The 59,218-nt window shown below is 34.1% G+C and overlaps 4 protein-coding genes across 4 annotated transcripts; 3 read left to right on the forward strand and 1 right to left on the reverse strand.

Annotated features, from left to right (window-relative positions):
* The first annotated feature begins 3,646 nt into the window (after positions 1-3,646).
* On the forward strand, positions 3,647-29,489 carry LOC109094444 (acid-sensing ion channel 1A-like). The gene is given in 12 exon segments (XM_042729288.1): positions 3,647-3,755; positions 3,758-4,058; positions 6,743-6,755; positions 6,757-6,939; positions 20,521-20,668; positions 20,746-20,873; positions 20,976-21,126; positions 23,596-23,652; positions 23,738-23,891; positions 25,330-25,421; positions 25,782-25,861; positions 27,878-29,489. Coding segments are annotated over 12 exon segments (1,503 nt in total). The 5' UTR covers positions 3,647-3,682; the 3' UTR covers positions 28,001-29,489.
* A 1,191-nt stretch (positions 29,490-30,680) lies between these two features.
* gpd1a (glycerol-3-phosphate dehydrogenase 1a) lies at positions 30,681-37,244 on the forward strand. The gene is made up of 8 exons (XM_042729297.1): positions 30,681-30,825; positions 31,989-32,166; positions 33,389-33,529; positions 33,686-33,824; positions 33,906-34,018; positions 35,286-35,522; positions 36,530-36,636; positions 36,720-37,244. Exons 1-8 carry the CDS (start codon positions 30,782-30,784, stop codon positions 36,814-36,816), a joined length of 1,056 nt encoding a protein of 351 aa, XP_042585231.1. The 5' UTR covers positions 30,681-30,781; the 3' UTR covers positions 36,817-37,244.
* Positions 37,245-40,898: 3,654 nt separating this feature from the next.
* LOC109094562 (keratin, type II cytoskeletal 8-like) lies at positions 40,899-46,089 on the reverse strand. The gene is made up of 8 exons (XM_042729295.1): positions 45,792-46,089; positions 44,404-44,612; positions 43,598-43,658; positions 43,405-43,500; positions 43,154-43,318; positions 41,799-41,924; positions 41,386-41,606; positions 40,899-41,065 (listed from the first exon to the last, which is right to left on the reverse strand). The coding sequence occupies exons 1-8, from the start codon at positions 46,032-46,034 to the stop codon at positions 41,053-41,055; spliced, it is 1,134 nt and encodes a 377-aa protein (XP_042585229.1). The 5' UTR covers positions 46,035-46,089; the 3' UTR covers positions 40,899-41,052.
* A 2,179-nt stretch (positions 46,090-48,268) lies between these two features.
* LOC109094563 (ankyrin repeat and BTB/POZ domain-containing protein 1-like) lies at positions 48,269-57,998 on the forward strand. The gene is made up of 12 exons (XM_042729298.1): positions 48,269-48,525; positions 49,723-49,785; positions 49,873-49,928; positions 50,872-51,016; positions 51,094-51,253; positions 52,500-52,545; positions 52,625-52,741; positions 53,604-53,716; positions 54,522-54,620; positions 54,823-54,990; positions 55,682-55,882; positions 56,900-57,998. Exons 1-12 carry the CDS (start codon positions 48,470-48,472, stop codon positions 57,104-57,106), a joined length of 1,431 nt encoding a protein of 476 aa, XP_042585232.1. The 5' UTR covers positions 48,269-48,469; the 3' UTR covers positions 57,107-57,998.
* Positions 57,999-59,218: the final 1,220 nt, after the last annotated feature.

The raw sequence follows: 59,218 nt of genomic DNA on the forward strand, positions 1-59,218 counted from the left end.
CAGGGAATAGAAAGCATGTATGTTATACAGTATTAGGCTGAGGCAGCTAAACCATAGGATGTATTTGTGCCAGAGAACAAGTGTTTTAGGAGGTGCATGTAGTCTTCTAACTAGATTAGGGGTTGTGTTGGTTCTGGAAATAAAGCATATTAAATGCACTCCAGTATTTTTGACCATACAGTGCTTCTGCTTTATTGAATGTCACAAAGCATGTCATTTTTCTCTTGACTTAACCACATCAGACACATTGTGAGTGTGTGTGATTATATATGCAGAGCCATAAACCTGTCAGAGTGATGTGAGCATTTCACTCCGGATGCACTCAAAAAAAAATATGCCATTCATATTTAATCTCAAGTAATGAATATTTACTGACAGCAGCGACGCTATCATATGTGGCATTTAACCAAAGATGTCATGCGATGGTCAGACCTGTATAAACTGGTATACTGGCTCAAACTTTTATTAAGAGAGAACAGGATATGAGAATAAATCTAGAATAATATAATATAATATAAAACTCCTACAAGTGCTTATGATTGTTCATATCTTTATTAAATACACAGTACTCGAAGATACATGTCCAAAAACACTAAACAGGCTATTATAAAAATGTACTCAAAAGTACCATGGTATTTCTATGGTATTCTATGAGGTACCATATTTGGGCCTTAAATATATGATACATATGATACAGAATACCATGTTATTACCATGGTACATGTCCGATAAACAACATAGGCTACTATAATTACAAAACACATTTGAAAAGCATGGTATTAACATGCTATTCTATGAAGTTCTGTACCATATACTGTATTACAGTACTAATTAAATATATATATATATATATATATATATAATATATATATATATATATATATATATATATATATATATATATATATATATATATTTATTTATGCACTGTACCATGGTATTTACATACTCCAAGGTAGGCTACATAATAGAATACCATGGTATTAAAACGTTAAATGTCCAATAAACAAAATAGGCTACAATGTTACAAAAACATGCCCAAAATGCCATGATATTAACACAGTATTCTATAATGAGCCATGTTCCTATGATACTCAATTACTACTGTACCATAGCATTTACATACTCAAGGGTAGATGGAATACCATGGTATCCAATAAAAAAAGGCTATATTTACAAAACTGTGCTTGTTGCCATGGAACTATAGTACAAGCATAGTATTTTAGACATGTGCAATTATAGTACAGTACCATGGAACGTGGATTTAAGTGTCACAGTATTACCATCTGATAGCATTACTGCATCAGTACTTTCATGATGTCGTGTAATTTATACCATAGTAGGTACTTCTTCTGAAACCCTTGCATTACCATGGTGCATGTCCAAAAACATGGTAAAACGATTGTGGTACGTTTTCTTATAGTACTATGTATGGATTCATAATTGTGTGGGTTCACGCCCACAAAACTCCCTCCCACCCACCCACCCACCCTCCCTCTCTCTCTCCTCTCTCTCTCTCTCCTCTCTCTCTCTCTCTCTCTCTCTCTCTCACGATTCTTGGCTTCCTCCATCAGAGCTTCAGGATCGTCACACGAGAGCATCCAGCGCGCGAGGCATCATTTCCTCACAGATATGGCTCTCCTTCAGTCTGTCGGATGCACGGCGGGATCGGCTGATTTCTGCGCGAACGCCGGAGAAATGTTCGGATAACTGGCATCGCTTTTCAGGTCCAGCATCTTTCTTCTGAAGTGCTTCAGGTAAACGCTCGTGTGCTACAAGTGACGCCGCTGTTCCAATCACTGTCGCGCTTTAACTGTCCGTGGGATTCTGGTGAGTGACACAATGTAACAAGCCAAAAAAATCGAATCGTGATTTGGCGCGTTTCACCTGAGACCGTGCGCTTCTCACGAAAACAAGTCCGGCGTGCCTTTCACCCTACAATTCAAATGGGAAGATTTTTTTTGTACTAGTATTATTTTTTGAGGTTGTGACATTTTTTTTTTTTTTTTTTAAGAAAATTAAACTTTAACACACAATTTTCTTGATTTAAATGAGCCCAGATGTTTAGCTTTTGAGTTTTTATTCTCGTTGATGATTCTCATTAGATTTTAATGCAGTAATGAGAATTGTCCTGTACGCATTATATTTTGCCAATTAAACATAAAATATTTATACATAGGCCCATTTTACAACTGAAATTATCTATCTATCTATCTATCTATCTATCTATCTATCTATCTATCTATCTATCTATCTATCTTATTTTGCATTATGTTAATGAGAATGGGTGCCTGCTTAATTGTTATGAAAATAATGTCACAAATGAATGCCAAAAAGGCTCTAGTTGTCTTTATGCTAACATATTTGATTTGGGGCTGCAATATGTTGTTCTGATTATGAGATTTTCCTGTCAGCTGGTCTGACTATAATTAAATGCTATTGGGAACTTGGCGTAGGCAGCAAATTGGCCTTTACAAGCTCTCTGTAGGTGTCTGAACTATATACAGAGAAGAAGCATTGATGTACAGTGTCTTATACTTGCACATAATGTTTTAATTTTACTACATTTCTGCTTCAGACAATAATTGACAGCCCCTCTGTTGAAGGCCCCTTATATTGGGACAAAGCTTTTCAGGGAGATGGCAAGAGGGCATTGTGTTTGATAATTAGTTATTTAACTTCTTATAGACACAGTTCTCTTAGAGTAACTTGATTTGTGTATCAGTGTTGTTATTGTTAATTTAACATAAAACTATCAAAAACAGTTTTTATTTTTGTTAGTGAATAATAATATCTTAATATTTGATGCAAAACATAATCTTGAAATATAGTGAACAGAATCATTTATTATCTGCGATATGAAATAAAATGTCAAACTGCTTTACACAATGGCTTCATTCAGTGTCTAAAAATCATTTTGGGAAATAAAACTGAAATAAAATATTGAATATTATATTAATAAAATATGAAAATAAAAATGAATAAAATATAATATTAGATGAAAAACTTGGAATCTAACTGAAATGAGTTGAATTTGAAGTACTCAAAGTACTTAAAGCAAAAAATAAATTAAAGATAAATATACAAATTAAAAATGACAAAATCATATAACAAAATGACTTAAACATAACTAAAATTAATATTAAAAAACTGAGAATATAAAATATAACTAAAGTTGATTTATGGTAAATTAATAATAATAAAAATATAATATATTCAAATATGGAAATGAATAAAAATATCATGTCATGAAAAGCTTAAATGAAAATTTGAAATGTTACCTTGGAATCTAAATGAGTACTAGAAGTACTAAAATGACTTAAATAAAAATGAACTAAAGCTAAACTTTTAAATTAATCTCAAAAGCATGTAACAAAAAAAAAAAAAAAAAAAGAAAACTGAAAATATAAAAAACCTAATTTAAAATAAAAAAGCAATGATGGTAAATTAATAATAGTAAAAAACATGTAGTGACTGACATTTCACGAATCAACCCTTGTGTGATTTGAACCACCAGTCTTAGAGTTTCCAGGCAGCCCAGCTTAATAGTTTCATCCCAAAAGGACGTCTTTGCTGAATGATGACTCACTTATGATCACAAGAACTATTGAAGTAAAACGTGTGTCTCTGTTTTTAACGTCTTAGGGAGAGTTTCGCAGCTTTGCAGTGGAAGAAGTGTGTGATGAAAACATCAGTGATGGATCTTAAAGTGGAACCTATGGACATTGATTACGACCAGCCGCCTCCCCTCCAAGTGTTGCTCACACCTCGACTCTGCACGGCATCTCTCATATCTTCTCCTATGAGAAGATCACGGCCAAATGCTGCCTCTGGGTGGTGTTTTTCCTCAGCTCACTGACCTTTCTCATGTACGTCTGCGTCGATCGGATTCAGTTCTACCTGGAGTACCCTCACGTCACCAAGCTGGACGAGATCACGACGCCCATCATGGTTTTCCCAGCGGTGACGATTTGCAATCTCAACTCCATCCGCTTCAGCAGGATCACACGGAATGACCTGTACCACGCGGGCGAGCTGCTGGCGCTGCTCAACTCCAGGTTGGTGAATGTGTATCAGTCGAGGGGCTGTAGTTAAGTTTTAATAATGAGCATGAGTCACTCGCTCAGTAGATTATGCTCTCGTATTCCCTGCATGAATGCACAAGCACATTGGAGTGTAAATGATTAGTGTGCTTTTATTGAACTTGAGGAGCGGAAATGAAAATGCAGGGCTCTGGGGAGTCATGATTACTGTATATATTTTCTGTCGCTCCTGCCTCTTCATCCTAAAAGCTTTTCCGACAAATTGAAAGATGCAGTCTGATTATTGTTCATTTTTTAATTGTAGAAAGTGCACTTTTGAAAATAAAGCTTCCAGTAGGTGTTTTGCATCTATGCCATAAAGGAACCAGAATGGATTTGAAGAAATTTAGCATCACATCACTTGTTCACCAATGGATCCTCTGCAGTGAATGAGTGCCGTCAGAATGAGAGTCCAAACAGCTGATAAAACCATCACAATAATCCACAAGTAATCCACAACACTCCAGTCCATCAGTTAATGTCTTGTGAAATGAAAAGCTGTATTTTTGTAAGAAACAGATCCATCAAGGCGTTTTAACTTTAAACTGTCACTTCTGGCCAAAATGCAGGTCACTAATCCATAATAACGCTTCCTCCAGTGCCGAACTCATATCAAAATCCACCAACATATTTATTTAGGACTGTTTTGGCTCGTAAATGGTGCTTTATCTGTGCATGTTTCTCTCCTGATTCAGATAAGATGACTTTTTCACTAGAGGAATCAATATGATTGATAGAGGACTCTTATTTTAGATATTTTAAATAAATTAATTATTAAGACAGTTATTTGCTTAAAAAGACGATGGATTACTTGTGTGGATTTTTTTATCAGCTGTTTGGACTCTCATTTTGACGGCACCCATTCACTGCAGAGGATCCATTGGTGAGCAAGTGATGTAATGTTACATTTCTCCAAATCTGTCCTGATGAATAAAGAAACTCATCAAACATCTTGGATGGCCTGAGTAAATTTTCAACAAATTTTCATTTTTGGGTGAATTATGCCTTTAAGAAGATTTGAATCATCTAAAGAAGGTTCTAATAGGTTTTCTAATATAAAGAACCTTTTGTCCAATGGAAAAGTTCACTGGATGCTAAAGGTTCTTTACGGAATCATTAATGCCAATAAAGAGCCTTTTTTTGTTAAGAGACGTGCAGACCGTGTATCATCAGATTATATGGGTCTTTTCTGGATTGCTGAAGTGCAACTCCTATATTAAAATATTTAAGTAAAATGAAATCTTTGGCATGAGAATCAGTATCCGCTTCCCTCTGGCATCAGGAAGTCGTGATTTAGTTACTGCAGTGTTGTAACACCCGGCAGCTGTGATGTGATGTGGGTTTGAATTGGACTTCAGTCATGCCTGCTTCTGCATTCTAAGTGCTTCTGCACAGTGACACACACACTGTCTCTCTTTTTCTCAGTTTTATTCTGTATTTGGTCTGGTGTGGCACTTTTAGACATGTTTACAGAAAATTAACCTTGACTGAAGGTTCCTGAAAGAACAGCTGAAAAGAACATGCACAGCTTTGCTGCATCAAGGGCACAAAATATTAATGATTAATATTAATAATAATATAAATATTGACATCGCACCATTATTTAGGCTCAGTTATGAGTGTAGTCCAATTGAGATTAAATCTAGAGTTTGCCTGTAAATTCTGCATGTATTTATTAGTATAGCACCTGTTCTGTCATAATTTACTAAAACTTTACTAAAATTGACTTCTTTTCTTCTGTGGAACACAAAAGAATTTTGCAACAGCTCTTTTCTTCCATAATATGACATTCATCCTAGTGTTATTTTAGTATTATTTATATACAATTTTAGTTTTTATTATTATTATAATTAGCTTTTATTTTTGTATTTTCAGTTTTCATTGGAATTTTAACTTCATTTTTATTAGTTGTGCAATGTGCTTTTGTTTTTCATCTAATGTATATATTTTATTTCAGCTTTATTTCAGTTAACAAAAAGCTTTTTAATAGCTTTAGTTAATGATTTGCATAACTTTCTTCTGTGAAACAGAAGATATTTTGAAAAATGCATGAAATATAAAAAATGTCTTTCATTTCACAATGAATATTGAGTTATGTCATTTCGATTAAATAAATAAATAAAATGGCTTGCATGGATGAATATTTCATAATAAGATAAATAATATACATTTCAAAATTAATTTTTGTTTTCATTTTTTAACAATAAAAAAATATTTGTTTGTATAGCTTTTTTTATTCAGTCAACTCTTTTGAAGAGATTTTTAACAGTTAAAACACTTTGAGTTTTTAGTGAAAATAAATTGTAAAAACCTGATATAATGATATTAATTAACCTGATACACCTGATATTAATTCATACATTTTTTCTTGCCACGAAAATAAAAGCTGGCATGACGTTAAACACAAACAAACAAACTCTTAATAAAAAGTTCATAATGATAATAAAAAAAAACATATTAAAGCAATGCATTTTGCACTAGGTTTGACAACTTAATAAAAGCTTTAATTTCCATAGAACACTTTCATTGCATTAAAGGTTCTTTATATAGTGGAAAGGGTGAAATGTTCTTCACACTAAGTTCATTGAAAGGTTCTTTTGGGAGCCAAAAATAGTTCTTGTTTTTTTGTTTTTGTTTTTTTTTGTTGCCTGTCTCTATAGACATGAGATTCGGGGACGCTCACCTGGTTGAAGAAAGCGTGATGGAGGTTCTCAAGAGCAAAGCAGACTTTCGCTCCTTCAAGCCGCGCCCCTTCAACATGTGGGACTTCTATAATAGAACAGGACATGACATAAAAGACATGCTGCTCTCCTGCCAGTTCAGAGGTTGGCCGTGTCGACCCGAGGACTTCAGTGTGGTGTGGGCACTCTAGGGATGCACAGTGATAGATTTCTTTGAGCTCTTTTCACTTAAAGTCCCATTCTGCAGCCCTGCTGTATTTATTTGATGCGAATCTCTTGGAGCGCTGAAGGCTTTTTCTAGGTTTCAGCCAAATGCTGGGGTGTGATATTTGACAGTCCAATCATTTACGCTGCTGGAATGAAGTTTGTAGGTCTCAAGATTTCCCAGGGTTCACATTGTGCTGTTGAGTTGTTTTATGGCTTTCATTTCAGCAACACTAACAAAATGCACAAAAAAAGACACTTTTCTTATATGTGTCCGGCTACATGGTACAACCAGAGCTCAAATATAAGGATGTCGTGATGGCCTGAGGCTAATGTGAGGGAGGTTTGGCCAGAACTGTCAATTCAGTTCAGTTTGCGTGCAGAGCAGCTGTTCTGCGAGTAGAAGTGCATTGAAATTTTAATTTGTACACTACTGTCCAAAAGTTTGGGGTCGGTAAGATTTTTTAATGTTTTTAAAGAAGTCACCATGGCTGCATTTATTTGTTCAAAAATACTGTAAAAATAGGAATATTATTACAATTTAAAATAACTATTTGCTATTTGACTATATTTTAAAATCTAATTTATTCCTGTGATGCAAAGCTGAATTTTCAGCATCATACCCCAGTCTTTACTGTCACATGATCCGTCAGAAACATTTCTTACTTTTATCAATGAATGAATTCAAAAGACCATGAAAGTTCAAAAGACAAGCCTTTCCATCACCAAATGTAGCTTGCAGAGTTGTTTTTTTCCTGAAAACACCTGATTTTTTTTTTTTTGAGCAAGTAAGTATCCATCAGAATAGTAGCAGAAATTCTGTTCTTTAAAAGACATAAACATGCAAAATATTTATTTTCATATTGTAGGCTTTCCATATTGAACCGTGTCAAGTAAGAACACAGTTTTGTTTATCTTTGCCCAGAAAATCTTCTGTACAGCTTTAAAGAAGATAATACATTAAAATGTTTGCCAGGGCAAATGCATTTATGTGTGTGAGAGACACTTTTTGTCAAAAGCAAATTAAAGTCCTTACAAGTGGTACATTTGATCTGTGAGGTGTTTTCTGGGAATCAAACCCATGGCAGTGCTAGTACCAGGCACTTCCAATTGAACTACAGGAATGCAAATTAAATTCTGTCAAATTTGAACTGCAATAAGTAAAAATTTTAATTATTGACCCGACCCAAATTGACACAAAATGTTTTCTGTGCATGTGCCATGTAGTCTTTTTAAGCACATTGAAAAGAAACTGGTGTATGTTTACTTTGAAACAGTTTTAACTCAGAAATGTCTTATTTTACAAATATTTACAAACAATGACAGTAACAGTAACAATGAATAATTAAAAATTAAATTCTGACTTTTGTTTTGGGGAAAAAGGTTTGAATTGTGTGATAAAAAACTTTTGAGAAAAGTTATGAGATATAAACTCAGAATTGGTAGAAATGCATCTGAATTTTGAGGTATAAACAGAATCTTTTGGGGGAAAAAAGTCAGAATTGTGAAATATAAAATCAGAATTGTGATAAAATTGTCTTCGTTACAAGATGTAAACTCAGAATCATGAGGAAAAAAGTCAGAATTGTGAGATATAAACTCAGAATTATGAGGAGTAAGTCTAAATACGAGATATAAACTCCTAATTGAATTGAATATAAAAGTTTAAATTGACCCTTCGCAAAGACCTGCCCCCTTAGTTAATGTCTGACAAGCCATGCCGCTCTCAGGCCACACATCGTGTTCTCACACAGAGAAAATACATTGTGGAGCAAAGAGGAAACTGACAACGTTCTGACAGACAAGACAGAGCAGCAGAGCTGATCCTCCCTATACACAAAATACGCAAGCTGCGTCTTGTTCTCAAAGATGATTTAATTTTAGTTTGTTTTTGAATTTGGCCAGCGGTTATGAAAGCATGAATGATAATTTCTTTTAATGCGGTGCGCTGTCGCCCTTTCTACATAAAAATCAGTCAAATCATGTAATGTGAATGTCATACAGTTTTGCTCGAGACTAAAAAAACGAGTTGAAAGCGTACCGACACTCAAAAGACACACTTTCTCAAAAACTCTCCACGAGAACTAACGATTCAAGACTGAATGAAATACGGACAAATGCGTTTCATTTATTCGTTCATAACCACTCATATTCTACTCCCTCTTTTGTTTTATTTACCACCTTGAAAAATCTTTTTTTACAGTGTACTTGCCATGCATATGATACCAAGATACATGCATTTGGTAAAGATTCAATACTATGTATCAGTGTACCATGGCATTACCATATGAAACCACTGCTACAGTACTTTTTGTGTCTGAGAAGCCAGTGACTCAGACCTAAATGTTTAACTGTAAGCGATGAGAGCAGATGTGAGCAGCAGCTCATTACTGAAAACTAGAGTCGGAGCTAGGGTTCACTATGACACTATGAGGACTATGGTGCTGAAAAGGTTGCTTTGATGATGTAACCATGTTTCTTTCCAAGTTTCCATGGCGACATGTAGAACTGACTCCCCCATCCCCGTCTGAAGCATCTGAAGTCTTTTGGTGTGTGTTTTGTGTGTGTGTTGGTGATAATGCCCTACTTACCCAAATGCCAACATGAGCATATTGTACAGGGATTTTTCCATCTCTAAATATAAATGCTTGTATAACAGCATTAGTAGTTCCCTGATGAGGGACCTCTGTGTGTTTCTTATTCCCCGATGACTTTAGCTCACCTTCCATGCCAGGCTTTTGAAGAAAGCCTACAATCACGTTTGCTCTAGGCTGCTTTATAAACTCCCACAGCGGGTTCAAAATACCCTGCAGCCTTGAAAATAGGTCAGTGTTAAATATTAGATTTGGTGTGATGTGTGAGAGAGTGTCTGGGACAGTCTATTCTTTATCTCTGTCTTTACTGACTCGGTGCTTTGGGAAAAAATAGCCCAGTGAAGTGCACCAGACTTTTTGTAATTGTTAATGGAATTGGAGAGATGGCTCTCCTCAGACTGTCTTCACGTCCAGCCAGCTCTATTTTGTGGTTTTCATCCCTGCGTAGCTACAATTAATTGCTTGCTTCATTGGCCTTGATGACGGAAGTCATTTGGCTCAAATGTTGTTTATATACTCTCCAAAAACTTCTTTATTTGGTGCTCTCCACAAATAGGGTGAACTTGGTAATTTTATTTATTTTTTTAAACACTGAAGGCAGAAATCTTGTCTAAGTTTTCACAAAAGTAGCTAGTTTTTAAAAAAACTTAAAATATATTATGATTTTCTTGGTCTGTCATCAGAGGTCTTGATTTTCTGTTCCGTATCCGTAATTTCTGTATCTCAGTTTCCACAAAAATATGAAGCGGCACAACTGTTTTCAACATTGATAATAATAAGAAATAATTCTTGAGCAGCAAAACAGCATATTACAATGATTTCTTAAGGATCATGTGACACTGAAGACTGGAGGAATGATTCTGGAAATTCAGCTTTGAATCACAGGAATAAATGATCTTTTAAAGGGGTGATATGATGCGATTCCAATTTTTCCTTTCTCTTTGGAGTGGTACAAGCTCTTGGTGCATGAAGAAGATCTGTAAAGTTGCAAAGACTAAAGTCTCAAATCCAAAGAGATATTCTTTATCAAAGTTAAGACTCTGCCACACCCCCCTAAAACAGCTCATTCAAACACGCCCCCACATATATACGTCGCTGTGTGAAAATATTTGCATAATGCTGCCCAAATGTTCACACAAAGAGAGAAGGCGTGGTTTCAGTAACCGCAGTTAGTGTTGAAGCAATCATGTCAGGGAGATGCTGTGTGTTTCTAGGTGAAAGCAAAAGCACCTTATTTGGCCTTCTGAAAGTAGATGCATTTAGGAATCTTTAAGATGACTTACAACAGAACAGCAACACATTTTATGGACGACCGTTTCGTGAACCTAGGAGAGGAGGTCATTCTGACTTTGCTACGACAATCTGGTGCTTCTGAATCAGCTACTGTAGGTATTTTTTGTTATTAGTTTAAGTATTTGCTGTTGACTGTTCAAATGTGGAGTTTTGTGCATCGTGTGTGTGCGCGCGAGCGTGTTAGAGAGAGAGAGAGAGAGAGAGAGAGAGAGAGAGAGAGAGACAGGGTCACACAGTGGAGTCAGCTGTCTTCACCGTCCATGGCTTGTGTACTGCAAACACATATGAGCTTCATCACTGTGTCTGTCACACGACTCTGTTCCCTTTCGGGCTTGAACTGATGGTAAATCTAAGGACATTATTAACTGTCTTTACATTTATTTTGAAAGGTGCAGCACGCGATTATGGAAAAGGGGCGTTACATTTCCAATGAGTGCTTGTGGTGATCGGCCAATCACAAGGCACTGGGTCAGCTGGCCAATCAGAGCAGACTGCGCTTGTCGGAAGGAGGGACCTTGTAGAAAATGACTCGTTTGAGAGAAGCGGGGCATAGAGGACCTACAATAATGTACAGTATTTGAAAAATAATGTGTTTTTTGAACATTAAAGCATGTCAACATATTCTGTTACACCAAAAATATGCAAAATAATGATCTTTAAAAAAGCATCATATGACCCCTTTAAAATAAATTCAAATATAAAAATTAATTCTAAATAAATAACTAATAATAAATGCAACCTTGCAAGCATAAGAGAAACCATAAAATACTAGCCGACATGTAATAAAATATAGAGCTGCATGAGAAAAAGGACAGATCACAGTCAGACACGTCAGCCTTTTCTGCACGGAGATTTCTTTAATAAGCAAAGTCAATGTTTCAGATCTTCAGCCACAGATGAATAAAATATTGTGCAATGAATAATCTCACATAGTAATGGGACAGTGATTAAAGTGCCTTTGCATGCCGTCTGTGCTCCCACCCCACATAAATGATGTTTACAGCTAATCATGACAGCTAATTAGACTCTAGAGTGTTGCCGAAGGAGAGAGCGGATGACAGTGGTGGGGGGGGTGTTTGCATAAAGAAAGAAGACCAATGAGAAATGCACAGGCTAACAAACAGAACTCCACTAACATATGAAACCCAAACACAATTACCCATTAAATATAGCGTTCAGCGTCAGTTCAGGCAGGCCGCGTAGTCAAGCTCCGCTATCAGCTGATACCCAGACCTAACAGCTGATCCGGTTGCTAAGCACTCAATTGGTCCCTTTCAAACAGGGCGCCCTATTTAAATGCATTCTCAGTCTGCTGCTTGGCTGCTTCCACTGCACTGCTTGCAAGAGCGCAGCTTTTTGCATAAGATAAGATAAAATGAGATTACTCTTATATTTTACTGTACTCACCCAACTGCTGAACATGTCTACCACCGCCGCAAACGATGAAGACCAATGGCAAAATTGAATCCATCGAAGAGTCCCAGCAACAAATAAGTCAAGAAGCGGAAGACATTCAAGACGAAAGCAACGCTTCTGTCCGTCGGAGCTCTCGCCTGGCGAGTAAATCATATAGTCCTCCAAGTATCATTGAATGGCCACTGCCGAAGTTACTGGAAACCCTTGTATAGACACGATATCCCTGCACCGACTGGAGCTACGCATAAGGAACTGTTTGCTTTACTCTGTGAGAAAATTGACGTCCCAGCAGCAGATTTCCCTCCTCCTCCTCCTTTTTCCGGCAGGAAACAGGCGCAGAAGAGAAAGAATTTCGACCCGGCTTCCACTCCGACTGATGTTGCACCCAAGCGGGCAGGTGGTTCAGCCGTCTCAAACAGAGCAGTCAACTCTTCTTCAGTCCAAAGCAAAGACCCAGTGTTGTCAGCATTGTCAAGCATTCAGTTTTTCGCTCTCCAACATGAACTCCAGAATTCAGGCTCTGGAGTCCGGTTCAACATCGAGGTCCTCGGCAAATCTTCTCTTCTCCGGCCCGCTTGCTGAGAACTCCTCATCGGCCACTGCGCCGGCGCGGCTGCCCGTGCTTACTCAGCAGCAGGATGATGACGTCATCAATTCGGGGACTATACCACGAAGAACGATGGGAAGTGCAGTTCCAGTGTCTACAGGCTCTCCATTCTTTCCGCCGGCTGCTGCGATTTCTCATCAGTTGAGAAGCCAAATCGTTGCAGGTAATGATGTTAATCTTGTGAAAATATTGCTGTGCTCAGAAATGAGTGAGAAGCGTGTTGTTGACTGTGGCGATGTTTCTGTTATGCTTAAAGACAGCGATCCCCGGCTTTCAAAAAATGTTAACTCTAGCTGAATTTAACGTGGCATTTGGGGTTTACAGAGATGTCATATGCGAAGTCTATCCGTCTCGTAGAGCCGAGCTTGACACATATTTAGCAATTATTTCTGACTTGGCTTTGACTTATGGAGGAACTCTCTTCTATGACTATCATAAGTCATTCTCTGCAAAAGCTGCTATGTTCATTCAACGTTTCAATCAGAGATTGGACTGGTCTGTAGTCGACTTAACCCCTCATAAGCAGACATTTCACTGGTCATCAGGCTCTCTCTTGCTCGATCTGTGGCTCTCATTCTCACACTCTCAATCTATGCCCAAAATCTGTGTCTCCTCCACCCTCTAAGCCTGGCTTTCAAACTGTTGACTCTAAGGTAACATCATTTGCTACTCCGTTGTGCTATAATTTTAATGAAAATGTTTGCAAATTCTATAATTGTAAATATGTTCATGCTTGTAGTTACTGCGGGGACGGCCACCCAAAATCTGTGTGCCCAAGACGAACCCGCTTTATGAAAAAGGAGAAAAAGAAATAAAGCCATCAACCCCAGTCAATGTTCCAAAGCTGGGTCAGGCACTGAGAAATCATCCTAACCGCTGCTTCGTCAATTATTTAATAACTGGACTTATTCAAGGTTTTTTTTGCAGGACTGTTATGGTTGCCTAAGCATTCTTTTTCCTGTAATAATTTGCTTTCTGCTGTAAAAGAACCTGAAATTGTCGATATTTTGTTGGAAAAGGAAGTTAAGAAAGGATTCCTGATCGGGCCTTTTGATAAGTCTCCTTTCTCAATTTGTCGTATTAACCCTATAGGGATCGCTACTCGGAAATATTCAGGGAAGAAGCGCTTAATTTTTTGACTTGTCTGCCCCTCATAATGACGCTGCTCAAAGTATCAACAGTCTTATTCCTCTAGCTCCGTTTTCTCTGTTTTACGCGCAACTATTGACGACGCCATTAAATTCATAAAAAATGGCAGGTAGGGGTGCATGGCTCGCAAAGGCAGATATTTCAGATGCCTTTAAAGTTATGCCTTTACATCCATCGCAGTGGCATTTATTTGGCATTAAATGGAGGGAAAAAACTATATTTTTCAGTCAGGCTCACTTTCGGCTGTCGCAGTAGTCCAAAAATATTTGATACACTATCAGAGGCGCTATGTTGGATTCTCCTTAATAACTGCAAATTACCACACGTGCTCCATCTTTTAGATGATTTTCTGCTAGTGGATTATAAAAATGCAAAACCAGAAAGATGCATTTCGGCTTTAAAAACACACTTTCGCTGATTTAGGTGTTCCCCTTTCTGAGGAGAGAAAACTTTAGGCCCTCTTAAAGTTATCGAGTTTTTAGGCATTACTTTAGATTCCAATCTAATGCAAGCCTCGTTGCCCCTTGAGAAATTAAATCGCATCAGAGAAATCATGAGAAATGCTCAGATGTCCATATCTTTTTCAAAAAGAGACTTGCTTTCTTTACTTGGCCATCTTAATTTCGCGATGCGTATAATTCCCCAAAGGCAGGTCTTTTATTGCCAGACTCCTCGATCTATCCAAATCAGTTAAAGATCTTAAGGACATAGTTACCTTAGATGCAGGCTGCAGATCAGATCTCAGATTCTGGTCTTTGCTCCTCGAAAATTGGAATGGCATTTCTTTTTTTCATTATGATGATCTTGAGTCTTCTGCAGCCCTTAATTTGTATACAGATGCTGCGCCTTCTGTCGGTTTTGGGGGGGTTTTTAATGGTCAGTGGTTTGCTAGTAAATGGCCAAAGGAGCTGCTATCCGTGCCTGATGATAACATGTCCACCGCTCTGTTGGAATTATATCCCATAGTGATAGCTGGTATTCTGTGGGGCAAACAATGGTCTAGAAAAACAAATTTTGTTTTTTTGTGACAATGAGGCAACGGTTAATATTATTAACAAAGGTCGATCATCAGTTCCGTTTATCAACAGATTCGTCAGGCGCCTTACATGGTTATCTGTCATGGATAACTTCTTTTTTCGAGCTGTTCACATTCCAGGCTTAAATAATCAAATTGCTGATTCTCTTTCTCGATTTGAATTTCAGAAATTCCACCGCCTGTGTCCAGGTTCAGCATCAGCCAGCTTGGTCTGCCCTCCTTTCAGCCAAACAGTAATAGATTAGACATGACCCTTCAATCTTATTTACATTCAGCAGCCAAGTACATGCGCAGTGGTTTAGCAACTTCAACATTAAAAATGTACGACACTGCTTGGTCTCATTTTAGTTCTTTCTGTGCCACCTTCTCTGTAAATATACTTCCTGTCAATGTTTCATATGTTAGTGCTTTTATAGTCCACTGTTTTGAGTCCCGTAAAATGCAGCCTTCATCCATCAAAAGTATGATCGTCGGCATCCAATTCCACCTGCGCTGCTTGGATCCGTCCACCATCAGCTTGCTCGAAAATTCATCAATTCGTCTCCTGCTTAATGGACTTAAAAAAGAGAAACCTAAAGGCAATGATCAACGTCTCCCCCTCACACTTCCACTTTTGAAAAAATTAATATCACGTCTGAGAGAGGGATGCTTTGGGATTTATTCTGATATGATGTTAGAATCTGTTTTGCTTATGGCTTTCTATGGCTTTCTTAGAGGTGGCGAGTTTTCAACACGCTCAGATTCCTTCAATCCGTCACATGACCTCACAATATCTGATGTTTCAATTTTTTCTCACCACCACTTCACCATATTTCTAAAGCACTCAAAAACTGATAGGAACAGGGAAGGATCTTTTGTTTATGTTTCTGAAAATAACTCTGCTTTTTGTCCTCTGTCGTCTATGTTTGCTTATCTGAGGAGTCGTCCACAAGCTCATCTGGAGGACCCATTATTTACAACGGAGGAGGGAAAGCCTATGTCCAGAGCCTGGTTTGCATCCCGTTTCCGTCTGCTGTGTCAATACTGCGGGCTTCCCCCAGAGTGTTATTCGGCTCATTCATTGCGCATAGGTGCTGCTACAACTGCAGCTTCCTCTACTCCCCGTTTCTACCCTTAAAGCTATGGGAAGATGGTCTTCAGCAGCTTATGAACGGTACCTCCGGTCAGATACTCGAGCCATCCTTGAGGCTCAGAAAGCTATGAGTGATGCTTGTGATCGGTAGTTGAAATAAATATTGCTTCAGTAAACTATTGGGCTTATTTAATTACAGCTTCATTCCTCTTGCTAGCTTCACGTTGATCTATTGGCTTATTCTTTTTACTAAATAAGATTGGCTTTTTGAAAGCTCATTTTGATCCTCTTTGGCTCTTCACTTAGCAGGAAGAGCCGGGATGATTGCCTGGTATGGTCTGTTTGGGGGGGAATTTATTTGCTGCTTTCCCAGTTTAAATGGGAGATTGTCCCCAGAAGCTGCTGCTGTTCCCTGACTAACTTTCATGGAGCTCATGAAAAGGATGGGTAACTCAGAACAGAGCCATACCGCCAAATGTAACTTAAACAATCATGCAAATAAAAATATGAATATTGACTAAAAGAATTTTCTATGGTATTTTTGACTCAAGTGGTCCTGACTGAAATATAGCGTTCAGCGTCAGTTCAGGCAGGCCGCGTAGTCAAGCTCCGCTATCAGCTGATACCCAGACCTAACAGCTGATCCGGTTGCTAAGCACTCAATTGGTCCCTTTCAAAACAGGGCGCCCTATTTAAATGCATTCTCAGTCTGCTGCTTGGCTGCTTCCACTGCACTGCTTGCAACCCACCTCCTCCCCTAACTCCTCCTTAACTTTCGTTTAACTTTATCAGTGGACATTCTGTTTTCATTGATGCATGCTCTGTTCTCAATGGGGAATTTTATTTGCTGCTTTCCCAGTTTAAATGGGAGATTGTCCCCAGAAGCTGCTGCTGTTCCCTGACTAACTTTCATGGAGCTCATGAAAAGGATGGGTAACTCAGAACAGAGCCATACCGCCAAATGTAACTTAAACAATCATGCAAATAAAAATATGAATATTGACTAAAAGAATTGTCTATGGTATTTTTGACTCAAGTGGTCCTGACTGAAATGCTTTTAAGAAGTACATTAAAAACCTGGTAGTGATAAAAATAAGGAACTGACCTTTTTTCTAAAGATTTTATTTAGTATGTTACGCTGATGCAATAATTCATGCAAAGAACAGTTTGCAGACTTTCAGAAATGAGTGCTGCTTGCTTGTGCAATGCCAGTCATTGCCACGATAATAAGATATTGTTATCCAGTTGCTAGGGTGTTCTAAGTGTTGCTATGCAAATGTTAGGGTGTTCTGGTGTTTGTAGGTTGTTTTTTTATTTATGTGACACATTTTTAACAGTCAATCATCCAGAAGTTTTGTGGATAAATATCCCCCAAAGCTTTTATTCTTGAGATGCAGTGTGACTTGTTTACAGTTTATCAGCGAGTGGACATGATCATCCAGATCAGTCTGTTTCTCTCCATCTGTCTTTCTCTCTGCTGTTTTACTGGTGTAATTATTTCTCCTCAGCTCCTGCGGCGCACAGGTCTCTCATGCACTGGGGATTTAAATCAGGCGGTTATGTCGGGCAGATCTGCCCTCATGAGGACCCGCTCATCACACATAGCCATGATTCAAGCACTCAGATAGATTGAAAGGGGAAAAAAATGCTAAAGGGTATGTGCCTTTAGACAACAAATCTGATCCCGTCCTGATGAACAAAACTGCCTAAGATGGTTTGTGCTGATTTAGCTGGTTTCACAAACTGGTCTAGCTGACAAGTGCCCCAAACCTTCTGAAAACCAGGAAAACAGTGCTGGTTTTCAGTTTGGCAAGGCTGGATGAACTTATTTTGAGATGTCGGTATACATTTTTGCATTAAGGTTCTTGAGTGAGTGATACTGAGTTGTTTTAGGTTTTTTTTCTATGTGAACAAGCGCTAAATGGATGTGTTTGAACTGTTATGATGCATTTCGGTGTCTTGTGCCATGAATGCTGTATTTTTAGGATGTTGTGTCTGTATGTAGAGTTAAAAACTAATTTCTGGACCGCTCCAGAGAATTTGTATAGCTCAGAGATGTTGTATTGTCTGAGATTTTTGACATACTGTAGGAGCATACAGCTATAAACTATCATTGTGGATAGATACTCAAATTTGTCTTGAATTTGAAATTGATGAGAAATATTTGAGATCATAATAAGATATCTTAAGATTGTTTGCTTAAATTAAATTTTGGCAAATCTGGGTACAGTTTGAGAGATTTTTGAGATTTGGGTCTTTTTGTTAGGAGAAAAGTCTTAGAAACCCTATACTTATAAAAGTCAGATTTCTTTAATGCTTTTGAAAGTCTCTTTTGTGTTTTTGTAAGTCTGCATTTATTTGTTTAAAAGTTACGGTAGAAACAGTAGTATTCTGAAATAAAATAACTGCTTTCTATTTGAACATATTTATTTCTATGATGCAAAACTGATCCTTCAGAATCATTCTGATATGCCAATTTCTTGCTCAAGAAACATATTATTATTATTATTATTATTATTATTATTATCACTGCTGAAAACATTTATTTTTGGGATTCTTAAATTTAATAGAAAGTTCAAAAGAACATTGTTTATTTGAAATAGAACTATTTTGTAACATCATAAATGTCTTTAGTGTCACTTTTGATCAATTTAATGTAAACCTAGCTGAATAAAAGTATTAACTTCTTTTTAAAAATCTAATCTTACTGACCCCCTTAAGATTTGGACAGTCTGTTGTTGTTATCTCCTTCGATTTCTCTTTGTTGAGGGAGCTGCTTTTTCTCAGTATTAGTCAATGCAAGATGCATAACAAACACAAGCTATCTTTCTCTGTTAATGTCAATTCAGGCGGTTCTACGGTCATTGAGTCTCGGTGGACGTCACACAGGGATGTTTTTGTGGCAGGGTTTGCAGCGTGTTTGTGTAGTGCACACAGGAGCACTAATGGATGCTGGTGTGGACAGCAGGGGAGGTCGCTTTGACGCAGGTCTGACGGCTCACAGGAAACAGAGCAGAGATTCAAAACCTCTCAGGATCTCCTGCTATGTTTTCAACACTGATGGAGTCCTGCTCAAAGGGAAATGTATTGAAACACATTAACGAATCAAAGAGAACACAGCGAGAGGACCGAGTCCGGTGTGTGTTCGTGCAAGCGTTTCTGTGTTTTTCACACTCGGGTCTCTGTTTCCATAGGAACCGACTCCCTTTAATAACTCTCAGCTGGTCTACAATGAACTTTTCATTTTTTCATTCCTCTCATTGTTTATGTCTCATGTCAGTTTTCAAGAATAGGGTGTTTTACTAGCAGTGTACAGAATTGTTACAACTCCTGTAATATCTCTTTTTTTCATTCAGATCATTCACATCTTTTCTGACAGCAGGGGAAAACCAAAAATGAAAACAATAAAAAGCAACTCTCATATAAAGATGCTAGCGCTTATTATTTGGCCTGTGAAGCTGGAAGATTAAATATTGTGGAAATCTTAATACATTTTTACTGTTTCAGGTAATATAATGTGTAATATAATATGATCAGGGTCTGGAAGGAAAAGCAATTGAGAACCAGTCGGAAATCTTGAATAGAAATCATAATTTTTTTGTCTCATGATCCCCACATTCCAAAAGTTATTATTTTGCATTTTTGTCTAGTTATCTTGACCAAATAAGCTGCGCAATATACAGTATGTAAATGTTGCCGAGGACACATTAAATTGATTAAAAGTGAGAGTAAAGACATTTGTAATGTTACAAAAGATTTCTATTTTAAATTAATGTTGAAATATGAAGCAGCACAACTGTTTTATTTCAACATAGATGATAATAAGAAATGTTTATTGACCAATAAATCATTTCTGAAGGATCATGTGACACTGCATGGAGCAAAGGCTGCTGAAAATTCAGCTTTGCATCACAGAAATTAATTTAATTTTAAAATATATTCAAATAGAAAATGGCTATTTAAAATTGTAAAAATATTTCAGAATATTAAAATTACAATTTACTCCGTTTTTTTTTTTTTTTTTTTTGTCAAATAAATGCAGCCTTGGTGAGCAGAAGAGACTTACCAACCCCAAACATTTGAATGATAGTGTAAAGAGTGTATTTTTATTTATAAGTTTTGGTTACTGTATTATATGAACCATCTGGTGAGATAGATTATGTATTTTTTTATTTATTTAGACCTAAATAGTGAAAATGCATCTCAGGCAAGCATCTCTCACATTATCCTCAAATTATGTAAAATAAAAGGTTTTCTGTGTAAGAAATGGCACTGAAAATGCCGCTGTTTCCACTCTTTGGCCCAGTAAGTAGAAATAAACAACAAAATTTGAGACAAAACATTAATATAAAAGGTATGCATTAGTTTCCTTCTGTGTGTTTTCAGGTATTCACACGTTATGGGAAATGTTACACCTTTAACTCGGGTAACACCGGCGCGCCGCTGGTCAGTGTGAAGGGAGGGATGGGAAACGGCCTGGAGATCATGCTGGACATTCAGCAGGATGAATATTTACCTGTGTGGGGAGAGACAGGTGAGACTGTACGAGGAACAAACAGATGCACACTGCTCCTATATTCTTCCTCTCACGCTCTCGTTTTCCTCTCACAGACGACTCGTCGTTTGAGGCGGGAATCAAAGTTCAGATTCACAGTCAGGATGAGCCTCCGTTTATAGATCAGCTGGGCTTCGGAGTCGCACCAGGATTCCAGACGTTCGTTTCTTGCCAAGAGCAGCGAGTGGGTGTCATGTTAATACGCATTTTTAATGGATAGTTTTTTTCTGTAGTTGTTGATTTTTTTATCTTTTATTTTTTTACACTAGTACTATTTATTTTCCAGCTGATGTATCTTCCTGCTCCATGGGGCAGTTGCAAGTCAACCCCGCCGAGCTCGGATTACTTCAAGGCGTACAGCATCAGCGCCTGTCGAACAGACTGCGAGACGCGCTACCTGGTGGAAAACTGCAACTGCCGTATGGTGCATATGCCTGGTGAGTCACAGCAGCACTTCACATTCACTCGGCAGTACAACATCAAAAGCATTTTACTCTAATGCTGCAGTTACTGTAATGATGCAGTTCAGAAGAGTCCATGAAATGGTGAACGGGTTCATTTAATGTTTGTGCTGTGAAATTAAATCTCAAATTGCTTCACATGATGGCTTTATCCACTGTCTGTCCGTTTTATAAACTAAAACTATTAAAAAAATATTTAGTAATTGAAATAAAGCTGAAATAAAAATAAATATTAGATGAAAAACTAAAACTGAAAATTAGTAATGTTTTCTTAGCAGCTAACTGAAATAAGTACTAAAATGAAATGGAATAAAAGCTGTATACCACAAGCTATAAATATAGAAAAAGTTAATAAAAATGACAAAAGTACATGATAAAATGATGAAAACTTAAACTAAACTTAAAATGCAAATAGGAAATATGAAATTTAAAAGCAAATTCTAAATTTTGACAAATACTGTAATATATAAATAAAACTAGTGAGTGTTGTTGCTGTTAACTAAAACTATTGAAGTGATTTTGATAATTGAAATAATGCTGAATAAAATAAAAGCTAAATATTAGTTGGAAACAATAAGGAAATTGAAATAAATAAGGTCAAGTACTAAAACTGCTTCAACTAAAACCGATATAAAAACTAATAAAAATTGCAAGAGCACATAAAATGACTAAAATTAAATTTAAAATATAAAAATAAAAGCTATTTCAACATATTACTAAATACTAAAATAATACTAAAATAACTCAGTATATGGCCTTCTCATTTTCTTAAGGCATGTGCACTGATAATGACAAAGTAGATTTTCAGTCAGTTTGAAGCATTTACAGTATATAATGGGACTGAAACCATACATCCTCACCTTTATAGAAAGTCTTTAATGATAGCACGCTTATAGTAACAGTAATTGTGCTTAATAATCACATTTATAACATACTAGCAGGTATTTTTATGTGTACTTGTATAAGTACTTCAAGTATCTGCCTCTAAAAAGCAGCAGAGTTCCCAGCTGATTTGAGGTCAAGTTAATCAAGCCTTTGAAACTAAATTAAACCTGCTCCTGTTAAACCGCCTCTGGCGCTGAAATGCAATTAAGTTGATTACAAAAAGCTAAATTAACATATATTAGTGTGGGATTTTAACTCAAGGCAATTTATATCTGCAGTAAGGACTCTGGCCAGTGAATATTCGTTATGATGCACAAGAACACGGTAAAAAAATTGAAGATAATAGGAGAGATTGAGGTCATTAATATTTAATATGAACTGAGAATGAATTGTGTGTTAATAATATTTCATTCTTAGGATTTTACTAAATGTTACAAAATGTTACAAATCTTATGATTTTATTTGATTTTTACATGTGCATTTAAGTATTATTTGTATGGTATTATAGTAATTATTAATATTTTGAGTTTATTTTTATATTTTCAGTTTTCATTTTAATGTTTAATTTACGTTTTAGTCATTTTGTTATGTGTTTTTTGGTAACACTTTACAAAAAGGTCTGATTTGTTAACATTAGTTAATGCATTAACTAACATGAACTAATAATGAGCAATGTATTTTACAGTATTTATTGTAGTTATTAGTTTATAAAAATGTTCATGTTCATGTTAGTTCACAGTGCATTAGCTAATAATGACAAATACAACTTTTGATTTTAGTCATGCATTAGTAAGTGTTGGGATTAATATTAACTAAATAAATCAATAAATATAAATGCTTTAGAATTATTTTCATTGGTAGTTCATGTTAACTAGTGAAACCTTACTGTAAAGTGTTACAATTTTATATATAAATATATTGCTATTTATATTATATATATTTATATTTATATTATATATATTTATATATTTATACAAATAAAATATATTTTTATATTTTATAATATATTTATATTTCAATTTAGCTTTATTTTTATTTTAGGTTTAGTTTTCGTGATTTTAATACTTCAACTTAAACCTATTTGTTTCAGTTAGTTGCTATGTTAACGTTTTTCATCGTTACTTTTATAAATTTTATTTGACTTTTTATTTTATTTTATTTTATTGTTTTAATAATCACCTTTGAGAAAAGGCAGGAATTTTGATCACTACGTTTACACAGGAAATAAAACACTCAGTCATCATTTAATCACCCTCATGTCCATCCAAGCCCATTTAACTGTTTTTCTTTTATGTTGTTTGTTTTATGCAATGTTTTCTTCTCCATATAATGAAAGTGAATTTCTGGTGTGCTGGCAAGTTCCAAAAAGTATATAAAAACATACTGTAATAAAAGTGCATAGAGAGGCATGAACTATACTCCATGTCTTCTGAAGCCTCACAGCAGCTTTGTATTGGAAACATCAATTAAGTCAAAATATATACAACAATGAGGGAGAAAATGATGACAGAATTGATTTTTATCCCAATAATGATACTTAGACATTTACTGCCCCTGCAGGTGATGCGCAGTACTGCACTCCTGTGCTATATAAAGAATGTGCGCATCCAGCACTAGGTAAGTTAACTTTTATCATGAACCAGTGTCATAAACACAGTTTATCTTCAGGATGAGCAGTGTTATAATTTATCTCATTACACAGATTTCCTGGTGGAGAGAGACAGTGACTACTGCTCATGCGAGACTCCGTGCAACATCACGCGCTACAGTAAAGAGCTGTCATTTGTCAAGATCCCCAGCAAAGCATCGGTCAAATACCTCGCAAAGAAGTACAGCAAATCTGAGAAATACATAACGTGAGTGTTTCATAAGCATCGACTGCTTTGTTACCTTGCTCACATACAGTAGTACCTGTTTTTCATCACAGTGACTGTGTTTCCAACATTTCTTAAACGTGCTGAATGTAATTTCTTGACTGTACTAAAGCACAAAAATGTCATGTTTACACTTATTTAGAAAACATAAGTAGTTCACATACACATTTCTTCGAAAAACAATGCTACAGATAGTTATGCTACTTTGAAATGTGTGTTCTGTGTCAGAATGTCTGTTCTTGTTTTGGTCTGTGTGGTTCTTCCCACTGCCAATTTAACCAATAGTTTTTCAACACCCCGGCTTGCGAGTTGGCGAAAAAAATAACGTATAGCAGCCATGGAACTGGGTCAGAGATCGCAGATTCTACCCGACCTAAAAACCTTGGCATCCACCTAAAAAGCTCAGAGGCATAATAAAATGTGGATAAATCAACTTTCAGTTTAAGGCTGCCTTTACACTAGCACTTTTGGTGTGCACCAGGGTTTGATTGACGTCAGAGTTCGCTTCATTTGGATAATGTGAACACTGTCTTTCATTCTCGGGTGCGCACCCGCATATCCGTACCCGAGTCCGCTTAAAAAGGGTGGTCTGGGGTACGGTTCATGTGAACTCCAGTACGGTTCGCTGCTGATGTGAATGGAATCGTACCAAACTACGGAAGTGAACCACTATTAATGACATATTATTTGATAAAAATGTGTGTTAGACTGTGTGTTTCACTCACTTTCCTTACGAGCGTGACTGACACGCTGCAAGCAGTGAGCTGTATATCTCATTTCTGTTCGCCTTCAGCATTCTTTAGAGCATTTGCAGTACATTTGTAAGACAGACGTAAGTGCCATTATGTACCGAAGCTTTGTAAACGGAATTAATGGTCAAAAACGTAAATATATGAAAGTGCAAAGAGCAATGTTATGCATTTGCCGCCTTCTCCTGCGCCGTCGTTACTAAGCAACGGGGTAAACAGCTGCTGGCTTGATGACGCAAACGAAACAAACACACAATATAAATAAAATAATATGAGCGCAGTCCAGCGGGGGCAGGGGGAGGGTGGAGCAATCGAACTCTGGTTTGCACCAGGCCATCGAACCAAGTGTGACAGCACCCTAAGGCTTGTCGCCATCCATTGTCAGCTGTGCTGGTTCCTGTTGCATGTCCGTAATCTGGCAACCCTCATGAGTGTTGAGTCTGAGGAGAATGGGCAGGAGAAACAAAGCTCTCCAGTATTCTGAATTTAGACTGCAGTACCCGTTTCAACCAGGTTACATACCGCACCCTTAACTGATTATCTGTGTAGAGACCAGTGACTACAGTGTGCTGTGTATGTTCAAAAAGACAAAAGTGTTGGATAATGTCACTTTAGCATTTTAATGTATAATCTTTCAAAATCATGCTAAACCATGTTGTGTGTGCTGTCAGGGAGAATGTTCTAGTGCTGGACGTGTTCTTTGAGGCTCTGAACTATGAAACCATTGAGCAAAGGAAAGCCTATGAGGTGGCTGGTCTGTTAGGTAAGAAAAAACTATATGATCTACAGTATGTTATACATTCAATATTGTTGCAATTTAAAAGAACTGTTTTTACATGAATATATTTTAAATTGTAATTTATTCCTGTGATGCAAAGCTTAATTTTCAGCATCATTACTCCAATCTTCATTGTCACATCATTCAGAAATCATTATAATATGCTGATTTGGAAATTGATTTAAAAAAAATCAGGACTTTTTGATTAATAGAACAGTGTTTATTTGAAATAGAAATCTTTTGTAACATTATAAATGTCTTTACTGTTACTGTTAGGTTTCTTGAAGATATGTGAATGTCTGTACATCCTTCCAGCTCAATGTGTGTGTTTTTGTGTGTTGGTAGGTGATATCGGAGGACAGATGGGGCTGTTCATTGGAGCCAGTATTCTTACGATTTTGGAGCTTTTTGACTACCTTTATGAGGTAAGATTTATAACGAATCTGTATGGCTGTTTTGTCATAAACATTTCACTTAGGATTTGTGTGGGGACATTTTTATATTTTACCAAAGGAATAATTTAAATTCTGTTACCCTCATGACAACCCAAATGACTTTCTTTATGTCTGTGGAACAGAGATGTTTCTGCAGGAAGTCGCTATTCACCAAAATCTCTTGCTACATTATCCATCGCAATATGTCAAGCTTAAATACACTACCATTCAAATGTTTGGGGTTCAATGAGAGTTGTTTCTATTGATCAAAGAATCCTGAAAAAATGGTTGTTTACAATAATAAGAGGCAGCACAACAGTTTTCAACACTGATAAATATATAAAAAAATGTTTCTTGAGCCGCAAATCAGCATATCAGAATGATTTCTGAAGGATCATGTGACACTGAAGACTGGAGATTAATGATCCTGAAAAATCAGCTTTGCATCACAGGAATAAATTACATTTTAAAATATTTAAAAACACCAAAAGCAGTTATTTTAAATTAAAATAATATTTCACAATATTAGTGTTTTTACTGTATTTTAGATCAAATAAGTGCAGCTATGGTGAAGCTATGGAGAAGAGTCTTCTTTCTAAAACATTTTAAATATCTCCTCAAAATTTTAAATGGTCGTGTATGCAAAATGAAAGAAATCCTGAAGATTTAAAAGAGTTAAAATGAAATATATTTAAAATACATTTATTTCATACAAAGTATAGTTCAAATCGATTAACATATTTACTGACGTACAGTACAGACCAAAAGTTTGGAAACATTCCTATTTTTAATGTTTTTGAAAGAAGTTTCTTCTGCTCATCAAGCCTGCATTTATTTGATCAAAAATACAGAAAAAAAATGTAATATTGTGATATATTATTACAATTTAAAATAATTGTTTTTAAATGTATTATACTTTAAATTATCATTTATTTCTGTGATGCAAAGCTGAATTTTTAGGATCATTATCACATGATCCTTTAGAAATCATTCTAATATGATGATTCATTATCAAAGTTGGAAACAGTTCTGCTGCTTAATATTATATCTTTCATTTTTTTTAAAAAAATCAATACTTTTATTCAGCAAGGATGTGTTAAATTGATAAAAAGTGATAGTAAAGAAAATATATTATTAGAATATATATTATTAGAATTTTTTTTTTTTTTTTTTGAATAAATGCAGTTCTTTTTAACCTTTTATTCATCAAATATATTAGACAGCAGAACTGTTTCCAACACTCATAATAAATCAGAATATTAGAATGATTTCTAAATGATCATGTGATAGACTGGATGTTACATGTGACACTGAAGGCTGGAGTAATGATGCTGAAAATTCAGCTTTGCATCACAGGAATAAATTATTTTTTTTAAAGTATATTCAAATAGAAAACAATTATTTTAAGTTGTAATAATATTTCACAATATTACTGTTTTTTCTGTATTTTTGATCAAATAAATGCAGGCTTGATGAGCAGAAGAAACTTCTTTCAAAAACATTAAAAATAGTAATGTTTCCAAACTTTTGGTCTGTACTGTATATCACTAAAGACTTACTGATAGAAAAATTATAATTAAACTGTTTGGAGTACTACTACAATTTTTTATATTAAACCTGAAATGTGTTTAATGTCACTGCTGATGAGGATTGTATGATCTTTGAATAATATTGGTCTTTAAATAAAATAAATTTAAAGTTTACCTGAAGTATACTTGCAATAGTTCCACTTAGCACAATCAAATATACTTCAGTGTATCTTATTTGGACTTCCGCACTATTAAAGTTCATCAAGCACGAAATCAGTGCTTCCAATATAGCAGACTTTAAGTATATCAAAAGTAAAACTACAGGGTATTTTTATTAGTATACTTAGCATGAAATAAATGCCTTTCAAATAAATTTTAGTATGTTTATTTTTCACTAGGGAGAACTTTCATTTTGGAGTGAACTAACCCTTCAAAGTCAACGTCACAACATCTTTTTGTCTTTCTTTTTGTCGGTCAAGTAGTGAAATACAGGTTGTGCCGCTGTTCCGACAAGAAACATCACAACAACAACAACAACACTGATCATGGCACTGTACTCGGCCTGGATGATGTCAAATGTCACGTCAGTAAATTCCATTAACATTCCCGCAGAAGAAGATTCCAGCTGTTTGCCTGCCAGTCACAGTCAGATTATGTTCTACATTTTAGCAGATGGCATCACAACACTAGCACGGTTGTGTTTTCTACGGATTGTTCTGGCATCTTGTGGTTGTACTCTCTCTCTCTCTCTCTCTCTCTCTCTCTCTCTCTGTCTCTCTCTCTCTCTCTCTATTATGCCTGTGTGATTTTCTAGGATTTTTCCAAAAGTGTTTTGTGGTTTACTAAACGAGCTACTTTTGATTATGTCTCTGTAGGGCAGGAATGTCAAAAATGTTTAATATTAATTCAATGGTTCGATATCTGTGTGCCTGGCCTTTTGCGACAGAATTGCGTCCGCTAGCTTCAGGGGATACTGTATGTGTCATATTTGATTAATTCTGTGCATCTAAATGGCTTTTATATGGCTGTAAATGCATCGTGACAGGCGATTCATTGCACAAAGGAGTACCATTACATGAGGGAACACCAGTCTAAAAGGAATAGTTCACCCAAAAATAAAAATTTGCGTGAAATTCACTCACCCTTAGGCCAGCCACGATGTAGATGAGTTTGTTTCTTCATCAGAACAGATTTGGAAATATTTAGCATAACATCATCTGCTCACCAATGTTTCCTCTGCAGTGAATGGGTGCCGTCAGAGAGTCTAAACAGCTAAAACCATCACAATAATCCATCAATTAATGTCTTGTGAAGTGAAAAGCTTTGTATGAAACTAATTCATCATGAAGATGGATTTTTATCAGCTGTTTTGACGGCACCCATTCACTCCAGAGGATCCATTGGTGAGCAAGTGATGTAATGCTACATTTCTTCAAATCTGATCCCATGAAAAAACAAACTCATCTAAATGTTGGATGGCCTGAGGGTGACTACATTTTCAGCTAATTTGCATTTTTGGGTGAACTGTTTCTTGAAGGCTTGTGGGTGCTACATGATGTGAGCTTGAAAACACCGACCCATGTCAGATCAGAGCGAGACTAACCCTAGATATTCCCAGGGGTGCATGTGAGCTCTCTAAGGCTTCTGTCCGCTGTGTCATGTTTGTTTCGGGAGCTGGGATGTGTGTGCATGTCTGTATATGTGTCTGTTAACGCTGTGTGCCATTGGTGTGTGTGTGTGTGTGTGTGTGTGTGTGTGTGTGTGTGTGTGTGTGCAAACGGATGTTTGTCTGTTTGTAAGTGTGTCTTTGTGCATGTATATATTACATGTGATCATTTCTGGAATGGATGAGGAAAAGTTGGAGCAACTGGGTGACCCATATTTTTAAACAGGAAATGAAGTATTTTTAAGTCTGTGATGCATTAGAAAAATGTGTCAAAATGCCAGCAGATAGTACGCAGTGATTTGTTGTGGACTATGGTCTCTTAAATATATTTTTTTTTATGTCATATTTACATTTTAGACACAATGTTTATCTCATATACAGCAGATTCTGGTCTGTTTTTTTTGTTTTTTGTTTTTTCAGAAAACCACGCAATCAGTTCTCAGTATTTCCTACAAAATCAGGATTGTCAAATATCAACAGTATTAATGTGTAAATCAAACTTTTTCAACTGATAAAATTCTGTATGATTTTGATGTTTATCATGTGGCTGTAATAAAATGTTTGTTGTTGTTTTTTTTTTTTTGATGAATAATCATGCATAAAATGATGTCTTGCTTCCCTGCCTGGAATATTTCTTTGTGCGTCTGTACAACTTAATATGTCATTTTGGGCCAATTTGTTGCCTTGGCAACTGAAATAAGTTTAAGTAGTAAAATAACTAAAACTGAAACAAATTAAAGTCAGTTAACAAAAATATCAACAAAATTTCTAAAACTTGAACTAAAACTGAAATGAAAAATAAAACATATAAATGGTAAATAATATTTAGAATTATGTAAAACAATTAAAAATTTGAATTAATACTAAATAAATAATTCTAGAATAACACAAAGGTTTTAACACTCCAAAAAATCCATAAGCTCTTTTTGAATTGAGGAATTCCTGTCCTGAGCCGACATCATTTCTCCCATGGAACTTTGACCTTTGGCCCCAGAGATCTGTTCTGGTATTCCATTTATTCCTTAACAGGGGATTCTATTGTTCAAAGGGCATTTTGCCATCTTAAGCCACTCCGTTCCTTTGTTAAATTCCTATTTTGATGAATCAGTTGATCTTTTACTTCCATGTGTGACTGAATCTCACAAAAATGTCTCCCATTTCAATCAAAAGTTAAAAAAGAAGTTGTTATATTTCGCATAAAGCATATTTGTAGGACCAGTACAATGCATCACAATTCCTGTTCGTGACAGGTTTGCGTGTCTACTTTATACTTCCCATCTCACTTTATAACTTATTGATTGCTCATGCTAAAAAAAGATTTAAGCTTTACAATCAGTCCTTAAGCTAGCAGACAAATCCAGCATTGTACTCTAACAGCTGTGTTATTTTTGCTGAGTGTCAAGTTACAGCTTGGCTTTGAGTGTGTGTCATTATGTCCAACTGAGGCTAAAGTTTGTGTCAGTGCATAAAACATGACTGGTCATGTACATACTGTATTTATTTATCGACACAACTTTTTACTTCTATTATATTATTATTTTTAACATTGAATCACTTGAGTGAATCACTTGAATCCGTAATCACACCCAGCAGTTGAAAATGGGCGGAGTCAACCGAGTTTTCACGCCCGGGGGCGTGGCTTCACTGACAAAACACTCAACTGCGGTTTGATTGACAGATCAGAGTGACTGTAATTCAGCGAAGGATCCGGTGAAGATGTCAAGTCCAAAAAGAGTTTGCATCGTCGGCTCTGGGAACTGGTAACATTTTTCATCTTTTAGAAATGACCGTTTGAGCTGTAGGTATTTAGGATCACATGACAGCATAAGACTATTAGTTTAAACATTAAACAAAGCGTTCAGTGAATCACATGCTGTTAACGAGTTTTAAGGTTATGACATTTGAAAGGGCATAACAGCAGATGTATTAATAGAGATGATACTGACATATACAATGTCGTTTTTGTTACACAATGTGAGATCCACTTCAGAAGTTGTGTTCAACAGCTGTGAATGTGCTTTTGGACCGACTTAAACACTATGTATCACTGTTTACATGAGCCATTTGTAACATTGCTGCAATGCAAAACAAGTAGGACACATGTTCCAGTCAGTCACACTGGTTAGGTTCTGTAGTTATGTTCCATAAGTTTCAACTAAACAACTTACAGCCGTCTGGCCACATGTGGTTCAGTATTATGTCCATTTCTAATGTTTGAAATATACTGACTGACAGCTGCAGAAATGTGAATAATATTCTACTTACAATGCATGAAAAATATTCACTGTAGGATTGTCTAGGACGCTTCCTAAAACTTTTAGGATTCTAATAATGTAGTTATAAGGGTGAATATGATCTGCTGACAATTTAGAGACTTACATTAGCTCAAATCTTTGAAATGGGCTACTGTTCCTTTAAAACCACCTATTTATGGCCACACTAAACAAGATTCCAAATGTAGTAGTTTATGTAACAACAATACAATACAATAGGGTTTTTTTTTTTTTTTTATAAACTGTCTGAATGCATATACAGCGGAAATGTTTCTAGATAAATCTAGATTCAGTGTTTACACACATTACCAATCCACAATAGTTCATTTCCCCAAACAGTAATGCAAAATGCATATGGGTATTTTGCACTACAGAGATCTTTGTTTGGGATCGAAATGACCCAAACCAAAACTGAGACTAGTTAACCCCTACATTTACTAGAGTAGACTGACCGTCTAATCTTACACAACAGAGCACTATTATCTCTGTCCCTTGGAATGCATACGTACCTTTTGGCACGAGACCCTGGGGGTTGTAGTGAGAGTAAAGTCCTTGGTTACATTTCACCCAACAGTGTGCACTCACAGTATTGTAATATTTCATGCGACCTTTCACATAATTAACTTTCTTTCTTTCGCTCATGTCCGCAGGGGTTCTGCTATTGCTAAGATAGTTGGCACAAATGCAAGGAATAATTCAAAGTTTGACTCCACGGTTAATATGTGGGTGTTTGAAGAGATGGTGAACGGACGTAAACTCACAGAGATCATAAACACAGACCACGAGAACGTCAAGTATTTGCCTGGACACAAGCTTCCGGAGAATGTTGTAAGAAACTTACATCTTACACTTGATCATATAATTTATTATATATAAATAGTAAAATGTGTACATTTATTAAATAATGTCAAATAAAATAAAATAATACATTCTATTATAAAATAAAACAATCGTTTACTTACATACTTATATAATAAAATTGTAAATAAAGTTTGTAAGAAACTGTTTATTTTCATAAATGACCATTTTAAATCCTATTTATTTATATTATTAATATAGCAGATAGCAGAAACAACATATATACTTATATACTGCATGTATATAATTGTTTATTATATATAACATATAATTTTATATATTACATATTATTTTAATATAATAAAAATCTATAAATAATAATAAATAACTGTTGTAAGTTCTAATCATATATATTTTGAAGCAAATATGGGAACATTATTTTTCCATAAAATTTATAAAAATAAATAAATACTGCATTACATTACACATAAACATAAATAATAAAATAATATTATATATATACATATATAAAAAATATTAATATAATACATTGTTATAATATTCATTTTTATTAATTATTAATATAATTAATCTAACTTATATTATTAAATACATTATACAATAATATATTGTATCATAAAAATACTCACTACATACATACTTACTTATTTTTTTGCACTGTTATATAAATTAATAAATTGAAATATATATTCAGCCACAAGTTTCAACCACATAAACCGATATTTTATGTTTTGCCTGGGAAATTGTTATAACAGCAAATAGTTGCTCTGCTATAGAGGAAGTTACACACAATACAGAAGTCTGGAGAAGAGTGCTGAGCTGCTAGATTCTCCCCCAAAACCTCCGGGAGGCACTTGCTGCTTAGCTTTGCTGTCCTTTTGCACTCAAGCAACTAATAAGAAGCTGACGAAGCTGGAAGTGGTTTCTCCATCATTATGACCTGTATTCCAAATGGTTGAGAGTCAGCCAAATTCTTCAGCCTAGCTAGGTTCACTGGAGGACTGGGCTAAAGGCCTAGAAAAGCATTGGCAGATGCACCAGAGACACGGTACAGTAACCAAAAGGATTTGATGTGGAACCAAACTCAGCCAATATGTCAGTCTCACACACAAAAAAAAACACCATCACACAATCAGACAGTGAATATATTGAATGCATGCATGTTTCTCCAGGTTTCATCATTCAGTATCAAACAGATTCTTCTCTCTATTCCCCTCTCTCTCGCTCACAGGTGGCCGTGCCAGATCTGCTGGACGCTGCCAAGAGCGCTGATATTCTGCTCTTTGTGATTCCACATCAGTTCATCGGCCGCGTCTGTGACACCCTGAAGGGCAAAATCCAACCGGACGCGCTGGGAATGTCACTCATCAAGGTCCCGTACACTCGTGAATATATGCACTGTGTGCCGTTTTCTCTCTTACTCATCAGTTTCTCGTAGGGGAAAAAGAGGAAAGTTGCTTTCTAAGATCACAAGACTGTCACATTAGACACAGATAGCAAACGATGACTCTGCATGTGGTCGGTTTAGGGGGTGGATGAAGGCCCAGACGGACTGAAGCTGATCTCAGAGGTTATTCACGAGAAGCTGGGCATCAAGATGAGCGTGTTGATGGGAGCAAATATCGCCAATGAAGTGGCGGATGAGAAATTCTGTGAAACCACCATTGGTGAGGCTGATGAAAACCGTGTGAATATGTCGTGAATATGTGTTTCGGTGGATTATATGCATTTGTGTTTTATGTTTGTAGGCTGCAGGGATCAAGCTCAAGGGGCATTGCTTAAGGAACTCATGCAGACGCATCACTTCCGGGTCACGGTCGTACAGGAAGCAGATGTGGTTGAGATCTGTGGCGCTCTGAAGGTTTGTGCATTCACATTTCTTCATTTTCCCCACTCACAAAATAGTCAAAGCAGTGGCTATGTAAACAATTCACACTGCTGATATTCGGTTAAATCATTTTTAGCTTGACATTGCATGCAGTGTTGCAGTGATAAAACTGGTCTATCTTAATGTGGCAAGTGTGAGTTCTACAGTCTGTTAACTTTCTGGTTATTATTTGAAGCATGATGTATAAACACAAAACAATCAAACCAAAAGGCCCAAATTCTTGTTATTATTAACTAAAACTAAAGTAAATAAATTTGAAATTATATATATATGTATAATTTGGAAATATTGTATTTTTATATTATAAGTATATTTATATTAGTATAAAAAAACTAAAATTAAAACCAAAATAAAAATAAAGCTAAATAGAAATATTAAAAACTAATCCAATTAAAAGCTAATTCAAAATATCAATAAATAATATCATAATATATAAATAATTCTTAAGTAATACTGCCACTAGCAAAGTCATGCAGTCAAATGTTGCTTGTGCCGTCTTTCTTTAAATAGATTCTGTTTATATTTATATTTTATTTAAAGATTTTCTGTTCTTACTTTAATTGTAGGTTAAATGTTAACAATTTAATTACATTTTTATTTTTTAAATGCCTATATATTATTTATTAATTTCTATTATGTATAGTTTTATTTAGTTTTAGTGAAGTATTTCAAGTTTAAATAAAGTAAGTTTATATTTTAATTTATTTCGGCTAACATGTACTTCTTTTCAAGTAATTAATTTTGTAATTATTATTATTTTTGTATTGTTTTAATATTAGATAACAATAATAACAGTTTCAGTTGTTAAGGCTTAAGTGTCCAAATATTGTATTGGGTTTGTTTTTAATGATACTTAATATTAATTATATATACTCTATTGTTAATATTTTGTATTTAAAGGTCATATTTTGCCTTTTAGGGAATTCTGGGTAAATATAAATAAATGTCCAAAGCAACTAATATTGCATTCAGTGTAGACATTTTTATTGATTCATTCATTCCCTGGAAATTAAACACATGACTTTTCTGTTTGAGCTAGAAAACACTGCTTCTGAAGTTAGTTTGGTTAGTCATAAGAACAGATTGTTCATTCATTAATGAGTGTCATCATTTACTGACCCTAATGTCAGCTGACTGCAGCCAAAGAACACAAGCACCATAAAATATAGTATCATGGGATTTTTCCAAACATCACATTTGTTGTAATCCAGCTCTGAACATATCTGTGTCTTTTCTACAGAACATAGTGGCAGTAGGAGCAGGTTTCTGTGATGGGTTGGGTTTTGGTGACAACACGAAGGCTGCAGTGATCAGACTGGGTCTCATGGAGATGATCAGCTTTGCTCGGTTGTTCTGCACCGCCGGCTCGGTCTCTTCTGCAACTTTCTTGGAGAGCTGTGGCGTCGCTGATCTCATTACTACATGCTACGGAGGACGAAACCGGAAAGTTGCAGAGGCTTTTGCCAAGACCGGCAAGGTGAGACGCCAAAACTTAAAGACAATTCACCCAGAAACTGCACTTTATTTAATAGCATAAGGATATGTGCAACATATATGACTCATGCTCTGTATTTCAAGTCTTATATACAATAGATTTGTGTCAGAAAGTATTTTTAAAGTGGAAATCTTCTCAACTGCAGTTGTTTTATGTATAGTTATATATATTTAAATTTGGCACATCACAGTTCGGGATAATTGTAGTTAACACTGAAACTAAAAGTGAAATCATTAAAAAAAAAAACATTTGGATAAATTGAAATAAAGTAAGTGTGAAATTAAATTATATATATATTAGCTAGTTGCCAAGACAGCATTTTAATTTAGTTTAACTTGATGTGCTAAAATACCAAAAAAACAAAATACTAAAAATGCACAACAAAATTAATAAAACTTCAACTATAATGGTTAAAAATATTTCAGAATATGACTAAAGACATTCAAAATATCGATAAAAACTATAATAGTATCATAAAAACACTGTCATAATCAGACTTTGACAATTTGACTTTTCTCATTTTTTTATTTTTCCAATTTTGGGGAGAAATCTGTGGAATGGATAAATATAATAAAGTATAATATAATGTATAATATATTTAATATAATTAAATATAATAAAATGAGTCAAACAGAGTAGAGATTACTGTATGCGGAATCACATTCAAATTAGCCTGGTACAAAAAAAAAAAAAACTGATACAGCGCGTATTGCCAAGTTTGCCAAGTATTAAATATATGAGACCAGCAAAGAGAGAGGGATGTAAAACATTTTATCTTCCCCCAAAAATGTATTTAAATTCCATTTTCAGTTGAGCATGATTTATTGAAAGGGCAAAAAGGGTACATTTGCACCGCCAAAACAATATGTAGAGTGCAAAACAAGTCAAATAACATGCATAATAAGACAAAATAACTAAAGAGCAAATAAAGTAAACCAGTTTTTTCAGTATATACACACACCGTAATCCTTCGGTTCTCTGTGTTTCAGTCTCTTGAAGAGCTTGAAAAGGAAATGTTGAACGGTCAGAAACTACAGGGTCCAGCCACGGCCGCTGAAGTTCACACCATCCTTAAAAACAAAGGTGTACTGGACAGGTAAGACTCAAACTTTCATCACAGATCCAAACCTCTTGAGCCCAAGACCAAACATATTAAAAACACATTTTCTCTTCACACAGATTTCCTCTTTTTAATGCTGTGTACGGGATCTGTTACGAGGGTCGGCCTGTTACTGAGTTCATCCACTGCCTGCAGAATCATCCAGAACATCAGTGAAAGAAGAACGTAGCTGTGATACTGAGTATGTGTGAGTGTTTGTGTGCAGTATGTGCGCCCTGCTGAACAGAATAGCATTGCTCTTGTTATAAATACCTCTTAACTAGATAATACTTCCTTAACCAACAGCAAGCGAATCTCGGTCTCTTCAGCAGGGTGTGAGTGTGTGTTAAATTAAGAGTGACCAAAGTCACACCAGGTCTCTCTCTCTTAAGTTTTGTCATTGCTGCTGCTCATTTTTAATGAATCCGTCCCGCAGCTGTGTACTTTCAGCCACTTTATTCTGCAGAAAAGCCTCAAATGTCAGACTGAGCGCTCCTCTTTAAGTGCCTAAAGCTGTTACCATCCATTCAGAGTGAAATGGTTCTGAGTCGCACTGAAATGAATGTTCTCAACATGTAATGTGAAATAAATCACTGTATCTGTGAGCTCTAGCTGTCTAGACAATCGTTTTGTGAAATAAATACCATTTTGGGGGTTGTACAGTATTTGAAGAACCAGACATGACAGTGGCCCCAAAAGGTATTTGAACACGACGCAATTAAAAATTAATGAAATATGAATCTTAAGTAATTGATTTCTCACAAATTTCTTTCGTGATTTTTTTTAAATATGTATTTCCTACATTAATGCTACTTTATAATATTAAGATTTGGTTACAGATGCAAAGACATTCATTCTTTGAAAAAAAAAAAAAAAAAAAAAAAAAAAGCCACTAGAGGGCGTCACTTTGTCTTTTGGTCTTAGGAATAAAATACGCATTAATAAAAGCATTTTTATACTTGAAGCATGCATCTATTTTTAAATATTTTATGCAGATAAATATGCAGGTGTTCCAACCTGAGATGTGTTCATTATGTTTTCAACTCAAAAACATCTTCACTGATGTCATTATATTCAGACTGGAAAAAATAAAATAAAAATAATCACATGAAGTCCATCATATTGACATGTGACACAATCATATGGCAATGTTTTTTGGCCAAAATATATGAGTTTTACAGCATAATAAAATGTTTTTTAAAATGGAAAAAAGTTTGTTGCTTTAGTTCAAATGCCCAAATTTATTAGAAAATGCACTGCAAAATAAAAAAAAGTACATTTACAATGTTAAAATAAATTTTTGGGTTCATGCAAAATGTATTTTTTAAAATATATTTGGGCATTTCCACTTAAAAAAAAGAAAAAAAGGTAAAAAAAAATAATAATAATTAATAAATAAATAACCAAATAGTAAACAAATTAAAAGTAAATTTGTTGAAATGTTTTTTTTATATATTTTATTTTTAATATATGTATATGTTTATTTAAATATTCATATATTTATATAAATATATATTTAACATGTTTATTATTAATGTATATTTGGCCATTTTATAAATTTTTAAATATATTTAAATACTATAAAAAAAACAAAAAGAAAAAAAATACATTTATAAATGCATTTAAAAACTAAAATATCCGAAAATATTTTTTTTTTTTTTTTTTTTTTGCTGTTTGGGTATGTAGATTTATGAACGGAACTTACTTTAGCTCGGTCATTAGCGGACGGTCCTGCATTAATTTGACCAGTCGCGGTACAGAGGAGTTGTTCTTTAGGGTCAGAGTCGATAAAGTGCTACAGGCAGCAACAGATTCACATAACTCCTCGACGCAAGCGTCTGTGAGCAACACCATCTCCAGACTGAAGAAAGAAGATGACGGGGACAATTCAATCATCAGGTGAGGTTTACTGTGTGAACTTCAAATAGCACTGGCTTCTATGATCAGATGAAACTAAAAAAAAGCTTTTTAGCAGCAAACACTCAAGATGTGAGCACAGCAATAAAAAAGTACCCCATGTGTACAATGAAAAATATACTGCTGTAATGTTCTGCTGGATATCTTGTTCAGAGACATGGCTTCATGGATTCAATTAAATACCAAGAGATAAAAAATTATAAACTGACTGTCCATGCTAGAAATCTTATAATGAACCGTTGTTGGATCTTCCAACAGGACAATAATCCACAAACAAACATCAAAAGCAAAACAAAAATGGGTCACTGAAAACAAAACCAAGCTTTTGTCATGGCCAACCCAGTCCCCTGACCTGAACCCTATAGAAAATGATGAAGACCAACATGCTTCTTCTGTGTTGTGAATCTGAAGGGTCTGGAGTGATTCTGGATGAAGGAATGGTCTCTGATATCTTGTTGGATGTTCTCCAAACTTATCAGGCATTATAGGTGAAGATTCAGAGCTGTTATCTTGGCAAAGGGAGGTTGCATAAAGTATTGAATAAAAGGGTAATGTGTGGCCAATGTGTATTAGAGAAAAACATTGATTTCATAATGCGATTTCTTTCCCATTTTAAATTCTTATTCTTCAATGAAAGGTTAGATTTTTGTAAATTTTAAAAATAAAACATGAAAAGGATTAATGATACAGATTTATTTTCACATCTGCCTTTGGTCATATTTACCAAGGGTTTGAATAATTTTGAGCACAACTGTACACTACAGGGCTGTTACCAGTCAGATTAAATAATTTACACGGTAGAATTACAACTGCAATAAATAACGTTATGAGATTAATGTTTTAAATACATTTGTTAACATACAAATAAGAAATGTTGTGGGGGGGATGCAAACTTTTCAACATAGCCCAGTAGGTGACGGTAAGTCAATGAGTGAGTCATTGTGTCATTAATTCAACTGATTTGTTCAAAACACTGAATCATTCAGTAACAAAACATCGCCAAGTGTTGCTTGGAGATTGTGCAATACTTCTGCTTTACTGTTTTGTGGTGAAATAGAACAAAACAGTAAATATTGTGTCTAAAATGTAAGTAACATAATAATTAGTTGACTACTTAACTATTTGTTTACTGAACTAGAATGAAGCATTTTTGCAAGTGACGTTTGATGATGTGGCAGCCGAGATATGCAGCCTTCAGAGGATGCAGACTAGTCCTGTGTTCCAGTTGGAAGGGCACATCTCTATGCCCTAATCCCTTCAAAGGATTTACCCTCTGGAGTGAGAGCTTCGAAGGGTTGAAGGGTGTAGGGGACCAAACAACTGTTTCTTGAAGTGACCTTCTGCGTCATAATCACGTGCCCACACAGAGGCGCCGTCATCATGCAAAGAATCTGCCCAAAGGATCATGGGAGCCCACAGTGTCCATCAGTTGTACCCTTCAAAATCCTTCATTCCGAAGGGCCCTTTGAAGTGGCCAGTTTAAGCACTTCGGTTTGGAACAAGCCTTCAATATGGTGGTCATGATTGTTTTCAATCCGAAGTGCCTCCAGAGGGCGATATATCCCGTTTGCAATGCACCCCCAATCTGAAATGATGCTTCACGAATCATTATGCTACTACAGAGCGATGGTTGCTTAACTGTATATTTTGCCCTGGGTTTTTGTTGGCTTGGATAGGAGGAGTCAGTCAGTTACATGAGAAAGTGGCAAAATTTGTTATCATTCATCATGCTTGTGTGTGCTTGTAAAGGTGTTTAAGGTGTTGAGGGGGTGTTGTTGTTTTAGCATTAGCTACTCTCCTTGGAATCTTATCAGGCCTGTTTCTGTCTTTAAAATGACACACTTCATCACCGTATTACTCTTCGGCCATGACTGGCAAAGCTGTCCGGCCTCTAATCACAGCTCTTCTGAGATGATGATGACAAGATGCTTTGGATTCTTCAGATGACATTGTGTCACATAAACTTCTGTAATGTGAAGCTGTCTTATGTAATACACACTTACCCATTTTAGAATTTAACAGCGTTAAACAAATGAAATAATCCCTAAGTTTTTATTTATTCATTTATTTTTACATTATTAGTTACATTTTACAATTTTTTTCACTTTTAAAATGATTTGTAAAAGTTTCAGATTAAAAGTCTGAGAATCAAATCTATAAATAAAGGGCATTTAAAAAGCAGAAAAAAATATTAATAAAGATATAGTAATAATTTGATCTCTATATAACAAAAAGAAAAACAATGACTTTGGTTAATTATAATAAAACACTGACAACATAGAAACCCAAAATTAGCCTATTTAATGTATGAGCAGGTTGTGAAAGAAAAAAAAAACTAAATGTAAATTTTATTTATTTATTCTTTTTGTCAATTGCTCGCTAGTATTTTCATTCAGCAGTGACAAGCAGGGATTAGATGACATGAAGTCAATATGTAGACAGTCAGATACTTGCTGTTCATTAGTGTTTATGGGCTGCTTGGATGTTTACAGTAGACTATCGTCCAAGCCTGAAAGAGATCAGATTTACTGAGTTATTATCTTCATACCTTTCACTTTTACCTACTTTTGACCACTTATTTTAGTTAATTCTTAATTTATATAATGATATAAATATATATAAAAAAAAAACATTTCAAATAAATTTATTAATATATTGAAATAAAATTTAAAATATTTAAATAAAATAATATATAAATTTTATTCTAAAATAATAATATAAATATAATGCAGATATAAAATAACAATAATAGCCTACTAAAAATAATCATATTTATTAAAATACTTTATTTTAAACCCTCAGTTAATTGCTTAAGCCCTACAGTTTCACCTGTTCTCTTCTCCTTCCAGTAGTTTCCTGTAGGTGGCGATCTCAATATCCAGAGCCAGTTTGACATTCATCAGCTCCTGGTAGTCTCGAATATGTCTGGTCATATCATGTTTTGCTTTCTGCAGTGCGTCCTCCAGTGCTTTGATTTGTTCTTTTGCATCAAGCACCGCCTCCTCACCAGAACGCTCCACCTCTTTGATTTGGTCCTCCACGCTCTCACGCTGTTATGATATCAGAGAATTAACACAGCTGCAAATTGTCACTGTACATGCTGTTTACATCCATTTATAGATCTGTGATAGCACAGAAAGTTATCAGTGCATTTGCTGTGGATGCTCATGTTTGCCCAGGTGTTCAACAGCAGACATCAATAGCTGCTCTAATGAACAGATGTTCACAGAGTATTAGCTTACCTGTGATTTAGCTGAGGCTATCTCATTTTGCAGTCGCATTATCTGCCTTTTTAAATCAGCTAATGCACCTTTGTTGTCTTTCAGCTCAGTGTTACACTGGTCAGCCTGTGATGAGATCAAGTCATACTGTGGAGGAAAACACAGGCATATGCACTATTAATATTAAATTAATAAAATGAAAATAAATTAAAATAATAATTACCTTAGCTATGTCATTATAAATGGTTCTGCGGTGGACAAATTTGTTTTTAACAATACGAATTGTGTATGTAATATTTGTCAGAATAAATGCATTGTTCAAAATGGTTTTAGGTGAATTATGGCATCACACGGGTTTGTGGAAATGTTTAGAAAAAATCAGTGCAGTAAATTTAAAAATAAATGAGTAATAAATATAAAATTAAATGTATAATTAATATTAGAATTAAAAAAATAAATGAATAATATTATTATTAAAATAAATAAAAATTATATATATATATATATATATATATATTATATATATATATATATATATATATATATATATATATATAATATATATATATATATATATATATATATATATATATATATATATATATTAGGGCTGTCAAATGATTAATCACGATTAATCACATCCAAAATAAAAGTTTTTTTGTTTACATAATATATGTATGTGTACAGGGTATATTTATTATGTATATATAAATACACACACATAAATTATATATTTAGAAAAGAAAATATTTACATGTATATACATTTATATATTTATATTCTTATATTTTATATTATATATAAATATATTTAATATATAAACATAACATATTCTTCTTAAATATATACATGCATGTGTGTGTATTTATATATACATAATAAATATACACAGTATACACACATATATTATGTAAACAAAACTTTTATTTTGGATGTGATTAATCGTGATTAATCATTTGACAGCCCTAATATATATATATATATATATTTTTTTTATAATATTTTTCACATAAATTGAGTCTTTTAGCATTAGAATATATAGCTGCCTTTTAGGGTCCCTTGCATGAGGATGATCATATTTGAAAAGCATCTAAAAGATTGAAAACCCCTGCATTAAACCATTAAAAATGTCATGCCAGCTATTTAGAAATGAATACATGCATATATATTATGCTATACAGTTTTAAAATTCCAAGGTCTTAGTCATTCGTTTAAAACATGAGAACCTGTGGGAAATAATAAGTAAGTTGCTTAAGGCTCCAACAGCTACCCAGACTGTTGTCTTTAGAAAAGGCCTCAATAATCTCATGTTTCTCCTCTAGTGTTTCAGAAGAGATCTTAACATTGTCTCAAAAAGTCCGAGGTGTGATCTTCACCTTGTTCTTATACCAGGCCTCAGCTTCCTTTCTGCTGCATGCTGAAATCTCCTCATACTGGCTCTTCACATCAGCGAGGATCTTCTCCATGTTCAGCTGCCTGCTGTTGTCCATCTGCACCACAACGGACGTGTCCTTCAGGTCAGCCTGCAGCTCACGCAGCTCCTACAGAGAAAGAGAGGTGAAGTGAAGTCCTCCGATTATTTTCAGGATGCTCAGCTGTTTCATTCATGATTGTGAGTTTGCATTACCTGTTCATAGAAGCTCTTGAAAAAGTTCAGGTCTTCCACGATTGCTGCTATTTTATCTTCCAAGGCATTTGTATACAAGTATGTAGTATCCACATCCTGTCAGGACATGTACAGTATACTTGTTAGCTTGGCATTATATTATCATTATTCGTCATCTGATGCTATTCACCTTCTGCACCTAGATTTGACTTACCTTCTTCAGAAGAACAAACTCATTTTCAGCTTTGTTTCTGTTGTTAATCTCATCTTCATACCTGTAGAAGCAAACTGAATTTTATCATACAAATCTCTTGTTAACAACACTCAGCGTTGTTATTAATTAAATATATTTTTTTAAAAGTATATCTATATATATATATATACACAAAGAAATGTATATATACACAAAGAAAAAGGCAAAAGCACATAAAATTAGATACTAAATCTTAAATATAACTCAAAATATAAAATCAGCTTATTCAAAATGTTCTAATTTATATTAATAAAAAATAGTAATATACTGACAATTATATTAATTACATTAACTAAATTTTATTAATATACAGTATAATAATGGATATAACACTGGGTAAAATATCACAAATACGACAGTTGTTTAACTGTTAATTAATAATATAGTAGTATTACTATATTAACAATATAGTAGTTTTAATAATATAGTTGGGTATTGTATCTTCAAATGTAAAAATCACCATGGTTTTACTGCAGTAAAAATAGATTCAATTTACACGTCAAATTCTTAGCATATTATAATCTGCATTTCTTGGCATACTAGTTTGAAGTGAACTACTACTACAATAGCTACACGTGGTATTTTGGCTGAAACTGTGGTTATCATGGAAAATGATTGTAAGTAATGTTGTTGTTTACATGATTTTACATTTAAATCTATAACTAATATTAAGACTTTGCTCTGTGCTAATTATAGCATGAAACTGAACACTAATGTCTGGTTTCGAGTCGGGCTCAAGACTGAAGATGAAGTGTGTGATAATGGACCTTTGTTTTTGTTCCTCAACCTGCCCGTGGACATTCCTGAGCTCCGTGTCCAGGTGTTCTTTGTCTTTGTTCACCCGCTCCAGCTTCGCCCGCAGGGAAGTGATGTAGGACTTCAGCATGGGGTCCAGTTTAGACTCAGGCTCGGTCTCCTTCTGTAGCAGATGCCATTTAGTCTCCAAAAGCTTGTTCTCCTGCTCTAATTTACGGACCTGCGTGTGTTAAAGAACATTTTATTGCTCAAATGTTGCTCTTACCACATAACTGAGAGTTATGTTTCATTTAAGTATCATCTTTGATGTTTCTCTTCAAGTTCCTTAGAAGTAATAAAATACACAACAGACAATAGTTGACATACAGTAAGAATACAGCTATGAAATGAATGTGGATAGCAGTTCAGATCATTTGATCTTGTGAGAACGGAATGAGAAATATTTGAGTTCATATTAAAATCTCAGATTTCTGTTAGCTTTGGCCAATCTGAGCACAGTCTGAGACATAGCAGAGAGATCTCTGTGGATACTCTATTACAGACACACTGTTAGAGATTGTCTTTCTTGGTCTTTTTCTAAGAAAACTTATTTTTATTTTTAATTCCGTTCACTCTCATTTTTATCTCATCGCCATTAAGGAGAAACAATTGAGTTCTCATTTGTGACTTTTCTCGTGACTTTTTTTTTTAAAGTTAATAAAAATAAAATATTACTCTCCTGTAAGTTATTGACAAATCTGGCTTCTAAGATTAAAAAAAAATATTAATTATAAAAATAATTTTTCTCTCTCTTTTCTACAGGATAATAACAAATCTGGCTGCAGAGATTTTAAAAAATCAGTCTGTACAAACAAACAAACAAACAAACAAATATTTATCTCTTACAGGTTATTAACAAATCCAGCTTCTGAGATTAGAATAAAAACTAAGACAAAACTCAGATTAAATTAAATTAAATTAAATTAAATTAAATTAAATTAAATTAAATTAAATTAAATTAAATTAAATTAAATTAAATTAAATTAAATTAAATTAAATTTTCTCATTGACAGATCTGGCTGCTGAAACTAAAATAAATAAATAAGTAAATAAATAAATATTACTTTCTCTACAGGTTAATAACAAATCTGGCTGCTGATAGTAAAGTAAAAAAAAAATCTGTACAAACAAATAAGTAAATCTCTCCTATAGGTATTAACAGATCTAGCATGCTGATAGACAGACAGATAGACAGATAGATAGATAGATAGATAGATAGATAGATAGATAGATAGATAGATAGATAGATAGATAGATAGATAGATAGATAGATAGATAGATAGATAGATAGATAGATAGATAGATAGATAGAGAGAGAGAGAGATAGAAGCAGAGTGAAACAGGTAGAGAGAAGTCTCACCTTGTTGATGAAGGAGGCAAAGCGATTGTTGAGAGTTTTGATCTCTTCTTTCTCCTGGATCCGCACAGCCTGCAGGTCAGGGTCCAGCTGAAGATCCACAGGAGTTAGGAGGCTTGTGTTAACGGACACAGGCCTGATGGGGGCAGCAGCCGGTGACCCATTCCCAAACCCGAAATACGAGTTCCCCTGCCGGGGGTACGAGCCCACTGAGCGGCTGCTGAAGCTGTTACTGGAGGAGCTCATGGTGGACTGGAGAGGTGTGTTACAGAGGGATGACAGGAAGACAGGTGGTGCTTCCTGAGAACTCGGCTACTTATACACTGACAGGTGGGTGTGTTTTTGTGTATAAATGAAAATATACCAGCATTCTTCACTCTGAAAACCTGTTCGGCTCACCAGCCATCCAGAGCAAACATACTCCACATTCATGCACGCTCACGCAACTGAAACTTTGATCTACCTTTGATTACGAGAATGTTTCCTGTTCCTGATTGTCTGAAATATGTCAGGCTGCAATATTAGCTGAATATGCTGTTTTTATGCTGTTGCTTTTGCATGTATTTCTTCATTTTGTATGATTTTTGGTGGCATATTGTGTTCATGCACAAAAAAATATATATAATAATTATTCAGTGCAATAATTACTACATTGTTTTATTACAGTTGATTCAATACAGTATTGAATATTATTTGCATTTACATTTATCGCTTCTGAACAAAGTGCATTGATTCCAAAGTGATTTTTTTTTTCTTTTTTAATGATGGAAGGCCATTTATGTACACAACAATTATGTGATTTAATAGCAAATATGTTTATGTGTTGTTATGTACATGAGGAGCCGTTTTAAATTATTTATTTATATTTACTAACTGAGAATATAAGATCAATTATTATTTTTTGTCTGCACCATTCAAGCCACATGTTCAGTTTAATGAGAAATTAGTACTCACCACAATAATTTTACAATAAATATTAAAAAAATTAAGTAAAAAAGTAAAGATTTGTTTAAAAATTAACTTTAATTCTTAACATATTTAAAATTTTAACAAATGAATTAATTATAATTGTAACAATTAATTTATAATGTATTGTGTATAATACATTATAAAAGTAGATTTAATTCATTAATTATGCCTTGTAATGCACCTTGTAATGCACTGTACAGTCTCATTAATAATTGTAACCACGGTTAAAACAACACAACATTAATTCATTCTTACACTATGCATTTTAAATTCTGTCATAATTATTTACAACAAGATATAATGTATTATAACACTAGAAAATGCTGGGTATTATGTTTTTTTAATATATTTTTTACCCAGGTGCTGGGTATTATTTATGAATAATTATAACACATTATACCCTTTAATAACACTTTATAATGCATTATACGTATAAGTAAAGTGTTGCTGTATATTCTTATCTTTGCAATGTATGAAGTTTTTTTTCCAAGCAAAATTAAAATGATAAATCAAATGAAATAAACATTAACTGAAATATAATAAAATATGCAAAACTTTTTTTACAGCTAGTTGCCAAAGCAACACTTCTTACTTTAGTTTAGTACTTAAGTACTTAGCCTACTTTTTGTTTGAGCACTCAAGTAACTAAAACTAAATAAACCAAACCTAGAAACTAAAACTTAATAAAAAAAATAAAAACAATATATAGACATATTTAAAAACAAATAAAAAAATCTTTGACTAAAATGAAATTTACTAAAATATTAAAATAAAGCCTAATGCAAAATATTAACAAAAACTATATTAGTGTATGAATTATACTAAAATGATACTGCAAATAATAAATCAAATTGATAAATCAAATGCCGAAATCCAAATTCATTTTAGATTTTTAGATTATATCTTTTATCATTATTATTATTATTATTATTATTATAAGAAACATACAGAAACAGGGAAGCGAGACTTTAATAATTAATGTTAATTCCAACAAAAAGCAATCATAAAAATAAGAACGGAAAACAAATATTCTGGATTTGCATATGTCAAATTATAATATTATCAATACATAAAAGTGCAAAAAAAAACTTTCTTTTAATACATCAAAAATTTTACACTCTTTTTGTTATTTGTAAGTCTAAGCGATGAAACAAAAGAGTCCAATTCAACAAGTAAAAGGGATTCTTTTTGAAAGACAAAGGAGATTTAAGCCATTTTTGCTTATGAATGAAGAATTTTGCATTCAGTACAAGAAAATTACCAACACATTCAGCAGATAATAGCTTTGGATTTTCATAATAAAAGATAACATCTTTGAGGACGATGGTATGGGACACATTTGTAAGGTTAGAAACATAGGTGCTTAAGTCAACCCATAATTTGTTGGTAACACCACAATCAAAAACTATAGCGAGATGTAGTGGTTCACAAGAGGACTCTGGCGTCACGCTGTATATTCCAGCACCGTCCTCCAGAGGGCGCTGTTGAGACGCACGCAAAGCTCAGCTGTACGTACACAAATCTGCTTCCTGTTTACGTTTGTTGAGCACTTTCTCAGAGCGAGAAGAAACAGCATACATCGCGAACTTCACCTGGAAACAGGCTCCGCATTAGTTTTGTTCAGAACCGTCGCTGTCCGTGCACCTGCAGCCGATCCTGTCTGTTAGACAGGCCGTTTCAATGCATTTCAGAGAAGCTTTACCGCCGCGCAGATGGACGCTGTTGATCTGTTTTCAAGCTGCAGAAAGGGCGACATTGCCAGAGTGAGGTCAGGCAGCTGATGGCGTCATGTTGTTGTTTTGGTTTGAAGTTTCGCATGTGGACAAATGTGCATGGCCTGTTTATTCCGAAGATATTTTGTATGCACATATACACGAGATATGCATATGGAAATTAATTTGCACAGCCTACTTAATCTCTAGACTCTGATTTATATTCAAGCAAGTGTATATAAGACCTATATTGTCTGTAGATAGTATTTAGTCATAACTGAGCAAATATGCATCACTTCACAATCTTCAGATAAATGTGCATATGTAAACAAAAGTGCATGGTCACTATAGTCATACTGTTTATGCGCATCTAAACAAACGTGCATGAATTATATAAACAAATGCATTTTGTATTTGTATTACATGATCTAGACATTGCATATGCTTAACTAAAATAAAACCTAAGTAGTTTTAATTATCTGTTTTTAGATACTGTATGTGCTCATGTAAACAAATGTGCTAGATTTTTGCTACATGTACATAAGTTGTGCATATCTAAGCAAAGCTGAGTAATCTATATAGTTTGTGGATGTTGCATATCTGAACACATTTACTTGACCTGTATTATCTTTTATTGGCTATGTAGATGCAGAATATAAACATAGAAGCAAATATGCACAGCTTACCAAATCTCTTAATTAAATAAAAACTAAAATAGTCTTTATTTATATTTAATCAAATGTGCATGCATTTCATATGTAATATCGTGAGACTGCATGTGTGTAGCTATATAAACCAATTTGCACGGTCTATGTATAGTGTTTGGAGATTGTATATGCAAATGTGAAGTGAGCATAAACTATATAACTTTTAAAAAATGTGTATGCATGTCTAAGCAATTATGCATGGCATATGTGCATGTCGATACTTTATGTACGTTCAGTAGTTAAGATGCCATTACATTACTGTATAGAATTACGCTTTTCGAACACCTTTGATTGATGGATATGCTTGTAACACAGTAAATACCAGGGTTGTTTTTCAGTGGCAGATAGTTTGGCAGTAATGTTGTGAAATAGTCAGACACCCTGTGTGGCCTCAGAATTAGAAGGAAAAGCATGTGAGTCTGACAGATAACATGTTGTCACTGTATTGGCCCACATACTGGAATTACTGTACTCAGTCTGCTGATTTCTTGTGTGATGCTCTGTGGTCTCTGCTTTATCTTTTGACATGTTTTCCGTCTTCTCCAGATACCTGGTTGAACATAGGGATGTAGAACTGAACATCAGAGATAAGTGGGACAGCACACCTCTGTAAGACTGCTCACTTAGGCTTATTTCCTTTTCTTGTCTTTTGTAATGAAGTCTCTGCCTGATATCTCTCTCTGTCCTTGTCTTCAGGTATTATGCATGTCTCTGTGGACATGAAGAGCTGGTGCAGTACCTGCTTGCCAATGGTAAATGCTATAATGATCATTCATACCTGACTGGGGCATTATAATCTGTATTGTATAGTCAGATTTGCACGATTATGGTACAAAATAAAGCCTGAAACACTTAAACATGTCAAAAAAGTTCAGAAAAATAAGCAATTCTATAAATCTTTCCTAAAGAAAACAGTTTTTCTTTTTTTCAGCAAATAGTCAGTAAATGCAGGTTTGCAACCTTTATTAATCTATCTATCATATATTTATTTATTCATTTATTTATTTTTGTATATATAGGGTGTGTGATTTTTTTTTAACCCTGTTACAAAAACTTAAAAACTTCATTTAAAATTTTGGGACTAAATGTTGGCTTGCAGTTATTAATGAATCTATATTTCCCATTAAAAACAAAATATGTCTGCACTGCTTGTATTTTCATAATAAGGTCTGAGATCTGAAGACATTTGTTAGTCAAAAAAAAAAAATCTTTAATTTTCTAAAAGTGTCTCTCTCTTTTTTATTATTTATTTATTTATTTATTTAATAAATGGGAGGGGGCAATTATTAAAAAAATAATAATATTTTTTTTAACCCTGTTACCAAAATTTGAGCATGGCTAAAGGGTTTGTGTGAAATTATTATTATTGTTTTTTTTGTTTTTTTTTGTGATATAACTGGACAGAGTTGAATTGTAGATCAACAGATTATTTTATTTATGTTTTAATATTATAATTTGATTTGTATTCAAACAAGACCTAAAGATGTTTGATTGCTTAACTTTTCATGCCATGTTAAATTTTATTTTAGATAAAAGTTTTTCTATCATATATATATATATATATATATATATATAATAAATCTCTCTAGAAACCAGATAGATTGTTTGTCCTCAGTGTTGTATGTTTTAAAGAAGTGCACTGACTGTATTACTAGTATTTGTGAAAGTGCATCACAGGTGTGTTTGCTGTTTCAGGAGCAAAGTGTGAGGCGAACACGTTTGACGGCGAGCGCTGTCTGTACGGAGCGCTGAGCGACCCCATCCGCCGCCTGCTCAAAGAGTACAAGCGCATCACGGCGAAGGCCATGCAGAGAGACTATTACGACCAGTTCCTGCAGACGTGAGGACCACAAACACACACAAACACAAACCACGGTCACTTTCACAGACTCACTGATTGGTGCTTCCCCCTCGCAGGCTTTTGGAGCAGGGGAGCTACAGCGATGTGACGTTTATGGTGCACGGTGAGATGTTCAAGGCCCACCGCTGTATCTTGAGTGCCCGATCAGAATACTTCGCCCACATGCTGGAGACCAAGTGGAGGGGGAAGAGTGACATCACCCTCAAACATCCACTGGTGGGCGCTGTTTCACCACACACAAATCACTTTCACTGAACTGACATACTCTCCATTCTGTGCCACATGCATGGAAGCCCATTATTTTGGCTTTCTTTTGACTTTTTTCTTAGAATTGTGAGATATAAACACATACTTGTGAGATAGTAACTAGCAAATGTGACTTTTATCTTGCAATTCCAAATTTACATCTCACAAGTTTATATTTTGTGGTTCAGACATTTTTTTTTCTCAAATTTTCCGTTTACATCTCACAATTCTGATTTTATTTATTTTTTATAAAAAATAAAAAAGGTTATTGTGACTTTTTATCACACGATTCAGACTTTTTTTGTTTACAGAATGAAAAAATAAATTTAATTGACTTTTTTTCTCTCACAATTCAGACTTTTTTCTCAGAATTGCAAGTTTATATCTTGCTGTTTTAAATTTATATCTCATAATTCTGACTTTTTCTCTCACAATTCTAAGTTAATAGCTTCCAATGACTTTTTCTCAGAATTTGGAGTTTACATCTTGCAATTCTGACTTCATACAATTAAAAAAATAATAAAAAACTTAACTGTGACCTTTTTATCTGACAATTCTGACTTTTTTTCTCAGAATTGCAAGTTTATATCGCACAGTTCTGAATTGATGTCACAATTCTGAGATAAGTAGAACTATATGAGATATAAACTCAATTACCTTTTTTATATTCTGTGGCATAAACAGGTTCCCATACAAATGATATTATGTCAAAGGAGACTAAGTTGCATATTATTTGCGATGCATAATTTTTCATACTTTCATAAAAATAAGAAAATTGGGAAATTTCACTTTTTTTCTGAATAGTAAGTTCTGTCTCCCCTTTTTATAATTTAGGATTAAACATGAAATCATATGGTAAATTTATATTGATTCATTTAGCAGATGCCTTTATCTAAAGTGATTTACAATACAAATGAAGAATACAATAAGCAATTCATTATAAACCAGAAGTGCTTATAATACAACATTTTCAGACATCATTTAGAACAGTAAAAACTAGAACAGGGAGGGATCAAGAAAATCATTTCTCTTAGTCATCTATTTTCTTCAGAAGGTGTTAAGGCTACTGTTCACATCTTCTGGAGCTGCTTTAATTATCTTCTCCCCAGGGTTGTCTTAAATTAAGAACAGACTTTTCTCTCTCATAACCTTTTACTTCAGCATGCTTCAAACTGCTTCATGATCCTAATGTGTCCGTTTTAATTTCCTTTTCCAGGTCAACCCTGCTGCATTTGGTGCAATCATGCAGTATTTCTACACTGGTGAGCAAGAGTTTGTAGGTGGTGTTAGTACTCTGGTGGCAGACAGTATCATTCTTCACCATGTGCTGTCTTTTTCCAGGCCGTTTGGATATAGATGTGAATTACGTGGAGGACTGCAAGCGTTTGGCGAAACAGTGCAAGATCAGCGAGCTGATAGAGGAGCTGGAAGTGAAGTGCAAACAGGTTTATGAGTTTGGTGAGGAGTGTTGTGAAGCTACATTGAAACTCATAATGATTCATGTTAATGTACATCTTGAAAAACAATTAGCTTTACTGCAAGGTGTTAATAAAAAATGGATAACTGCATTAAAGTGATACTACTGTTTTTTTTACTGTTTTCATAAAAAGCCTCTTCTGCTCACCAAAGCCTAAAAACAGAAATATTGGCAAATATTGTTACAATTTCAAATTGAAATATATTTTCACTATTCCTGTGATGGTAAAGCTGAATTTTCAGCATCATTACTCCAGTCTTCAGTGTCACATGATCCTTCAGAAATCATTCTAATATGATGATTTGCTGCTCAAGAAACATTTCTTATTATTATCAATGTTGAAAACAGTTAATACATTTGTGCAAATCTTTTTATTCTTTGATGACTTGAAAGTTCAAAAGAACAGCATTTATTTGGAATAGAAATCTTTTGTAACGTAAATGTCACTTTTGATCAATTTAATCAATTAAATGAATAAAAGTAATAATTTCCTTTAAAGTTTAAACAGTGAAGTATTTAAGGGAGGTAATATTTTTTTCTGGTTTTAATGCAGCTATGATTTATTCAAGAAATTAGATTAGTATTTATCTTGCACAAAATATTGTTTAATATTATTTCAAGAAACAATGTTAATATGTTGTACCATATTTAAAATGAATAAATAAAAAAACTGTGTGATGATAGCATAATAAAAAATAAAGAAAAAAGCGGTATTTATTTTGTAAGTTTTATTTTATTTATTTTTTTTCCCCTACAAAAAAAAAAAAAATCAGTAATTTCAGGATTTGGGGTCAGTTATTAAGTTATTTTGACTTCTCATCTCTCTTGTTCTGTCTCTGGCAGTGTCTAATAAGCCCGGGACGTGTGTGAAGGTGTTGACTCTGGATCCTCATGACTTTCAGCTGCAGGATGGAATGGCTCTGCTGGCTGACAGCGCACTTCCTGCTGAGCTGCGGGTGAGAGGATGCACACTAGAACCTTTCATCACTAGGGCGAAAATTCATATGTGAAGGGTCTGTGACTGCTTGCATCGCTTGTTTGTTTCTGTTTTTTTAATGGGATATGCGGTTGCCTAGCAACTTTTAATTCATAATATTCAAATGCCAGTTCCTGCTGCCCTGTAGGAGCTGGAGGCTCCCTCTCCTCACGGAGAACAGATTTGCCTTAAGGACCTATAAATACTGTCATGAAAATAGTATTTGACATTTGGGGTAAAAAAAAAAAAAAAAAGTTAAAATTTTCTCATGAACTGCACATCTGGTGGAGATGAGTTTCTGGACGTAGTTTTTAAAAGCGTGCAAAAATTTTATTGTATTTGTTTTTTGGATTTAGAAATTAAAATTTAAGACATCAGTGCATCTCCATACACTATTACTCAAACATTTGGGGACAGGACGATTTGTTTTGGAAAGAAATTAAGACTTTTATTCAGCAAGGATGCATTAAATTGATTAAAAGTGACAGTAGATACATTTATAATGTTACTAAAGATTTCTGTTTCAATTTCAAGATCTTGAAAACAGGGTTTTCACAAACATATTTAAGCAGCACTACTGTTTTTAACATTGATGATAATCATAAATCTTTCTTGAGCAGCAAATCAGCATATCAGAATGATTTCTGAAAGATCATGTGACACTGAAGACTGGAGTAATGATGCTGAAAATTCAGCTGCGCATCACAGAAATAAATTGCATGTGCTTGTATTAATAGTTCAGAGTATCACTGCACTGATTTAAACTCTTGCTGTTTGATCTTTAGGTTGGATACGGTCAGCTTCCTTTCGATCTAACTGATAGTTTTCCGAGTTACCCAGACATCTGCTTCCGGGTGGAGGGCTATGACTTCCTGTGTCATAAGGTCAGTGTTTCACACTGATCATTGTGATCCCTGAGTGTTGTAGGTAGGACGCTATTATTATTTGCATAGCCCACGTGCAAGTAAAGATATCAATCTAACATCTCCTGGCTACATTTTTAATTACCCAGAATGAATTATTAGTATGACGGTTGTGTTTTAATATTCTATTTGGGATGAAATGTGTTTGTGTTTATGTGCGCAGGCGTTTTTCTGTGGTCGTAGTGATTATTTTAAGGCGCTGGTGGAGGATCATTTCAGCGAGGGTGAAACTCTGCAGACTCATCCCAGGATTCCTGTCATCACCCTTCATGATGTGTCTCATGATTTGTTTACGAGAATCCTTTACTACATCTACAGTGATAACACTCAGGTACACACAAAACACAACAATCAAGACACATCCCATCAGTGGAAGATTCTAAGACAAGGAAGTTATTAAGCTAAATTTTCTGCAAACAAAACGCTTCCAAATACACGCTTTAGTGTAGTTCTGGCATAAAACAACCCGATATCTATCACTGCTATTGTTAACTAAAATTAAAAAGTTCAGTAATTGAAATAAAGCATAAGTAAAATAAAATAAAATAAAAAATACTGAAAGTGTTAAGTATGAAATAGAAATACAAAAACTAACAAAATGACTGAAATTCAAAAACAAACTAAAAAAATCTAAAAATAAAATCTAAGTTAAAATATGAATAAATTAATTGAAGTAAAGCTGAAATAAAATAAATAAAAATACTAAAATAACTAAAAAAATATATTTATTATAAAATTGAAAATATAAAAACAAAGTAAAAATGTGTATAAATTATATTAAAAATATGAATATAAAAAAATTAAATTACTTTTTAATTCAGACTTTTTTAGATATGATTTTTATATGATTAGAGCACACTTTATAAGTGCATATTCTTGTACTTAAGTTGACAAAAATGTCAGTCCAGGTTTCTCTCACCCGTTTCTCAGTTAAAGTCCCTTTGAGGCAAGTCATCTTGTTTGGTCACGTTCATTAGCGATCCGTCAGATGTGCTAATGAAGCCTCTGTGGTTGTCTTCCAGCTCTCTCATGAGAACGTGTCTGAGGTTCTGTGTGTGGCTGACATGTATCTGTTACCGGGTCTGAAGCGTCTGTGTGGCAGGACTCTGGCCGCGCTGCTCAACGAGGAGAACGTGCTGCACATGTGGAAGACGGCCAAACTGTTCCGGCTCTCGCGTCTGGAGGACCAGTGCACTGAATACATGGCCAAGATCATAGAGCGGGTATCTGTTCCTTCACAAATATGCTGCTTATGATCAAAATTCAGCTTATTTACATTCAGAATTAATGTCCCTGGTGTTATTGTGGATCACTCATCCAATAATTTGAATATTGTTATACAAATATTGAAAATTTTAATGATTAAAAAAAGTAAACTATTTAATATAAAAATATTTTATATAAATGTAAATAAAAAAATTGTTTATACATATAAATAAAAATATTTGTTAATAGTTTTATAAAATAATGTTTTTAAAAATGCTTCATTTAATAATAAAATATCTAATTTTATATTGATATGTATTTATAGAATATAAATATAATTATTCTAATATAATTATTTTAAAATATACAATACGTAAAAAACTATACTAATGTTAATTTTAATGTTATTTAGTTTTATGTAATTTATATAAATTATATTAAAATAATAGTTAGTATTAATTAAATATAAGAAACTTATATGATATAAAAGTTATTTAATACAAGTATCATATTTGTATAACACATAAGATATAAATATATATATTATTATTTAATACAAGTATCATATTTATATAACACATAAGATATAAATATATATATTATTATTTTTTAAATAATTATATTATAAATATTCATTCATATTAATGTAAAAACATTTTTAAATATAAATTATTTAATAGAAGAGTGTTTCATTTTATATAAATATAATTTTTTATTGTTATTATATAAAGATATAAAATATAGTTTTATATTATAAAAAATGTATATAGTTTTTATATGTAATAGGTAGTTTTTTATATAAAAAGAAATAATGCAAAAAAATAATATTTGATCTTTTTTAATATAAATTCTTCTAAACAACAATAACAAACAAACACAGAAGTGTAATCATCTGATGGATGAAATTAGGTCCTGCACTATTTTCTGCCGACTGTTCAGGTTCACTGGAAAGTCAGATTGCAGAAGTTGCGAATACCATAATAACTTAATTCTCAACATGGATTAAGGAGTTAATGAAGTGATATTTGTTTCAGCTGGTGGAGAGGCCAGAGTTTGCTGATATGATCAGAGAGGATGCTGGGAATGTGGCCGCCAGGCAGGAAACTGATTCCATCCCTCTGGTAGACGAGATCCGTTTCCACATCGCCAGTAACGTTCAGACGTACAGCGCCATCGAGGAGGCCAACCAGAAACTCAGCGCCCTGGAGCTCCTGCTGGCCAGCATCGGGCTGGAGTGCTGAGGAACACAGCTAACACGAGGTCTGGAGGCCGATCCATCAAATATTACCAAATGCTTTACATGCACAAATAATCCGTAGCAAACTAGCACCACATTAGCAGTAACTAACTAATATGGTCAATTTTTTTTGTTTTTTATGAACAAAAAAAAGCTTGACATTTTGACATTTCACCGGCAGTGAGCTTTATATATCAGAACAAGTTCTTTGTGATATTTGGACATACGCTGTTCATTCTTCCATATGTGTCATGACAGATGTAGCAGAATATTTAACAAGCTTTATAGGAAACTTTATGTTTGAGTCAAAACAATGCTGTTACATCACCGAATATGATCTGAGCCAGTGATTAATCTAGGATGAGGCAACTCTTTAAGAAAGGAATGATTTATTGACATGCATTTAAGAAAAGGAGTGCTCTGAAAAAGAATCTTTTTTGAGATGTGTTTCATGATAGGACTGACAATTCTAAAATCTTCCATTTTTGATCCAAGAATGAATTAGGAAAGGATTCCACTTGCGTTCTCTCTAGAGTTTGAGTGAGAGTTTACAAATAGATAATTATTTATGCTTTGAAACGCGTGTTCACTTATAAATGTATCTTCCAGCACTGATAGAGAAGTTTTCCAGCTTTGCATCCACAGACTTCTGGTAATATGCATGCAATATTTGCATAGAATTACTCCATGATATAATCAGGATACATGCTCCTAAAGTACTTAATATTTCTCCACCTAAACATTTTTTCCTGCATTGCTTTTATTTTATTTCATAGCCTTTTATTTATTGTGTTTTATGCTGGTCTTGCAGTTTCCTTTCCTATGATTTATTGTGGGATGCTCTGACTGAATGGGATGTACATAAGTGAGCAAAAATAAATATTATTTAATGTACATATTACTTGTGGGTCTGTTTGATTTACCTTTGGAGAAGTCTGAGAAGAGAACACTGGAAATAAATAATTTTTTGATGTAGTTCTATCAAACGATTAATCGCGATTAATCACTTCCAAACAAAATTTTGTTTACATAATATATGTGTGTGTACTGTGTATGTTTATTATGTATATATAAATACACACACATGCATGTATATATTTAAAAAACAAAACAAGTTACGTTTATATTTTAAGTATATTTATATATAATATAAATTATATGAATATAAACACATAAATTTAAATATTTTCGAAACATACTGTATGTGTGTGTATTAGTATTTATATATATACATAATAAATAAATACACAGTACACACACATATATAAACAAAAACTCGTATTTTGGATGTGATTAATCGTGATTAATTGTTTTACAGCACTACTTAAATGTAATACAAATGTCTGTTATAATTAGAAATTTCTGACTATATTAGGATTTTTTTATTTTTTTTTGCTTTAATAACAGCAACACTCAAGCCAAATTTATTACAAATTGTTTTGTCAATGAAAAGTAATTTTTATAAATAAATATGTATTATATTATTTAATACATATTCATTATTACAAATGTTATTATCAGTATATTTTGAGTAAAAAATAGCATATTCGTATGTCTTTTCTTTTTACAAATGTATTATTACAAATTGTATTGTGTGCATATTTTAAGTGAAACATTTTAAATATTTTGAGTAGAAAAATTACAATTTAGAATACATCATTGAAAACTGAAAATATAGCATAAAGAAACCGTATTCAGAGTATATTAGTATGTTTTTTTAATTATTATTTTTCTTTAATGACATCAACAAAACCAAATTTGTTTTCATACATTTTTATTAATACAAATCTTATCTTTAAATTCTGAGTAAAGAGTTAGAAATATATTAAGATGGAATTTTCCTTTAATTTAATACAAAATTATTATCACAAATGTATATTTTGAGATAACATTTTAAAATATAGCATTAAAAAAACATAATATTCAGAGTATATTAGTTTTGTTTTTGTTTTGTTTTTTTGCTTTAATGACGTCAACACAACCAAATTTGTTTACATAATTTTTTATTAATACAAATCTTATCAGTAAATTTTGAGTAAAGTGTTGGAAATATATTAAGTTAAAAAAGCATACATTTAACAGTATATTAGTTTTTTTTTTCCTTTCCTTTTATTAT

This window comes from Cyprinus carpio, chromosome B8, assembly GCF_018340385.1.
Source record: "Cyprinus carpio isolate SPL01 chromosome B8, ASM1834038v1, whole genome shotgun sequence".
NCBI lineage: Eukaryota > Metazoa > Chordata > Actinopteri > Cypriniformes > Cyprinidae > Cyprinus > Cyprinus carpio.

What these genes read in the sequence shown, in the direction of transcription:
- gpd1a (XM_042729297.1), top strand. Translation starts at nt 30,782, where the DNA reads ATGTCAAGTCCAAAAAGAGTTTGCATCGTCGGCTCTGGGAACTG. An exon ending in ATCGTCGGCTCTGGGAACTG is followed by an intron (nt 30,826 to 31,988) that starts GTAACATTTTTC and finishes TCATGTCCGCAG; the next exon opens with GGGTTCTGCTATTGCTAAGA. An exon ending in ATTCTGTGAAACCACCATTG is followed by an intron (nt 33,825 to 33,905) that starts GTGAGGCTGATG and finishes TTATGTTTGTAG; the next exon opens with GCTGCAGGGATCAAGCTCAA.
- LOC109094562 (XM_042729295.1), bottom strand. Translation starts at nt 46,034, where the DNA reads ATGAGCTCCTCCAGTAACAGCTTCAGCAGCCGCTCAGTGGGCTCGTAC. An exon ending in TCAAGAGCTTCTATGAACAG is followed by an intron (nt 43,319 to 43,404) that starts GTAATGCAAACT and finishes CTTTCTCTGTAG; the next exon opens with GAGCTGCGTGAGCTGCAGGC. An exon ending in TAGCCTCAGCTAAATCACAG is followed by an intron (nt 41,607 to 41,798) that starts GTAAGCTAATAC and finishes ATATCATAACAG; the next exon opens with CGTGAGAGCGTGGAGGACCA.
- LOC109094563 (XM_042729298.1), top strand. Translation starts at nt 48,470, where the DNA reads ATGGACGCTGTTGATCTGTTTTCAAGCTGCAGAAAGGGCGACATTGCC. An exon ending in GCAGTACCTGCTTGCCAATG is followed by an intron (nt 49,929 to 50,871) that starts GTAAATGCTATA and finishes TTGCTGTTTCAG; the next exon opens with GAGCAAAGTGTGAGGCGAAC. An exon ending in CACTTCCTGCTGAGCTGCGG is followed by an intron (nt 53,717 to 54,521) that starts GTGAGAGGATGC and finishes TTTGATCTTTAG; the next exon opens with GTTGGATACGGTCAGCTTCC.